Consider the following 72,089-nt stretch of genomic DNA (forward strand, 5'->3'; position numbering starts at 1 on the left):
TCTGAAGTATTTCCTTTCTTACTTGAATATGGGTAAGTGTAGGAAAGAATCAGACACAATCTTTGTCATCCAGAATCATTATAGAAACATTAAATCCTTCTGACAAAGGCATCAATAACCACTTAGAGTAACTACTTTTATTGCCTTCTTATTTTTATAAATACTGAGTAAATTAACTACATGGAATCTAAATTACTTTTACAGTTTATTCTTTTTCTGTCTGTTCTGCTGTTATCTGAGTCAAGCTGCCCATGTGATTCAGACTTTTCCCTGCTGAAGTTACTGGAATGTTGCTTTCCTTGTCTGTGCACAATGAGTTATTATACATAGTTCAATAACACAGAGATAAACTACAGAACTTCCTCTAAAAAGGAGTTCCTCTAAACTACAGAAGTTCCTCTGCAGAATCTTTTCCTGCTCTCATTTCTCTCACTCTTCTGCTGAATAATGTATTGTAGCTTTCCCTTCCCTCTCCAATACAGACACCTAAGGCCACTAATTCACTTTTCTAATTTTTCCAAGGTTTTACAAACTCTTGGCACTTATTTTCTTCTCACAAATAAATGTATTTACTTTTCATTTGCTTTGTGTCTTCCCATCTTTTCATAGACTATAAAGATGAACAGATTTCCAAGTGGAAGAACATAGGTCCTTTCCACCCAAACTGACAGCCATGTTTTATAAAAGTATAAAAGAGGAGCAATATTTGAAAGACTCAGTGGTAAAGAAACAGTGAGAAATATTGCAATATCATGGTAATGACTATGAAAGCCAACTGATGCATTAATGTTACTAAACTATGGATTGCCTTTGGCACTGGACAGCATAACTGAAAATGGAACTGGACGAAGCTTTCTCTGCATCCTGCTGCTGCAGCTTGGCCATGCCTACCTGCTGCCCTGCACACTCATCTGGCTTGCCAGTCATCACAGCTTGTGCTTTTTTTCATTAGCCAGTGTTGTTTTTAGCCATGAGTCCAATTTCCCTGCAGCCTTCCAGGGAGCTGGAAGATGTGGAAAGCTGGCAGATGTAGGGGCAAAGAGGTGGTCAGGCCACTGAGCTGCCTGCTGCCCAAAAGAGAAAGGTGTCCAAGACAAAAATTCAAATGTGTGCTAGCAGAAGGGCTGCTTGATCATGGTGGTTGGAGGGCGGGAATGAGAGCTGCTAGCAGCCAGTTATCCTACCCAAGGAAAGGAGCCACCACTGGTGGCCAAGTACCCATCACAGTGGGGTCTGATGGTCCCTCAGGTCTTCTCACCCTCCCCAGCATGTTCACAATCAGGTTAGTGTCACTGAGGGCTCCCACAAGCAGGAGTGAAAATATAGACAACTGCATATTTGGAGTTGGCAGTGAGAGTCACTGAAGCACAAATCACAGGGGAGGAAAGCAGCCAGTAGAAACACAGCAGAGAAAAGTGGCCTGTAGAGGAACAGAAAGGGACAATGATTTCATAACTGTGGGGAGAAAGTAGACTCGCTAGCAAATAGAAAGGGAGATGAGAAGAACGCCTGTGCAAAACATCAGAAATCCCAAAGTGATTTCGTGGTTATTTGTTTGTGTCCTTGCCTTCCCTGAACAGAAAGGGGAAATGGACTTTGTGGAAATAATCCTGGGTAAGGTAGATATAAAAGAAAGTGTGAAAAACTAAACATTAGCCACACCAGCCTGTAAAGCAGCTCAATTAATAAGTATTCATAATCATTTGGAATTATTTTGAAATCATGTGAAAAAAATAGTGGAGAAAACTGTATGTGTTGACAGTCTCCAAGGGCAACCAGAGTCATTACTTAACTGTTGTTACTTAGTGCCCACACGGCTATCTTCTATCCCACAGGCACATTAACATAAGCAATAAAGTAAATCACTGTAAGCCAGAACCTTTCCTGCTGACTGTGAGCAATTACCAGTATTTATAAGCTCAGTGAAATGAAGGAGGTAGCTTATTGGAGTAGCATGGAGGTCCATCACCATTTAAAATCACACCACCATTTAAAAATGGATTCTTAGAGTGGATAACTCACAGATAAGCCACAAAGAGATGACTAATTTTTTTCAGATTTTACTAATTTCTAACTTTTAGACAAAGACACATAAACCTTTTCCTCTCCTGGTTTTCAAGGTGCCAATGAGGAAACCAGTCCTGGAAAACAAAGAAACACTGGTTCCTGGCACAGCCAGGTCTCCCAGGGCAGCCAGGATGTGCTGGGCAGCAAGGGCTGGTACTGCCCCACAGCAGCCTTATGGCAGAGCGTTCCTCCTTCTCCTAAGCAGCTACAGAGAAATTGCACAGGCGTGTGTGTGCCTCTCTCCAGAAAAGGGCTCTCTTGCTTTGTAAAAAGCTTTTATACTGATGGGTTTTGGTGCTACAAGCATAAAATGTATTTTCCCTAGGGAAATAGTGAGCCTGATCCATGTATTTGAGGAACCCTAGGATTGTCACCCTGTACCAAAACATACCAGTGATGCTGCAGGCTTTTCTACTCACAGTCAATTACAATATCTTGAATCACAAGGATCTCATAAAAATTGCAAAGTCACAAACAAGGTTCTGGCCTTGAGTTAGAAACTTCACTTCCTGAAATTTATTTGTTTTTAAATGGTAGGAATGATGCAATTTTCCAGGAACCAAATAGGAAGGAAATGAGAGTACGTAATTTTTTCTGGTCACAAGATTGACGGTGATACTCACATTTGAAGGGAGGAATTTGCCTTGACTCATAGGAAATTATCTTTGCTCTTGGGGATTTACAAACAGCCTTTGTGGAACAAAATAGAGGGCCTGAACTATGCCTGTGTTTTGAGGAAGGATAACTTTGCCTATTGAAAAGAATAACAAGGTGAAGAAGTATGTTAATGGAATGTGAGGCCGTTTTCGTTTTTCTTTATAGTTGGCTGCACCAAAGGCAGATGACAGGGGTGAATTATTTTAAAGATCATAGCAACACAGAAATTGTAAGAAGTTTAAATTTTGAATAATTAATTTGAATCACTCTGCTGTTTCCAAATTGTTCGTTTATCTGGAAGACACAAAAATGGATGAATTCTTTGCTTTGAAGAGATTTATAGTCTTAACAATGGTGGTCTCATGTGGTATTGGTACTAGCTGTCACACATTTACCTTCACTTTTCTTAAACCAACCACAAAGTTAACAAGGATTAATTGAGGCACAAACAGAGAGAGAGCTGCAATTCCCCTCCAAAATCCAGTGAAGGTCTTTACTTCTCATCTAACCAAATTTTCTACACAAAAGAGTGTCTGGAAATTATTGAAACCATCTTCAAACCTGACAGCATCATTATTACATAATTATCACTATTACATAATAATTATTACATAATTACCATTATTACATACTATCATTATTGCGGGAACATAAACAGCTGTACTCCAAGTCCAGTGATGCTGCTGGAGGACAGGGGCAGCACTTGCTCCAGCCTTGCCTGAACTTAAAGGCTAAGTTTGGTCTTCCCTGCACAGTGCCTAGGGCTCTGGGAACCCAAATTAAGTATATGCTTGAAGTAGCTGGAACCGTCTCACTAACAAATGATTATTTTAAAGTAGTTTTAGACTCAAGCCAAAAACAAGTTGTTTTTTTTTCTCAAGACCTCCTATACAGAATTAATTTGGAAACTGAAGAAATTGTAGCTCAAACTTGCACTGAAACAAGCAAGTATCTGGGACATATGCAGAGAAGGGTGACAGGGAGAAACCCTGCAGCATGAGAAGAGTTACCCCAGCTTCCAGGCCTGCTGTGGATACCGAATCCTATTACAAACTCTGCTGAATCCCTACTAAAACTGTTCTAGTGATATTTTCCAGGTTGAAATATGTGCATGTGTTTCACAGCATCAGACGTGGCACCCATAAGAGAGGGCAGGGTGTCAGCATGGCCAGGAAGGCCAAGCATGGCAAAAACAAACTGTGCCACTGGGGTGCATTTTCCAGGCATTTGGCCTTTGAACACACCACATTTTTCAGCTTAATGGGCTCTTACAAATATTCCCAGACATTTCTTCAGCTGCACCAGTCAAGGGATTTCTCACAGATGTCCTTTCACAGTAAATGCTTCGAGGAACTTCTCAGCTAATGGACCTGAAGGTGTTTCACGGAAGCCATGGCCACTTTTGGATGGAGACTTCTCAGTGGGAGAATTGGGCAGATGCAGACAGCCAACAGAAGGTGGCTGCTGAGATGGCTTTGCTGTGCTGTGTGACCACTCTGCTCACTGCTTACTGTCTGATACTGCGGAGAAAATTAGGAAAATTCCTGCCTGCTGCTGCTAAGTAGCAAAGTTAAGAAAAAGCAACTATTTCCTTCAAATTTGTTTCTCATTCTCCTCTTTTTACAATTTTTTTTTTTTTTCCATTCTGATGTAATACAAGACCTTTTAACATTATTTTCTGTCTCTTAACTTTCCTGCATAGGAAGCTCCATCCTGATGTATTGTATTAATCCTTAAAGAGGATCAAATGAACAAAATATAAACATACTCAAATTTGGAGTTGATCCTCCTCCTCTTGAGGATGATTTTCTTGTTTTCCATTTCCTGTCAGAATTTGATTTTGCAAATGAAGCTGACATATGCAAACTCTGATCACATCTTGATATTAGTTTTATATTTAGATTTATGAGTTTGATTCAGATTTAGCTTGGGATTATCAAAATTTCAGCTGTTCATTTCTTGAACACAGAAAACAGTTCTGCAAGGAAAGCACATCCGAGAATAACAGCATGATAGATCAATAAGAGCATTATATGTCATAACGTATTTCTATCAAAGATAAATCACTTCCCACTTGTCTGAAAGGTGCATACCTATCTCCTGGAACAGCAAAACAGAAAAGAGAAATCTATATATCCAAAACCAAATACAGGGGAAACAGAAATAAACTGAAGACTGTTCAGTTTAGATGTCAAAGAAGTAACATTGAAATCTTCTGTACATAGTAAACAGGACTGTGGAAAAATTGCAGTGTAGCAGAGGAACACATATTCTCAGAAAAGTCCATTTTAAAATCATAGGAATCAAATTTAGTTTTGTGATTTCCCTTCATAAACTTTTTCACAAGAACATATTGTGTCCTTTGTATCATGTAAAATGAAAGATGAGAACATGCTGACATATATATCAAAATATTCAACACATATTTATTGTATACAATATGTATTCAACACATATTTGTATCAAAAGCTGTAGCACCATTGTAGCCAAAAGGCCTAAGAAATAAACAAGACAGGTTTTGTAAGTAGGGATTGCATCTTTTATTAGATGAATTGGTGTAATTAAAAAGAATTAGAAATAAAAAAAAAGCTTGCATGAGCACAGGCCCTTGTATAGATCTGAAATAGAAGCAGAAAACCGAAGTTTGCTAAGAAGCTAACTTTCACTGCACATCACTGACTGCTCCTTTCCCATTCTCACTTCGGGCAGATGATACATTACCCTTCCCCACACTTCAAGGGATAAACTTATCAAATCTCCCTGTTTTGCTGAGCAAGTACCAGCTACCTTTTCTGCTGGGTGGCCAAATTTACACATGCCCAATCTGGCTTAGAGCAGCTTCCCTCTACTTCTGCCAAGCTTCCAAGTCTGTTTCTACATCTTACCCAGAGATGGCCATGTGTGCTCAAAAGTTTGCCTTTCTCAGTGTGCAAACCTCTTCTTGCCAGAGTGTGCTGGTGCACCCCATCTCCATGAATTGTGTCCTGGTTTGTTGCCTTCTCTCATGATGTGCTAACACAGAATAATCCAGATGAGTAGAAAAACAAGGGCAAGTTTTACTGCAGCGGCATGACAACGATATAAACACTTCAAGCACTAGCATCACTGGCATAGGAGAAAATAAACACTTCCAGAGCAAGAAATAAATTCTTAAAGAAAATTATAGACCCACAAATGAAATATGAGTGAATTCTGTATGACACAGTATTTTTAGACTGGATAAATGCAGGGGGATGGCAGTCACTTTTGTCAGTAGACAAATATTTTCCAAGAGTAGTTCAACACTAGATGCTATTTATAAATATATATAGAAATAATTATATATATATATAAAGTTATATTAAAAAAAATTGTAAAAATAGCTATTTTTTTATATTTCATTTCATTTCATTCTTCAAATGTGCAGTGAGGACTCCAAAACTCTGAGAGCACAAAAATAAGTATCCATACTCAAACAGCCCCAGATAGACCACCTAGATTTTGCATATTATCACAAAGCTGAGGGAAGGTACAGGGTGTGCATACTGTCCCTGTGTCCACAGGGCATACTGGGATGAGGTCTGGATCAGCATATAGAGCAATGCAGGTAGGCTGGCAGTGTGGTCTTTTAACTAGCAAAGAGATTGGAAAAGGAAAGTTTTGTCTGTAGCACGCCAGGTCTGGCTGGCTGCTGCCTCGGGATCCTTGGTGAGAGGTCCTCAAGAGGGTGATGAATAAATGAGGGATGAACCCGAAAATAAAAGCTTTAAAAGGCAAAACAACAAACGCATAACCTGTACACAGGATAGGGTTCACTAAAAAGGCCAGGGTCCAGGGTAGGGAAATAATGATATAAAGTGGGTTGAGGGTGGAGTTTGAGGGAAAGGGTCCAATAAAAACAGGGGATTAGGAATATGTAAAATAATTCAGCAACATTTAACCAATAGTAACAGAGAAACTATAGAACTTCCAATTATTGTTTACATATAACTTTTCAGGGGGCATTGTGGGTGAGCTTTTGCTCACCGCAACTAAAGGAGATTTTTCTCTTCTCAGCGTCTGGGACAAAGCCCCTTGCCAACCCCTTGCAATGACGGACTCCAACATTTGTCCGTCCCTAATTAATGACATTGGTGCTCCACTTTGCTCATTATGTAATGTGACATAATGTTATTTTTGACACGAGTTAGCTTAAATAAAGGGAGACAGAGTAAGGAAAAGGGCAGGGGGAAAACCATAAATTTCAATCCAAAAATTTCCCAAGCATGAGATTAAAATGATGAGAAAAAAAATCCCTCCAGTTTTAGAAGTCCCAACGCAGCACTGTTGTGTGCAAAAGGCCTGAAGAAGGCGGCCTTTGGTTGTGTTACCCTCGTTTTCACATTACACAGGTCATCAACTCTGTTGTCGAAACATTTTCAGGCAATTGATTACCTGGTTAGGAAGCACAACTTAATGAGTCATGAGCAGCAGTGTTTGTTGTGAGTGGCACGTGTTTGTTTAATCCACATGAGAAATTAAATGTTTGTTTAATCCACTTGAGAAATTAAATGAAAAGCATCAGTAGCCATTTCAAACTAGATGAACGTCAGAGAAAAGCAAATAATTTTATATTTGTAATACTACACGTTGGCACCAAACCCTGCTCCTGATGGAAAACCAAAAGGCAAACAAGTAGCCAATGAGTGCTTGTGCCCATAGAGGCCGTGTGTGTTGCCAGCAACAGCTAGTCGTGAAATTGAAAGCAAATATTTGCTGTGCTTAAAAAATGCTCAGACGGTAATAACTGCATAGTGCTGTAAGCTTTGAGAGCTTCTTGATCATTCACGGACACTGCCTCTCTGCTTGCAGAATATTTACTGAGCACAGGGTGAGGTTCTCAGCAATTAACCATCAGTCACTCCCCTGGTTAAACCCAAAACATTTTCAAACAGAATTATGCATGTGAATCAAGTCCTGATACACTGTATTTTTTGTTTCCTGGTTCCCTGTAGCTGCTGGTTTTGTAGCTGTTTTAGTAGCCTGGTTCCCTGGCTGCTGGTTTTGTTTGTGGCAGTGGGCATGCCCCACAGTCCAATCCCTCTTTCATTTAAGGTCCTGATTTGGGTTTCTTACAACCATAATCAAAATCTTGACATTGCCTATGCCAGGCATCCTTCAAGCATGAGGTGACTTGGCGGGGAGAGTTGTGGGACTGGATTTGTCCTGTCTCAACCAAGAAGAGAGGAGAAAAGTTTGTGGCTGAGCTTGGCGACTTTTTTCTGTCACAAATCTGCCACTTGGCATCCAGATTTTCCCACCTCTCAGCTTTGCACTAAGCCACAGACTTTAGTGCAAAAAACAAAAAGCACACAACCCAAGGAAAATTGCAGAAAAAGTGCTAATTACCTGGAATGCAGGAAAAAATAGAGTTTTGTAACCCAGAGAGCTGTGTAGCTCCTGTAGGGCTGCGGTCACCACTGCAGGAAGCTGGAATGAGCTCCAGGTCAGCACAGAGAGCATCCTTTCTAAGTCTTACCTAAGGTCAGCATCAGCAGCACACTCCCCTGTGTTACGAGGCAGCCCTCAGCAGGTCTGACAGCACAGTGCCCCTGCTCTGATCCCAAGCACCCCAGTGCTGCTCCTGCCACCGCGTGCCCCCACTGAGGCTGCCTGGGGCCCAGGGAGGGTCCCGCTCTGGGGAAGGGAAACAGCAGGACAGAGGGGACTCCTGAGCACCCAGTCTGGGAAGGGGACATGAAGAGGTGGGATTAAACATCTCTTATACAAACTGTTCCAGTGGGAAGTCAGGTCCCAGACAAGTTGCTGCAGACAATTCTCATGAGTTAAAAATGCTAGCTCAGGCTTCAGGGAAGCAAAGCTGCCTGTGCACCACCTGCCCATTTCTGCCTTTGCAAGAACAGATCTGAGCTCAAGGCTTTGGATGATGTCGTTCCTAACCAGGATGTGTGCCCCAGCCTGGCTGAAAGGAAATGAGTTGGCTCTGCAACACAACCTAGTAGGGAGGCATGCTCCTGCATGGGCTGCTCCTTGCCCCTGGGCCCTTGTAACTTCCAAGAAATTATTTACACCGTTACATCCTGGACTCCCCATTATGGACCAAATTTCAGAAAGTGCTTCAGTACAGCATTTGTTTTGTGCATCTCCCTGCCTTCACTGTCTTCAAGAAGCTTCTGGCCAGCCCTAACACTGGGGTTGCCTAAAGAGGCCACTTCTCACAGCCCCCCTGCACATCCATAGAGGGGAGATGGACCCTGCAAAACTGGCACCACAACTCTTTGTGAAAACAGCAGTTTTGGACTACAATCTTCTAGAAAAGCATCCACAACCTGAACCAGGTAGCATTTGTGATGAACATGAATATTTCAGAACACATTTGCAAAATGCAGTTATGCCTTCCTTTTACATCTGCATTAAGCCATGATGGCAATACTAAAAACGCACTGGGCTTTGTACACTAGTCCATAACAATATTTCCAATGTGACTTCTGTACCTGAATGTACAAAATTGCAGGGTCAGGCTATGGCTTTCTGCCAAGGCTTTATGAAGACAGCGTTTCCAAACAGCCATTTTGGACCAGGTATACTTAGCAAACTATGGTCAAACTCCTGCACGAAATACAAGTTCTAAACCTGTTCTCAGGAACATTTTTTTAAAATGCATTAAAGACCTATAAGATTAAACGCTATATATTAAATGCTATCAGAGCTATAATAGCATCAGCTAATATAGATTATACATAAGATATCTCTAAATTTTAGCTAAAAATAATAATTTAAATTTATATATCCTTCATAATAATAATATAATATATTATAATATATCTTTTGTCTTCTGGTTACTTAGAGCTTTATATACCAGATCCAGTGGCAAAGCATTTGTTGCATTCCAATCTTCTAAGAACTTTTTCTACTATCAGTTTCCTCAGGATACATTCTTTTAAACCAGCATTTAAACTTTTACATCAGTCTTTGAAATTTTATTGCACTTTACCTCTGACACCCTCTTGTTAAAAAGTTACTGTTACCTGTTTTCTTCACCTTCTGGCTAAGCAACATGAGACAGATGGTGAAACAGGAGGGACCTGGTTCACTGTGGATGAGTGAAAGCAGTGGTAATCAAAACTACTGAATCCCTTTTCCAGTATGAAGAGCCTCTGCCAATGCTTGATATATGTTACACTGATAATGATCCTCTTGTTTCTGTAAGAGGGTACACATGCAGTTGTATGCCTTGCTAAGTGAGCTGCACCTTCTGCTAGCACACATTTGTCGGAAGAGGCTGCAGGACAAGGCAGGTAGTCTTCACTCATATGTTCAATTTCTGATCACGCCAACTGTCCCAGATAGGACATTAAGGGTTGTAAGGCCAGACAGGAGAGGGATTTGAGCCCACAGTGTTGAAATGCATTTTAGGTGGGCAAATACACAGCTGCTGGAGGGCAATAAAACAGATGCTGGTAAGGAACAGGTTTAGTTTTCCATCTCCAAAGATGTCAGGAGCTGGTATGAAGGCAGTCCTACCTCTACAGAGCTAAATATCAGTAATTAAGGCAGACATGTGAAGTCTTCTCTCTTCATCATTAATATGACTATATAGAATTGTACAAAGAGTGAGGGACCACTCTGGGAAATAAAAGGTGCAGTGTGCTGTATCTAGCTGCAGACTGTGAGCAGTCTCATTTTGTACCCAAAACCTATAGCACCAGGACCTGCATGGAAGATCCTTTCATTCAAAAGAAATGCAACAAAAGGTCTCTTGCTTGTAGCATCCTCTCGAGGATATTAAAGAAAAGGGTATCTAGTCTTGAACTAACTAGTCTTGCTTTAACATTTGACAGGAATCCTAAATAAATAATGTTTTCTCCTTTTTTCCCCCAAGTTTTCAATTTGCAATGGGACTAATAATACTTGCCCCTTGTAGCAAAATATTAAGAGATGCTGAGATGAAAAACACTGTGTAAGTTCAAAGTACTTAATGTAATCAATAATTCTACAATATGATAGATTCCTTACTTCAATCAAGTGCACTTAAAAAAAAAATAAATTATGTGCTCTGAAGATAATTTCCCAAACACTATCATTGAAATCAGAGGATTCAGATATAGAGTACTTAACTAGATTGCAGGAGCGCATGCCATTTCTAGTCCTGTAATTAGGCAACAGAGCAGATCTAATCACTTCATTACCGTAATGACAGCTGCTACACTAAGCCCAAAACCAGAGAGACAAATAGGTTACCACACAGGTACCTCAGAATGTATTTAAGCACGACTGCTAACAGAGCTGCATACTTTGACGTTTTTGTGTGTTACTTGCCTTTTCTCCTCACCTGCAGCCTGAGCTCAATTGCCTGTTTGTGAGGCAGAGGCACAACCGGTGTTGACCATCTCCCTGCTGCATGGGAGGCTTGGGGGAAGCAGCCACACCAGCAGGGCTTGAAACTTCCCTGTCTTGAGCAGATCAGGAAGTCTTGCTATATTTATAACATGAAATTCCAGTGTGTTTAATTTTATTAGTTTAATGTTTTTTCTATGAAACTGTACTCCTCCGTGAACATGTAATTAAAACATGCACATTTAATAACCACTGAACGCTGTGCACAGAGCCTTGGCCTATAGCACTGTCACAACCTAGGACTTGCATGGAATATACAATACCCAAAGCCTTGTAAATGATGAGATAAATTCTGCTTTCACTGATTTATGTTTAATGAATATTGAATTTGTTTGTACTTACAGAATTGCAAAAGCTAATGTAAATACCAGAAGAAGTATGGGATGGGTCCTGGGTAGCACATGAGGCATCTGTGTGGTCTTACAGATGTGTTAACAACATCAGATTTTAAAAAAACAGATTATTTCTGTCAGATTTTAGCCACACTTCCTGAAATGTCCTCAGGCACATCAATAGCTTTATTTTCGTTTATTCTCCTTAAAAATATTGGCCATCAGGAAGTTCTTAATGGACTTAATTTTAACCTCCCTGAGTCTGAATTTCTTGTGTGTAAAGAAAGCTTTATTTGTTGTTTGTTTACTGTGGTGATTTAAAGAATTCATTATTTTTCCACCATCCTGAAAATCTTATGTCATCTTATTAAAAAATATAAAATTCATTCTTTTTTTCAAAATTCTCCCATTTCATGATGTTTCATGATACCATGAGGTTAGCAGATCATATTATTGCAGGGTTACACTAAGATCAGTGTGTACAACCAGGATACTTACAAGTCCACCTCTAATTTCACACATAGTCAGGTAAACAACCACTCTGCTTTCTAAAGATACTGATTTCCCTCAATGCCCATGGATTTAAGTAGCAGTGAGATACTGTCATCCACTTCACATGCTTTTAATTAATGTTAGGGATTTAGATATATATTCGGCACCTAAATTCTGAATTTTCTTTTTTTTTCTTTCATCTATCTATCTATCTATCCATCCATCCATCCATCTTCTTTAACAGAAGAGAATTCAATTACTGGGATCTGCACTAGCAGGCCACTCCTAGATTAAATTACTTATATTTGGTATAATTTAATACAATACACAACTAAGTATTTTTAGTATAATTTAATTCACAACAGTTATCAATTATCTCACTTTTCTAGACACTTCCCATTCTCAATAGCTATGCTATCAATATATAATATCAATAGTATATGCTGGGATTAGGAGTTGCAATTTGCCAGGGTGGCTTCTGACAACATGACATCACAGGTATTATCCCTCAAAATGCTAAGCAAGCCCTTGAAGTTACTCTGTACAGATGGAATGGCAAAACCCATTATTTTCTGGGGTAAAAAAGAGAGGATCTCATCTTTATGTTGTAACACAACTCAGTATCCTGGTCACCACTAAGTCTGAATTTACTCCTTTCAAAAAGATCAAAGTTTTATGTTCTACTCAGACCATATAAACTGGTCTATAGTGCTATAAACTGATGTCAGGAAGCAACACCTTAAAGGAAAGTAAATAAAAGAGCATTTTGTTACACCTACTTTTAAAATGTGTTTAAATGAAACTTTTACTATCACTTCAGGCATATATCATATTTGTAAATCTATTTTATTTTAGCCACTGCTATTTTCTTAGCCTCATGCAACAAGTTTGAAAACTTTGTATCCCAGTAAAACACTTGTTCTGATCAAAGAAAAGAGTTAGAGCAGATGATCAGGAGTTAAGGAGAAAAGGCACAGCTACCTGGTTCGTTGCGTGAATTCCTGAATCTAAAGAGGAAGAGCAGAGGACAACTCCTATTGAACCAGGATTACTTATCATCTGTTGTATACCATCCTTTGGCCAGGAAGCCAACGAGAGATAACATCTCACGGTCACAGCATTACAGACATGCATGCAAGATTTCACAGCCCTGCAAAACTGATTGTCTCGACATGCAGAGTTGGAGGCAGCTGAACACGTTTAAACACAATTGATGCTATCAGTGTTCATGAAATCTGTGACAGGTGTGGGCAGTTCTTTTCAGAGTATCACGCAAGACGAGTCATGTGCAGATCGTACATTATGCATCGTAGTTATGATGTTCTGCCTTGCTCAGCTGCTAGGCAAAATATCCTCCTCTGCTAATGTCACAGTGTGAGGACACTGCTAGCACCAGAAAGCTTTTAACATAATGATGCATATCCCCAAAACCTTTTTTTTTTTTTGTTTGCTAGCAAATCCTGGCATAGCAGACTAGAGAATCCATAGATATTTGTTGAAACATTTACTTTATTTCCAGGAATAAATTTGTACTGTGCAGTCAATAGCTTGCTGTTCCACCCTGAAAGACTTCACCCATCTCAGAAAGCCCCAAGGTGTGTTGGGGCTTGAACCACAACCAGCCCAAGTAGGTACCAGTATTTTGTTTGTCCTTGCAGCACATCTCCAAGACTTTTTGAGCCCACAGTCTCTGTGAAGCCTTGGTGGGAAAGGAATCTCCCTGTCTAGTTCCTTTAAGAGGACCAGTACTGCCCCCTCCTGTGAGCAGCCCCATGGCTAAGATGCCGTGTTTCCAAACCTGTTGGTTATCTGCAGCAAATGGATATAAATTCCTCCAAAAAAAAAAAAAAAAAAAAAAAAAAAAGAGACAGTGAACAAAAAAAAAAGGTCACTAAATTCTATGTGAAATTTAGTCCACTTTGATTTAGAGCTAGTACTGAGGTGCAAAAATAGCCATTGCTTACACCCTTTACTTCATCGCTATTCTTGAACGGCAGTCACAGAGACTTCAAAGACCTTCAAGGTCACTTTCTGGCAGCAAGCACCTTCTCTGAAAAACACAGGATTTTCTCCTTCAGCTGGCTTTACACTTCTGATCTGTTCTCTTTTATTCTCCTCTCTTTCACACAAGCACTAACACATAAGTTCAAGCATGACAATGATGGATTTACTAAAATAGAGGTGAAGAGAACTCTGTAAGAACCTCCAGCTCCACCTGTCAGGCTCATCACATCAGCCTTGAATTCCTCTGCCCCAGGCACAGCCACCTCTAACTCCAACAACTCCATTCCCCTGGGCTGTAGCCAAATATTTGCCTGAGGGTAAAATAGTTGTAAGGATAATCATACAAATTTAATGACGCTCTGTCATCAGCTTTGTTTCAGGTGCAAGAATTGTGTCTGGAATGTCTGGTAGGCTTTGCTGCAATTTAGAAGCAAAAGACAACAAAGAAGCCAAACAAGCCCCACTTTCAATGAAATGCATGCCAAATCAAACAGCATTCTGAAATTGCATTAAGAAAATTGCTAAATGTTCACACGTGCAATAATTCAGTCAGCCAAAGAAGTATTTGGTGTCTTTTGATTTAGGTGCACTTTTATTATGTAGATATATTTTTTGTTGCATACCAGCAGTTTCCATTAGTAAATGTAAGTTAGTCAATAAGCATAAATTTTTGAAGAACAGTACAGAAGGGAATTTTCCAGACTCTGAAAGAACATTGCACTTCAGAGGGTAGTTCTGAAAATGAACATGGCTGTTGATTCATTTTAGGCAGGCAAAATATAATCTAAAGGATATTTGTAAGTTGCAAGTCTGAGCAAAAACAGGATGAGAATGATGATACCACAAACAGAGAAAGGCTTAGGGTTATTTCAGAGGAAAGAAAATAGGATCCATTTTGACTAGATAAAAGTGCACTGAAAGGCAATCTCCAAGAAGAGATTTGAGATGGATACCACCTCATACCAGCTTAAGATGGGCAACAGAAAGGAAAAAAATTATGGTAAATTCCTGAATCTTTGTGGATTCTCTGAGTATATGTATAAACCAGAAACAGGAATGAGATAATGAGTGAAAAGAATAAAGAGAAAGACACAGGAGGAGTGATTAGAGTCAGTAAGGAGTGACTGTCATGAAAACCTGTTGAATAAAAGCTCACAAGAAACCATAAAACTTGAACTAGAAGATGCTTGCCACAAGCATCAAAGTTGCACAGCGTATCAAGGCAAACAGAACCAACAGTGATAAAAAGACAGATATTGAGAGGGAGAGTGGATGCAAAGTAAAGATGCAAAGTAAAATAGTTTCCATTTCCGAGAAATGCTATCATTTTTTGTGGAGCTGTGTTAAGATACATTAAAAAGATTTTTTCAGAATTCCATGAAAAATAATTACCTCCATTCTAAGAATGCACATGACAAGGTAAGAACAGCCTGCCTTTACAACTATAAAAGGAGAGGAGGTAGCAGAACACATCAAATCAATGATCATTCACCTGATGGCCTGATACATGTTTCATTTTAAAGAAACAAAGTAGTTTGCTCTTATTCCCTGCGGCAACACCACCTGAACCCATGCACTCTATACAATACACATTTTTATTCAATAATCTTGGGGAGAGATTGATTTTCAGTTTACCATATAGAAGTCTAATTGAGTCAGAGTGGATTGCAAACACCTACTTCTCTGCTTTCATGCATGGTACCTTGCACTGAGGGCTGGGTGGGGAGTGAAGCCTCTGGCTTGGAATCCAGTCCCACATCTCTTTTCAATCTTAAATTTCTCTGGAATTGCATATGCTTCTGATGTGAGAGGTTAAATCACATGAGTAAGGCTGAAAGATTTGCCATAATGCCCTTGTTCAGCCAGCTCTGCCTCAGGCTTCACTCTCAATACTGGGATGATATGGCTCTTGTCCTAGCAGGGTGCAATAGGTGTTAATTAAATTACTGTTTGCACAGTGCTTCACATTCGGAGAACTCTGAGGCCCTCAGCACAGGAGACACACGGGGCTCTTGGTGCAGTAGGGCCATGATGATCATCATGGGTATGGAGCACCTCTCCTACGAGAAAAGGCTGAAAGAGTTGGTGTAGTTCAGCCTGGGGAAAAGAAGGCTCCAATGAGACCTTATTGCAGCCTTGCAGTACCTAAAGGGGGCCTATAAGAAAGAGAGTGACAAACTTTATTAATAGGGCCTGCTGCAATAGGACAAGGGGTGATGGCTCTAAACTGAAGTAGGAGCAATTTAGATTAGATATTAGGAAAAAAGGGTGTTGAAACACTGGAAGAGGTTGCCCAGGGAGGTGGTGGATGCACCATCCCTGAAAACATTCAAAGTCAGGCTGGATGGGGCTCTGAGCAACTTGATGTAGTTGAGGATGTCTCTATTCATTGCTGGGAGTTGGACTAGATGACCTTTAGAGGTCCTTCCAACCCAAACTGTTCTGTGATTCTGTGAACTGCTCTACTGAAAAAAAAAAAGAAAAAAAAAAAAAAAAAAGTGGTGAAAGCACCTAAACAGGAATCCAATTTGTATATGCAAAATCAGTAATTTGAAAACCACAGTTCTTCATGTGTGTCATCTGCCTTTTTGCCCTGACATTTAGAAGACCCAGTAGTGGAAATTCCAGAGCAAGCACTTCAAGAAGCTTCTGAAAGAGCTGCCATGAAAGCTTCCCAGAAGCCATTACCCTCCATGGGTGGCCAGGCAAAGTGTGTCCAAACCCACAGGCTCCATCACTCTTTCATTCTTTGCCTTGTGATATCCCATGCAAGTCATGTGTTCTGTAGCGGGGGGAGACAAGGACAGCTGCAACACCATCTTGCTTCAAGTTAGTTCTTGAAAAGTTTTTTCCAAGCCAAAAACTCATACAATGCTTTCTAGATATTAGCGTGGAAATAAAAAGCTGCAGCAAATCGTCTGTGCATCAAATTCCTCGTTCATTTTGAGGAAGGTGTCTTGCCCCAGCAGGAAACGCTCTGACCCCTTGCACAAATGGCAGCATTTTCAGCATATACATTTAGGATGACAACACAGGAAATCAGCTAACACAATAATGCCAGATCTTCCGTAGCCATTTCAAGCTACAAAAATCCAGCCTGCTTGCCAGGAGGGGTTCTCCTGTGGCGTGAAAAAAGAGAGAAAAAATATTGTCTGTTGTAAAAAGAGTAAAAAATTAGGTCTTTTGGGGTTTTTTTAATTATAATAATAAAAAAAAGGTGCTGAACGTCCATGCGGCCGGGGATCTGGGCGTGTCGGGGGGCCCGCGGAGTCTCCGGGTCCCGCAGCACCTGGCGGCGCGGCGCGGCCCCGGCGCCGGCGCGCCCCGCGCGCTCCCGCCAGCCCGCTCACCTCCACATGCACACACGCGCGGCGGGAGGAGGAAGGACATCTTTCTCGCCGTTTTCGTTTCGCCACTTCAATTTCATCCCTCGTTCTTCTTATTTTCTTTTTCTTATTTTTTTTTTAATTACATTTTATTTTATTTTAATCCGTGTAATTATTTGTCGGGGTTCTCCAGCCGGATCCCGGTGGAAAAGGTGGATCGCTTCTCAGAGGGTCCCCGCGGCTCCTGGGGAAGGTAGGCAGCAGCAGCAGCGAATGCAGTCGGAGGGATGGGGCCGCGGCTCCCCGCGCACCCTTTGTCTCCGCGCAGCGCGGGCCGGAGCCCGGAGCCGCCCGCGCTTTGTCCCCGCCGTCTGCGCAACCCTGCCCCCATCCCCGGCCAAACGTGTGTGCTCGGCCCTGGTGCTGCCCTGTGCAAACCCTAAAATGCAGGCAGCGAGCCGTGCGGGGCGGGGGGAGCCCGGCGCGGCGGAGGGGCGGCGGGCACGGGGCGGCCATGCGGCATCTCCCCGCGGCTGGGGCGCGCTGCCGCGCCGGAGACGGGCGGCGATGCTGCTGAGGCGGCCACGGAAAAAACCCACAAACAAACAAACTGAACCCGCAGAAATAATACAAAAACCTGGCAGTCTGAGGCTACGGGCTTCCGCTGGCAGTGAAATATAATAAATAGCAATAATAAATGAGTTTGCCCCTTATGACGGGCGGGTGGCGGGTGCCGCAGCCTCCGTGGGGTGCGCGGCCGCGGTGCAGCCGTGCCCGGGGAACGTTCCAGGCTTTGCCTTAAACCCAGCACTGCCATGGGGTCAGGGCAAGTTTCACGGTATTCGGAAAATGCAGGCTGGGCCCACGGCGCGCAGGCGTGTGCGTGGTGCCCGTAAATACATAGTAACAGCTGAGGTGGTCGCTTTCAGTGAGCGACGGCGAGAACAAAAAGAGGCCCGAGTGGATGCCCGGGGGTGCATTGGCTCACGTGTGTGTGCGTCCAGCTCGCTCTTGTGGCAGGGGGCTCGTTCCATTGTTTTGCGGAGTTGGTAATGCAACCTGTAGCTAGGATGTGCCGGTTTTCTTGGGAGAGAGGAGACGGTGAGGTGCGCGAAGACGTGCTTTGTTCATGTGACATTGGAAGGACTGAAATAGACCCTGCATTTGGCACCCCTGGTTTTATAGAAAGAGGAGCTCTGGTTTCCTTATGCCACCTCATGTCCTTAGGTTATTCAGAGTCCCAGACTGCTGTGGGGCATTTCTACCACCCTCTAATCCAAATTATGAATAGGAACCTGTGCTGTGTTTTGTTCACCTTCAGGTTTGTTTGGCTTTTACTTGTGCTTGAAAGGCAAAATAACATAGAACAGACATTGTTCTAAAAGTAAAGTGTAAGAGAAAGATATGTGTTAGTTGATAAAATATATTGTAGGAATATAAAACAGTACAAAACAAAGATTCCCTACATTATGAGTCTAACCTTCATAGATCAGAAGTAAAAACAGACACAGGGGGAGAAAGAAACAGCATCCTCCATCTAAATTTTACTTCATTTGCTACCAAAAGACCAACTTTGTTTAAAAAGCCTCTAAAAGGAAATTCCATCTGTTGCTGAAGGATATAGGTATCAATAACTGCCCTTTCCAGGCTAGGAGCCCCTTCTGAAATGGCGCTGAAATCTGCTTTGCAAAACCTGCATGAAATCTCCAAACTGCCATATTGCTGGTAAGCAGAGGCCTTCTACTGAGGCTCGGTGGAAATTCACTGACTAAAATGGGATCTGCTTCGCTGTCGTACTGAATGACTCCTATTTGACTTTGCCTTTTCGGAAGGTTGGGGTTTTTTTTATTTTAAGAGGCACCATAGAGAGAGCACTTCACTGAAGCACACTGCAGCATCCTCTGTCTTGTCGCTTGAGACTGTGCTGTAGTTGGACCAACTGGGCTGCCCAGGCTGGGTGAGGATGGGAGACAGCTGTTGGCAGTGAGCACCAAGCTGCACATACCCCTGTGAAGAGGATTGTCCCCTGAGTTTGAAGCTTTCTGCAGAATGCTGTAAAACGTGGAGGATCAATTGTCCTTCATGCCCAAATCCTGCTTTTTACAAGGGTTTTAAAGGATGGAAGGGAAGGCAGTGCTCTCTCGGCCTTCCTGCTTGCAGGCTGCTCCTCCTGGGTCTCTGTCGTACATTTTGTCTGTGTTTGCTGTTCTGGGAGCTTGTTCTTAGCAGCGTAAGAGTGGTGACCGAGCAGAAATGGGACTCTCCTTTCTCCTGTGCTCTTCCCTCTCTTTTAGCATCTTGCTCATTTCTGTTGGAATCTGCGTAGCAAGTAACATGATAATAACCGTCACTTAAAAGTTTGTATTGTGAAGGCAAGTGGATGTTGTGGAAATATTTAAATATTTTAAGCCTGAATTCAATTTTCTTTCTGATGGATACTTACTGCTGTGACCTTAATCCAATACAAGAACTTTCAGCAGCTGCTCTTGGGAAAAATGGCAGATTTTTCATGTTTTGCAATTAACACTTGCAATATTTGCCCAAGCTTATCAGGTAAATAGTGTTTTGAGTCTCTTACAGTCAAGAAAACTGAGGCAGAGAAATTACTTGTAAACCAAAGCAGAGGAGACATGAGTTACACATGTACTAATACAAAGGATTCTTCCTTCTGTAGTACAAAAGTTTATTTAAATGGGAATTTCAGAGCTGCTGTTTAACCCTTAGAAATACATCTGGATAGTGTGTTTTGTTGCAGTGACCCATAAAGCCCCACTCATACAGCATTTCCACTTTCTGTGGAAGACAAGAGTGCGTTTATTTGTGGCGGTGTGTTTTGGGATCTCTTGGGAAAACCAAGACTGTCGAGAGGATTTCACAAAAAAATATAATGAGGAAAAAATGTGACTATATTCCTCTGCCAAATTCCTTTCCTAAATTGACTGGGAAGGGCTCAAAACAAAAATGTACTTAAAACCATTTTCCTTTATGGCTCATCTTTAAGTGTTTTGCCTAAAGTAATGAATCACTTGGTGAATCAGACTGGGATTTTATGGTTTCTTAGTTGCCTGCCTTTGATCAGCTGAGTAGCCTGTCGAGACTTAATTTGGGACTGTCTTCCCTTTCTTTATGGCGGCATGGAAGGGCAGTGTGGAGCGCCATGGGGCAGAGCCGGAGCATTTTCCTGTTGTAGCACGAGGTCATGCACTACCAAGAGAAAAGTTGACAATCCACATTTGTTCTCATCACTTCTGTTTTATAGCACCCTTTTCTGAGCTTCCTTCCCAAGACTTCTGTCATTTGTTTTCCCACCCCCCACCCCCCACCCCCCCCCCCCTTCTTATCTTTTAACTGTTTCCATCCTGCCTGCCCTGGGGGCTGTGAGGGAGAGGAGCCTGGGGATGAGAGGTGGTGGCTTGCAGACACCAAGCAAATGGCTGTGGCAGCTCAAAGGCCTTCCAGCCACCGCGCTGCCCTCATCCTGGCGCCGCTGCCAATGGCAGGACAGGAGTGTGCCATCACCCTGATGGTTCTCTGTGGCTCCTGGGCCCAACTGGGACACTGCTGGGGCCTGGGTGAAGCCGCTTCCTTCCACTGCTCCTGTGGCTGCAGCCTGCTGCAGAGGGGCAGAGCTGAGGAGCTGGAGGCAATGACATTTTGAGCACTGCAGATGTTTGCTCAGTGGATGTGAGTCAGTCTAATTTCCAAGCTCTTTGTTATCTCAGTGGCTCTTCTCTAATCTCTCCATTTTGTTCTTCCTGTAGATGAGGAGTAAGTCTGGAGCTTTATGTCCCTCATGTCAGGTGTCACCAATGCAGAACAAAAAGGAGATAGTTGCTTCCCTGCCTCCCAGTGTGATACTATTACGTATAAAGCTTATTCTTGCTTTTTGTCATTTAAGTGAATAGTCCATACACAGAGTTTCAGTTTCTGTGTTTCATTATTTGTTTTATTATATTATATATTATATATTTATTATATGTGTTTCATCATCTGTCATCTTACTGGTCATATTGCTCTTCTTTGAAAGAACTTTCAAAAGTGTATGAGCAAAGAAAGGCGTATCACATCTCAGGCTTTGCAGAATGAAAACAGCTTGTGTGAAACTCAAGTGCAGGGTTCTGATGACTTGTAACCAACCAAGAGGAGTTCTTGGCAAAACTCCCTTTGAGAAGAAAGTTGACTCACATTTTGTCTTTTGAGCAAATTATCTTGAGTTCCACAGTTAAGTGTGCTTAGTGTGTCTTGGATATTTACCAACTCAGAGACCGTTTGACTGCGGGGAGAGCGCAGTGAATGAAGTGCCCAGTGAAAGGGCACATTGCAAAAACCATACCCAGAGACAGACTAGATGTTGTCCAGCTTGACCACTTACATACTGGGTCAGCTTTTGAGCAGCCATGTGCCTTAAGATGACGCTTTTGGAGCTGCGTAATTTACAGGATATGAAAAAAAAAAATGGCATGTGAATTAAACCGTCGTGAGGAGTGATGAGGTTCTTTGTAGAAACACAACTTCTGACAAACTGTTTTCTGAGATCATACATACCTCTTCCATGTATGGCTTAGAGAGGATTCATGCATGAACCAGAAGAAATAGATTGTCTGTATTATCTTTTTTTCTTTTTTTTTCAAATATAAAGTTTTTGATCCCATTACTGCTCTTGTGGAATTTTAGCAGTCCGGGAACCTGGAGTTGCAGGGGAATTTTTTTTTATGTTTCACAGGTTGACAGAGAAAATGACCACTTGGAATATGCTTTAATGGCTTGTGAAGGTCTCAATGTCCTTGAAAATAATAAACTCATTTTATCTTCTTGTGTCATCTCATAGTCCTCCTGAAGTTGTGACTAGTTGTAACTTTTCCCATATTCTGTAAAGAGCATACAACAAATGAATTATCTCTAGTGGCTTTTACAAGACATATCATGGGATGTTTAAAGAGAAGGCTAAGCTGCTAGGCCAGAGCAGTGCTTTTTCTACTAAACAGAAGAGCTAGGTCAGCTGCAAAACACAGATCTTTGAGTTTCATTTTGAAGAGTCATAGCTCTTTGCTGGTTTTCTCTTGTGGTGATGCCTTCTTCAAGAAGGACTGCTTGCCCATCTGAGTTGAAGAATTTGAAGAGCAAAATTCTGATTTGTCCTTTATTATTTACTAGGTGTATGTTTGGAAAGAGAGGTTTGAGGGCAGGTCTCTGGAAGTTTTTCTTTTGAGAGGTTTAAGGCTGGACAGAGTAGTAGGCACAGTGACCGAGGTGATTGGGATTTCTGCAGTCACTATTCACGTGATTATTGACTGTCTTTCAATGTGAATTAGGAATAAAGCTCAGCCTAAGAACTCTTGCCAACATAGCATTTTTATTTGCATTTCTTTTAAGACATTTCTTGAATGAAAAGGCCGTAAAAATACAAATATTACCCTGCTGCTTCCAATATAGCTCAGTATCAACATATGGTGTATTTTTATTAGTTTAGTATAACTAATTATTATAGTTAGTATATTAGTATAGAAGCAATTTTGGGTCACAGCACTAGTGGCACGTACACCTGAGGTGGCAGCTTGTTTAGCTCAGCTATCCCAGCGCTGAATCTCCTTTTGGGAGCAAAGCTAATGCAATTGCAGGGAACAGCTCAGTGTGACTGCAGACCCCTCCCATGGGTCAGGGGGGTTGTCCTCCAGCAGCACCAGGCTCCGCTGTAGAGGCCAAGGGACAGGCCTGGAGTGGACATCTGACTTGTAGGGAATTAGGCTAGTTGACATGAACCATAACCTTTGGGATTTTAGATTTTATTTAGGCTCTGTGATTTGTCACATGGGTGAACTTGAAGTTTAGAGTGGGTGATTTGGGGATGAAATTAATTTGACCACCTGTACTCCACTGACTGTAGAGAATGCCCAGAGTAATTAGCAGTGACAAAGGGTTTTCTCTGTATATCTCTAAGATAAAGCTATCATTGCAAAATTTTGTGATTTGCATAGTGTTTTATTCCAGGTATCACACTTGTATCACCCTTTGTCTCTGAATCTTCGAGCACTTCACAAACTGAGTGTTAGTGTCGCTATTATCATCTTAAGTTTATAAGTGGAGGTGCAGAGGACATGTTGGTTTTACTTTGGCAAAGATCTGTTATGAGTTCATGCCGTGACAATGAAAACTTCAGTTCCCAGCCCCACCACTCTCTCCTCACCCACCCCATGTTTTGACACTGAAATCAGTTTTTCTCATACTTGGAAGTGCTATGCATTATTTAATTCAAGATTTTTTTTTTTGTTTGCTTGTTTCAGGCTTTTGTTTTGGTGTTTTTTTAGTAAACCACTTACCCTAGCAAGAACCTGACGCATATTCAGAGATGTGCCTACTTTCATGATACTGCAGGAGCAACTAGTCACTGAAACATGGAATCTGCTGAAATGATTGCTGATGCTTCAGCTTGCTCTAAGATTTTGCTCTGCCTTATAGAGTCATAGAAGGGTTTGGGTTGGAAAAGACCTTCAAGATCATTTCGTTCCAACCCCTCTGCTGTGGGCAAGAGCACCTGCCACTACACCAGGTTGTACAAAGCACCCTATCCAACCTGACCTTGAACAGTTCCAGAGACGGGGCATCCACAACTTCTCTGGACAACCTGTTCCAGTACCCCACCACCCTCACAATAAATAATTTCTTCCTAACATCTAACCTAAACATGTCCCCTTTCAGTTTAAAGCCATTCCCCCTTGTTCTATCACTACATGCCCGTGTGAAAAGTCTTCATTCAATTAGTTTTCTGTAGAAGCAGGGTTTTGGTTGAAACAGACACAAAGCTTGTCACTTGTGTGCTGCAAAGATTCCTTGGGGATGAAGCAGGGAGCTGTGTTCCTGCCAGTCTGGTCCTGTAGTGTTCCAGTGACAGGGGCAGAGGGCGAAGCTGGAGCCACATATCAGTGAGCTGTGCAGCCGGCTCTCCAGTGTGCTGCTTACCTCACACTGCTGCTAATTTCAGCACCTTCAGCTTTTGAAACACTTAATGGGGAATTTATTAAGCACAGGCAATGTCAAAGCAGTTCTGAAAATCCTCCTGGGCTTTCATGATACAAAACAGTGCCCAGAGGAAAAGCTTCTCTGCTTGAATCTCAGATGAACCTTTACACAGGCTTTAAAATGCTGGGGGACACAGATCCTGGTACAGAGGTTGCCAGGTCTCTTAAGAAATTGTTTATTTTAGGAACTCGTGGTCCCAAGAAACTTCAGAATTCAGTCCTTGGGGACTTTAGGGCTTGGTCCTTGACACCTCAGCAGTCGCTGTCTCCTGTGGCTTTATCCTTTTATAAAAAGATTGTGCCTCTCTTCCAAAATAGGTAGACTATTTTCTCTGTGCAGCCTCCAGGAAGACGGTTCCAGAATGCTAAAACCACCCTCTGCTTGCCAGTCTGCATTTATTTATCAGCAGCCTAAATATTTTTTTATTTATTTATTTTAATATTTTATTGTGCCAACATTTTAATACGTGAGAAGTTTTTTTCCTGGTATCTGTAGTGGAAATCTCTTTTGCAGGGGAGTTGAAAAGTACCCGGCTGGCATGCCCCAAACTCTACCCTTGCACCAGGCAGTGTTTGCCACCATAATCACATGCTTAGCTGCTCCTTCAGTTGAAGAGAAGGGATCCTGCCCTGCTGTTAGCCTCGAGGCTAGCCTTTAAAATTGACACCTGAAGTTTGGACAGGGTGGGCTCTTGAGGAATTGTTAAGAGCACGTGTAAACTTTAAAATGGCATTTCTGAGAAAGTATTTACAGGGAAAAAACTGCTCATTTGCAAAGCTGTCTTCTGCATGGTGGGGATGTGGTATAAAACAGAAGTACTGACTTCTGTAAACTTCATTTGAAACAGGCAGATGTTATAACTGAACAAGAATTACATCCTCCTGTCTCTCCCTGCAAGAGCCTGAGGATGCTCATGCCTCTTTGCATGCAAGCAGTTTGATGGCTTTGAGGTAACCCTGAGAATTTAAAAATATCCCCAAATTAATCTGGTGTCTGAGGGTTCACCATGTACCCCAGGCTGAGTAAGTTGTTTGGCAGTACTGCAGGAAATTCATTCACAAAATGGGAATTCAGAGAGTTGTGGTGCAAGAGCTTGTTTGTGAGTAACATACTGTTGCCTGACTACCACGCTGGAGTTGTAGCTCAGCCAAGAGTGGTTGGACTCCAGAAAATACTGGTCTTTCAGTTGATTTGCATTGCTGATGAGGAAGTATGTCTCTGTAGCAGACTTCTCTGATCTGCCTTTGCTTTTATGGAATACATCTATCGGAGGGGAGATCACCTGATCTCTAGATTATAACTGCTTGACACAAGGTATGCTTTGCTCTTTCTTTCTGTGATACATGAGCTGAGGGATTTAGGTTTTTTCTGTTTCTCTCCTTGTTCATAACAAGTTTAACCATCCAAAAACCTAAACAAAGCATCCACTGCACCTCTGCTTTCCCAGAAATCTTCAACAGGTTGGAATACATGCATTAGTAGAACAGAGTATTGGGATAACTCTATCCCTCTTTCTATCCCACTTAGCATTAGCATGGATGTATTTTATTTTTTTAAGTAAGAATGGAGAACACACAGAGGACAAACACCACACATTGAATTGAGACTTGGACAAGCAAATAATTTTTATTCCTTAATTTGTAGAAGGTTAATTCTTTTTCCTGAAACCATCAGGCTTGGTTTGCTCACAAGTTTAAAAAAAAAAATAAAAATAACATCTTCAGCAATAGATTGCAGGACAGGGTAAATTTATAAGGTTAGTGAGGTTGAGCTCATTACAACATATGAGGTTACTACTGTTCCGCACTGTATTTGGGCCATAACCTGAGGTCCAGCTAACAGTACAAAATCATTTGGTATGGATGGCCCTCCTGCACAGGTTTCACTGGTTTCTCCTGGTGATATTGCCTGACGGTGGTGGTATACATCTTGGATTTTTTTTTTTTTGTTGTTGTTGTTTTATTTAGGTTGCTGACACTGTGGCTGCAGTTTACCCACGAGATATCAACCAAACATTAGGATTTGAAGAACCACTTGGATAGGCACAGTTCCTCACCCAGCATGCCTTTCAAAGCTGGATTAGAACTGACTGAATTGCAGAATATGACTGTCCCTGAAGATGATAACATCAGCAATGACTCAAATGATTTCACAGAGGTGGAAAATGGCCAGATAAATAGGTGAGTATTTTTCCACTGACGTTGCCTCTGCTAAGAAACGCACTGTTTAAAAACAGTATTCTAATTTTCAATATATGTCTTGAATTATTCATTACCAAGTCATGCTCCATTTGAAGATGTAATTTGAATTTCATACGTAACATCTGTTGGGCATAGGCTGCAATAGCAGATAAAGCAAACAGAGTAGCAATTTATTCATCATTTTGAATCTTTCAAATTAGTATAATAAAATTCACAAATATATAATGCAGCAAAAAACCAAAATTTTTATATGTCTGCTTACACACAGTGAAGAAGTAATAACAATATGATGGCATAATTTTGGAGAGGTCTGTTAGTTGACCTTTGGTCTCTGATATGACAGTTTTAACTTGTCTGGCCACCTCCATGTATCCAGGCTTCTAGGGAGTTACAGCTGGTGTGGTTGGCAGCAAATGTAGTTCCAATCTGTATTTGCAATTTGGCAAGATAAACTGGGCAGCGGTTTGCTCCCTTGAGGCAGAAGTGGCAAGAAGATGGTAAAACTGAGTCTTACACCTAACTCAGCTCAAGTGTAAAAAATGCATCAATAATGGTGAAAAGTATTAGTTGCAATTATTATCTATACAATTACTAGGCTGTTGATTTTTTCTGTAAGCTTACAGTCATTTCTGAAGAGCTGCTTTTTCCGCCAGAGAGCCATTCTCCAGCCCTTCCTGCCAGCCTCCCAACAGGTGCTGAGCCATCCAGTTTATAGCAAAGACCTGCTGACAGACCCTGTTTGTATTTTGTGAGCTGTAAAATAGGAAGCTCTGTTTTGATCAAACTTCCTGTTCAAATATTGCAAACCAAGGTGGAGCACAGGGCCAGTCAGTGCCTGCATGGGGATCCAGCCCTGCCGGGAAGCGTGTCCCAGCACATCATTCTGCTCCCTTCTGCGGGGCTGCCGCCGCCTATTTTACGATCTTTAAAATCTTCTCTTGCCTTTTCTTCCTGTTGGCAGCTACATGAGAAACTCACTTTCTAATGTTAAAACAAAGTTCAGAGCTGTTGTTCCCAGGTGAGGTTAGAGTCGGTTGTGGGACTCGCAACTGCGTGGGTGGACGAGGATCTTGGTGTCAGGCGTGGGAATAAGCAGCCAGCATTGTCCCCACGATTCACGTAGCAGAAGCAGCCGGCCGTGCCGTGGGACGGAGCAGGGGCCCGGGCTGCTGGCAGGGGCGGGGGCAGCGAAGTGCCAGCCTGTCCCCAGCGCCAGCCCCAGGGAAGTCCTGGGGCCCTCAGCAGCAGGGCGGGTGGTGCTGTGACCGCAGCGCAGCTGCGCTGATGAAGATTAGAGCTGGTCAGGAATTTTCTGATGCAACTGCTTTGATGGAAAGTGCCAAAACGAAACACAAACCACTTCTGTTAAAAAAAAAAAAAAAAAAAAAGGCAAGAGAAATACAAAAAAAGCCTCCAACTTTGCCAAAATAAAACAGTTCCAGTATGAACATGCTTGCTTTCCTGCTGGTTCATGTTGTAAGGAGAGGAGCTTAGGGGCTGACAGTGGTAAATTCACTCCTTGGAGCCTGTTGAGGATTTATATCCTTGAGACAAGGAGTGGCTATACTGGGCTGGCTGTGCTTCCCCAGCACTTTGGCTGATGCCATCAGTAACTGTTATGGGGAAAAGCCCTGCTGGTGCTTCATTGTCAGTGAATGTTTATGGAGGGTGGGGAAGGAGTGTGCTGGATGTGCCTGGTCCTCTGTGGTCACAATGTGCTTTCTGGAGTTAGGGCACAATAAGTGTGGCAAGATCTGGGTTGGATCCAGACTGCCTGTGAAAGGAAGACGAAAAGTGGAGTGAAGAAAGAGGGTCAGAAACTCAGAGGTAGAATTTCTGATTAGTGGTCTATCTCTTAGGGCAGATTAACATATTCCACAATTTTCTGTTCCTTTCTGGAGAATTTGCTTCCCCTGCAGAAGGAGGATCTGTCATTTGGCTGTAGGATATAGCCTATTATGGTTCTCTTAGCCCTCTGCCCAGGCACTCATTGCATCCCATGCATGACTGTTCTGCCCCATAGATCCCAGTTTGTTCATGTTCCCCTCCATGTCCAAACCAAGGCAGCTCTCCCTGAGCACAGCTTCCAGTGCAGCAGCTTTGGCACCAGTGCACCCTGCCAGCATGGCCTGGGGCTGAGGCTCTCACTGAGCACCCACAGCCACTGCCCTGTGCAAGCACCTCCGTGCTGTCACGTGTGACCAGCAGGCGGGCACATCCTGCTCTGCACCCGTGCCAAACGCATCCTGAAAGGATGTGGTTAGTCCCTTTCTGTAACTAGTTTGGCAAACACCTTTTTTCCATGGAGTAAGAGGTTGACAGGCATAGGAAACGTGTTTTGTGCTGCCTGGCACGTGATGTGAGGCCTTGTAAAATGCCCAAGTCCATCAAAATCAGTGGGACTTTTTCTGTTGATTTCACTTGAGCTTTAGATTAGATCTGTAATTTTCAACTCACTTTTTTGTTGTTTCAACCTGTTTGATTTTGCACTATATTTATTTTTTTTTTTTCTCTCAGCATGTAGTTTTTCAAGCTCAATATAGAGCAATTTTTTAAGGGTCTTTTGGAGATGGTATACCAAGGCACAAGCTGATTCCAAAACTGGCTGTAAACTCCAAATATTTCTTGATCTTGGAAAAGAATCCTATATGTTCCTTTGACTTTCCAGCCTTTTCTGGGCCTAAATATATAGTTATATGTAGGGAGGGTATGTTGACTTAAAGAGGCTGTACTAAGAGGGGTTTTTCTTTGTATGCAGATGTTGAATGGGAATGTCTTCTGAAAATGTCAATTCAGAGATTTGCATGAAACCCAGACATGAATTTTGTGACTTTTAACTGTGTCTCCTGGCTATAAAACTTTGCCATCTCTGTGCATAGTTGTAAATCAGTATTTAGATAACTTACTCCTTAACAATATGACAATGCTTTCAGGAAGCTGATATCTGAATGCCTGTCTTGGTTTACAGTATGTTATCAGTGCCCCTTGTTCACTTAACAAGGTTGTTAGTAGCTATGCTAAGATCTGGTTCAAGTTTCATAGTGTAAGTCAGATCAAGCTTTCCTCTGCATTTCTTGTTCATGCCTGCCCTGGAAATCTTTGCCACTGCTCAAGTTAGCATGCAGTTTAAGAAGCTGCCTAAGGATAAATTTCTGTCATCTTGGCAAAACTAGCTTTCCCTAACAAATGTTTAAGGCATTGTAAAATACCATTTTAATTTAATTATGTTTAAATGTATCTGAGATGGCTAAATGGTTTTTGGCTAACTCTGCTTAGCCAAAGTGGTTAGCTCGGGGGTATCACCTTAATCAAACATTTCTCACTGAAGTCCTTAAATAAATTACATTTGGAAACCATAGTTAAACATCATCCTTTTTAAACCACTTTATCAATAAGGCTAAGTTTCTACTTTGCACTAAATCAAACCAGATTAAGTTAGATTAAGATATTCTTTCCAGACCAGCTATGAGGCTTCATGCATCACAAGGATGAGCTCATTATATCTTGGCCAGGATATTTCATTAATGTATCTGAAAAGCTTTGTATAGTCTGTTCATACTCAGCTGTGACACAGGAAACACAACAGGAAAGCAAAAATATATAAGCATAGGTTATGTCTTTCAGTGGTGGGTAAAGCATTTGAAATGAAGACAACAAACAGTGCAAATGGATTTCATGCTTGTCAGGGAGTCTCAAGGCTTTGATGGCACAGACAGTCCTACAGTGCATTGCCACAGCACCTCTCACAGAGGCCTCTGATCCTTGGGAGGGCTGGGAGAGACCAGCATAAACAGGCATTTCACTTAATTTGTGTCATATTCATAAAGGTCAAAAACACAACATTCTGTGACAATGAATGGCTTGTTTTCTAAGCACGTCTATTAAGCAGAGCAGATGCACGGCACAGTTTAACTAGAAATTCCAGTATTCCAACATATGTTTTCTTTCATATGCTCTAGGGGAGAAAAACCACCCTGAAATGAAAAAAAAAAAGTTTATAAAAAGCAATATCTTGATAACATTTGTTTCTGCTGAATTCACCCTTTCACCCTACTTTTTTTTTTTTTTTTTTTTTTTATTTCCTTTAAGATCAGTAATATTTTTCATTTATGGAAAACTTTTTCTGTCATGTGGTATGGCCAAACCAAGTGTTGTCCCAAGGCAGGCCTCTCCTCTGGACTTGCAGGTTAAGTTGCCTGCAACAGCAAACGCAGCACAGCAGAGCCCACATCCCCCTGTCCTGCATGGCTGCTGAGCTGACTGCACAAGCTGTCCTGGGGCTGGGGGGTCCCCCATGAGAAAGCTGGGCTCAGTGCTAGGTACCCCGTGGCTTGGGATCCCAGTGCCTGCATTCCCATGCCCGACTTTGCCCTCCTGTAGACATCACACAGCATAAATTGAGAAAAGTACAGTGTGATGTGGGAAACGCAGGGTGGATGAGGAGTCCGGCTGGGCAACAAGCCCACTCTGTTTTTACTCTGGAACTGACACAGAAAAAAGTACTTTGGATCAATTTATCAAATCAGACTAGTTCTCTCGAAGTCCTGTCCAGAAGGATATAACATGTTTGTTGGCCATGGAAGGTACCAGCTTTGCAGAAACTGTTTATGCTGTCAGAGGTATTCTAATGGAAAGTCCTGTGGTCACTTCTACTTTCAGGCAACATTGCTCGAGTATTGTCTTTATTGTGTATTAGTTTTTAACAATAATTTTCATGGAACTTTAATAGCAGAAGGCAATAATAATAATAGTATCTACAGATTTGTTATTTTTGTAATTATTAAGGGGGAACTGGCTGCAGGGGATGAGCAGAACTAGGGGGAGAAGACTAGTGAGTTCTATCATAGCTCTTGACAAAATCTAAAATGACACATGATCTCCATAAATGACAGAAGAAGGCAAAGTCCACAGATGTTCCCAGCAGCAGTTACAAATCCAAAAGAGACAAAACTTTTCTCTGTGCTCCTGCCTGTACAAATTGCCTGCAGGGTGTTTCGAGAGAGAGCTGGAATGTCCTTTTCAAACTGTTCACACTCTGCTGCCTGCGTTCAAGAGATGGGCTTTAAACAGACATGAAAGAGAAAAAGCACATGCTCTGAATCAGGTTGAGATTTTATTCCATGAGGACGAAATACCTACAAGGTGAGCTTTGGAAAGCTAATTTCAGATCGGTCTATCTTAGAAGTGCTTGCTTTTCACTTCATAAAACGGTGGGGGAGGTTCAGCCATCTATTCCAACTGTGTTAGGGCTGGTAAATCTGACATCATCTCTATATTTTGCAGCAAATTAGTTGCTGAAGTTAGTATTTAAAAAATACAGAAGAAGCCTATAGTTCTTTTTTATTGAAGGAATAGAAAATCAAAGCAGACCAATGGGCAGGAGTCAAAATTGCAAAAAAAACAGCTAAAATACTACTTACCTTTTGCAGTCTATGCCTGGATTTAAGGCATAAACACAAAATGTTAGACACTAGGCCCAGTGTTTCAGCTATGGAAGCCAAGTCAGCAGCATTATAGCTGCATGATTCTGGCACAGCCTTAGAAGCTGTGCTAGCATACATATCACTAGTAATTAGGCCACAGCTGGGGCAGTAGGGAAGTTTGCTCAAGCTCTGTCTTTACAAGTTCGTGGATTTATTACCAGCCTGAATACTGCTGGATGTACTGAGATGATGCAAAGTCTTGAGTCACAGTTTGAACTATATCTCCCTGGCCAGTAGATGTTTCCCACTGTGGGAAAGGACCAGCAGTGCTGCTGTTTGTGTTCAGTGTTAATTGTCTGTTTCAATTTAAGAAGAGCCAGCTTGATGTAGCTACAGCTAAAATGGGCTCTGACACTTGGTGACAGCCCCTGGTTAGGTATGTGACGTGTACGATGGCTGAGGCATTAGCCAGTGCAGGCTAAGAACCATCTGTGGATTAGCAAAGATGCCAGGGACTTAATTGTGCATAAACCTTCAAAAGATGAAAAGCTGAAAGAATGCTTTATACAAACCAAAGTGTTTGCTGAAGAGAAGATCTGTGAGAAAATAACAGCTTATCTAAATCAAAAGTGTCGTAAATCTCAAGGATGCCAGCTCTGCCACAGGGGGACAGTAAGTTCCTAAATGTGAATACATCGAGGACACAGAACAAGTAAAGGGTAAAGAGAAAGAAAAGCTGTTTATTCTATGTTTCCCTGCACAGAAGTGTTTAATTTTGCAGTATGATGAATTCAGCATTGATTTTTGAAATACACTTAAATGAAAATCCTGTAGCCCAGAACAGTGTACCAGCAGAGCAGGTTGCCTGGTTCAGGACTGTCCAGCCAGCACTGGCATGTGTGTCACATCTTCCTCCCCTTAACTCCAGCCCTACCAACCCTATGTGGCAACTTAAGGTTTCAGTGGCAATGCAGGGTTTTGCAGTGCCCCCAACAGTGAGGGGACGGGTGAAATATTTTAGGGATCCTTGGCAGAATGATGATGGCAGTAATTCAGTTTCAATTAAAGTTTTTATTTTTTAGCAGGGTGTTATGATTAGTGTAGTACAGAATTTATGATTAGAATGGCACAGGATTTCAACAAGCAGAATCAATGCAGTGCAATCTATAAGTAGCATAATACAGAATTTATAGTGCAATTTGACTTACAATTTCTAGTCACCTGGATCCTCAGCAAATGGAGTCAGATCTTAATCTATGGTTTGTTGTATCAGAATACAGTCATTATCTTGACTCAAAAATCCTGTAAAAGAATAAAAGCCACTCCCATAATCCTTGGAGGATGTAGAGGACAGGCAGCTGTCTCTGGCCAGTGGCAGCTGCAGTCCCAAGTTCCCCACTTAGGATTTGTAACTGCTTGATTTTGTAGTCAGTGCCCAGGATGCTGTTACACTTCCCTCTTCTGTGGAGGGGTCATCACCATTGCCTGGTGGGCCGTGTGCATGGGACCTTCCAGCCTGGCAAGGCAGGAGGTAATTGAGCTGATGCCCAGCAGTCTGAAGGTCGATAGGGATGGGAAGAAGTCTGTTTGGTTTCTTGTATTTGCTTCACAGGACCTCCAGGGCCTGATAATGAGGGAAGGGAATAAGTACAACTCACTTGACCACAGAGAATGGCTGCTTGCCTTTTAGAGTGGTGTTAGGTACACTCACCCACATGCAGGGGCAGGGAGCAGTGGAGCACTGGTCATGTGTGCCTCTGCAGCACCCTGGAGAAGTATCTCCTCTTAGCTTCTGTGCAAACAAATTACTTCCCCATCCACAAAATTCGTTCTGCTCCTTCCCTAAATAGCCTAAAAGTCTATTTTATATACACATATATTTTGCATTTATATGCATTTATTCTGATCTTGTGGTGATGTTACCTTTTCTGATGCCCCATGTATGTTTCATCAGTGAAGCATGACCTGGCTCATTGAACAGTTATGAGTGTGACCTCTTTTCACATACAGTTTTTATACATTGAGTATTTTGTAATCATATGCTGCTTATGGAATGAACGTGTTCATATTTTCTAAGCACTTGCTGGAAATAAATCCTCTGACTTCTTCCAGCAAGTTTATTTCGGATCGAGAAAGCAGGAGAAGTCTCACGAACAGCCACCTTGAGAAGAAGAAATGCGATGAATATGTAAGTCTCTCTCATTGCTCTGTTCCCTGTCAAAATGCATGTTGTGCATATGAAAGGCCTTTAGACGTTGTCTTTAAAAGTGCTGGGCACACACAACTATAACTGAATTCAATTTCCAGTAGGAACTGCCTGGGATCAGCACTTAAATAAAACCCCAAAACAAAACCCCCCAAGCATATTGGTTGGGTTGAGGCAAGGGAATCCCTCTGGCCTCTGTTAAGCAGGAAGTTGTGGTGGTTCCTCATGGCTTCACCACATATAAACTACACATAGAGGATGTTTCTTAGATGTAGTGGAAGATGGGGTTTAAAACTGAAAGTGCAGTTTGAGCTGAGTGTTGCCTGTACCATTTAGGTCAGTTTACAGAATCTGTGGGGCAGCGAGCAGCATGGCTGTGACAGTTCAGTGATGCTTTTTCCTCTTTCAAACAATTTTTATTAAGTCGTTTCCATAGCAGTAGTTACGTCTGATACATCACAAAACATGGGGTTTGAAGCAGAGGTGCATTTCCCTGCTCTGTTCCAAGCTGTTGCTGACACATCTGTCTTTATTTCTCCAGATCCCAGGAACAACTTCACTGGGAATGTCCGTCTTCAACCTTAGTAATGCAATTATGGGCAGTGGGATTTTGGGTCTTGCTTTTGCTTTGGCCAACACAGGAATTCTCCTTTTTCTGTAAGTATTCATGTGGTGAGTAGCTGATCTCTGTGGAATTTCACTGTGCTTAAAGAATGCGTGCACTGCCAGCATGTGGAGGGATTTACAGTCCATGTGTAATCAAGTACAGCATTCAAGCCTGAAAATACTAGCTAAGAGTTTCAGACATCTTTTTTCAGTCAAATGTTTTTGCAGAAAAAAACATTTTTTTGTAGTGTTAGAGAAAATTAGGTCCATGTTATTTACTACAGACCTAGTAGGGACATTTCCTGTGCTTTGCAAGCTACATAGACATCAAAAATATTCTGTAGTAATAGTTGCAGTGGGTTAGTACCTAGTTCTTACTTGTGGCACAGGATCTCAGATCTCTCTTCAAGGCATGGTACAAAAACCACTTTTTTTTAAACCAAGAATATTTATATTCCTTTATATGTTGTATATAATATTTTCATCTCACTCCCACAGTTTCTTCAGTGAGAGTCCTTGAAAGCAAACATAAATATAGCCAAGATTTTAGTATAGAAAAGAACTAAGGTAGACTACCTAACTTCAGATAAAAAAAAAAAAAAAGAAAAAAAAAAGAGGCTTTTTATAAAGGAGAATTTAATAGTTTAAAAATGAAACAGTGCCATTGAATGACTAAGACAGTTTTATTCTGGATCTCAGTATGAGACATTTCATTTTGAAAAGTGATTGTTAGGAAATCAGTTGGGAATTGTGTGCAGATTTCAATAATAAATGTTCATTGAGGGAAGAAATACAATAATTTACAACAGTTGAGAACTATTCAACATAGTTATTGAGTTTACAGATTGCTCTAAAGAGATGTCATTTCTTGAATGTCAAATCTAAAAATACAGAACTTTTGTCATTTCTTAGGATTTTGGGAAATACTTAATTTGAGCCCTGTATAAAGCAGAGTAGATGGCCAAAGTGGTACATATAGCCATCTGCTCTGGAGTTTTGTGCCAGGATAGCTAGGTCCATGCTGCTAGCTTAGAATTTGCCGTGGTTGGGTAAAATCTAGGAGTAATCAAAGGAGCTAATCCATTCACTTTAAGACCGTAGAACGTCTCATTATTGTGTTGTCACTAAGCTAGGCTGGACTGTAATTTACATCTTCCGTTAGCAGAGTTTATTTTACTTTTGCTGCTTTTTTTACCCAGTACTCTAACCTGTATATAATATTCCATGCTCCATCTCAGAGAGTACAGCTGGTGGTTGCAATAACTGCTGTTGATGCCTTAGGCCTCTGTTTTTAGGTAGTCCTGAAAAGGCATCACTGTAAGGAGAGAAAAAGCATTTATGTCTTTTCAGCCTTGTCACCTCTTCTGTGATAATAGGCTCTCAGCAAAGGAGCAGCCTCAATTTCCCCTTATTGATTTAGTTTTTATAATCTCGTCCCCTTCTCATTCTTTTAGCACTTTTTTTGAGAGTTAAGTGACATGTGTTTGTTCTAAAGGATGTACAAGTGCAGTTTAAGTGATGTAGATCAGACAGGTGATGTGAATACCTGAGAAACTTCTAGCAAGGTGTGTTGGTGACTGAGCTCAACCAGAGTAGTGAATGTACTAGATCTGTAGATTTGTACACATTGTACAAAAAACTGCCAAACATGAATGTGGAGATCTCACACAGAAAATGACAGCATTGTTTGCAGTAGAATCAACTGTGTGTATTTAAAAGTGGATAATGGTTTTTGTTAGCTTTATAATGCCTTTAGATCTGTTGGCCTTGAGATTGACCAGCCAGCTGAGATCAGAGGAAGTAATTTAGCAGGACCTAACTGAGCAGGCTAGTAGAGCTTTCCTCTTTGTAGCCTGGAGATGCAGGATCCTAAGGTGGTGTCTGCAGTTAATGCTTGAAAGTTGAACTGCTTTAAGTGTTCTGCTCTCATGCCATAATTCCAGCATTAAACCTAGTCCATTAGTGATAGACTCTTTCTTACACTCAAATTAATTCAGTTAATTTTAAATTAATACAAATTAATTCAGTTAATTTTTCCCATAAATGTATAGTTCTGCTGTCACTGTCACAGGTAGATAATTTTGCTTTGTAGGTGATCAGAGTCCTAACAATACTTTCACTACTTTTTGCACATGAGAAAGATCTTAAATTTACTGCTTTTGAGTAGCACAATTTTGGAAAGGTTCTAGTTGCTTTATCCAGTGTTGGCATGCACCATCCCTGAAAATTCTGCAGATGCAGAAAAATTAAGGGAGCATTTTCAGCACTTACAAAGCAGACCCAGCCTGATTTCCACTCCCACAATTTCTGGGCTCCTGCAGTGTGAAGTGTGCAATGCCATGAGCGTCTGGATCAATTCAGATCCGATATCCTAAGCATAAGATGTACAAAATAAACATGGCAATGACACAGTTTATTTGCTTAACAGTGCCATAACAAAGCAATATACTTTCTAGGCAAAATTACTGAGAGTAGGAACTCAGAGGAACTTAATCCCAGTGTTACTGATAACTACAGCCTAGATCAAATGAGAGCATCATTTCCAGTGTGCAAAAGGAGAGAAAACTTTGCTGTAGAAGGGTAACACAAAAAGTTTGGGAGGTTAGAGATGAGCTGGATTACCTGGGGACAGCAGGAGCAGTTGTTGCTGCTTGTGGTTTCATCTTGGAGACCAGGGACCAAAGTGATGGATCCTGTTGCAGAGAAATATGAGCTGGCCAAGCACAAGGTGTTTTCAACCTGCATTTAATCCAGCTCTGCATGTGATCTGAAAAACCTTGCTGAGGCAGAGGGCCTTATTAGATTGGGAATAGTATGAGATTAGAGATGAAGTTTCACACTGCAGCCACTTTTGCTGGGTGTGTCTGGAAGGGGTCAGGAAGCCTCAGTATAATTCCTGCAGTGTTTTAGGGCAGGCTGGCAGATCAGCCCACGAGGGAGGCTGTATGAAAGCAAATGCTGCGCTCTTCCATCCTCTGCACCTTTTGAGGGTTCAGAACTGCTCAGTGAGATAATCTTGTCACTGCTTAAGCCTCAAAGGTCTTCTGGCCCCAAAGCCTGGGACTTCTCAGAGGGGAAGGGACAGCACAGGTTTCAGTTTTTCTGGTAAATGTGGTATCTGGGAGAAGACAGCGCTGACATCACAGAAGCACTTTGTTCTTCCCAACACTGTATCAGTCCCCTGGCCTGAACTGTTTATTCTTTTGGTAGAAGGTAACTTTTGCATCTGCTGTTGGCTACCGTAGCTACCAGCCCTTCTTTGAAAGCAGACATAATAAAAAGTAGGGGAGTGCTTTTGGGACTGCAGTGCAAGCTCCCCTGCCTCTGTTTTGAATTTGTGCAGAGCGAGTGGCATGGACATTTTCATTCCTTTCCAAGGGGTGGTTCTGGCACGAATACTCTTGTCCATACCACAGTCCTAGCACAAACAAGTTTTTCATACAGTGCTAATGAAAATGCCAAATGTCTGTAGGAACTCTATGGGGAGCTAAGGACAACAGATCAGATAAATACCTGGCTGCTTGGGAGTGTTATTTTTACCACTGCAAAGGCTCCATGAGCTCAGTGCCTGTAAAACAGAAGCTTTTAATATTAAGACAGACTGGATGCTGGCATGCAGAGTTGTAGCCATTTGGGGCTGGAAATGAGTCAGCCCCAGCAGCTGAGCACTGGGGCTGAGTGCCGTGTCTGTAGGCAGACAGGGGCGGAATGGCTCGGCAGGGAACATGGGTAGGAGCAGGGCTTAGCAAATCCATAAAAAATGGACCAGAATGACCTAAGCCAGTGCAGGCTTCCTTCCCTTCTCCACCTTCTCAAGGAGAAACACCCTTAGGGCTGTACAAAGAGTGTGTTGTTGTCAGCTGTCATTCTTTGCTGGCGAAAGGACAGTTCCTCCTGTCACCTCTTTATGTTTCTTCCTGCTCCTCTGGCCCCAAGAAACTAGTCAGTCATTATTTGACATTAAAGTATTTCCAGTCTAAACTAATAAAAAGGTGGGGGGAGGAGGCTTCTCATTCTGTTCTTTCTGTGTATTCCTATGAAAATCCATCTATGGCAGCAGTTTGTTTTCTCTTGAATTTTAGCCTTGTTTTTCTTGGTGTCCGGAGGGTAGCTGTCATAATAAAGGGAGGAATTGCCAGCAGATTGTCTGAATGCTCTTCGCACACATCATGAAAACATCATCAGGTCTTTGTATGTCAGAGTGTTGGAGAGGAAGGCACACATGGTGCTTGGATTAAAGACATTGAGCAATGAGAAAATGTGTTTTTATGCACTTGGCCCCCGGCACTGACTAATTATCCTTTGTGCCAGCAAGTTCCCTACACATTACAATACACTACACATTGCAAGTTCCCTACAAGGTCATTACTTTCTGCAATTCTTCTGTGTGAAGTTAAATTATGGATCATGTCAGATCAGGACTGACATCAGTGAGGGAACACAAATCCTACCTGGACAAAATGCAAGCCTTTGGCTGCAGCCTTTATTCCCAAGGGAAGACAGTCAAGCCTTAACTCCCCCACATCCTCCTCACTGGGAACTGTGAGGCATATAAAAAGCCATTTGGGCTTTGGTAGCATATGAAACATGTCCTGGGAATAGAGGCTTCCATTCTGTATGGAAGTCCTTAAATACAGGACTCTCCTTTAAATTTTCACTCTGCTTCCAGAAGAAAAAAACCCTTAGAATGGATTTTGAGTGACATATCTGGCTTGTCTGTGCTCTGATAAATCTTCACTCCTATCTGATAAAACATCTTTATTCTTGCTTTTTTCAATATGAGGAGGTGTAACTCATTAAGAGGCTGTGCTCTGCAGCTCTGCTAAGTTTTATCTGGTTGTATCCCTCTACACACAGAGTTTTCTACCTCCATGATGGAACTGCAAGCAGGACGTGAATTACATGTATTTTAGGCCTTTTTGCATTGTCAGAAGAATAAAAAATTCTCTCAGAGTCAATAGAAACATGACCTGAATTAAATATTACAATGTCAGACCTCATCTCGTATGGTAAACTTTATTTTCCATTCTTTTTTAGGCTGCTTTTGGTTTCAGTCACACTGCTTTCTATTTATTCAATACATCTCCTGTTGGTGTGTTCAAAGGAAACAGGTAATTTATTATGTTCCCCTATTCAGTAGAATGTAAAAATCAAGAGGTGACAACTGTTCAGATGAGGCCAGGTGCTTTGTGTAAGTTTCTGTCACTTTGCTGACACAATAGGAAGGCCTGATACACTTTGGGTCAGAAGACTAGAATTAACAAGAATTTACAGAACTTATGGCACGGCAATGGAGAACAACATCACTGTAAAGAGAAAAACTTATGACAAAGAATGAATGCTGCTGCCCAGAAATTATATCTTCAGTGAGCCAAGAGGAACAGCTCATACAGTTTATTTGCATTACAAATCAAATTGCAAATGAAATGTAATGAATCTTTGCCTATGGTGAAGCTTACCTGGAAATACAGTTTGTATACACTGGAAATACAGTGGTTAGTGTGAAACTCCTGATAATCTTTGTGGTGGAGTTTTCTTAGAATAAAATAAAAGGGAACAGTTCCTTCACAGAGAGAAGTGTAACTGTAACACAGATGCACTATCTAAACTCAGAAATTAGAAGTTGCCTGCAGTTCAAGAAGCCTCTCTCCTTGTTAACAATGTCTAAATCCATATTTTAAAAATAATCTGTGCACAAAAATACTGTAATATTTAAATATGCAATTTGGACACACATGATCACTGTTACAGCATGTATAATGTCAGTAACTGCCTATTTAAACTAGCTACAGGTGGCTTAATATGGATACATTTGTGCCCCATTACTTCCCAAAATCTAAGTCCTGATTTCTATGTTGCTGGTACGTTTAAGCTCAAACTTACTTTTTACACAAATTCCAAAGCAGAAATGTCAGCTGTAAGGTAATATAGAGAAAACCAGTTAATGGGATACATTTTAAAAATCATCTGTCTAGTGTAGCGTCTGCAATATTTCTCTTTCTGTTCCTATGGATCTCACCATTTTCACAATGCCCAATCGTTTTTATCAGCCTACATCACCGCCAAGGAAAAAAACCCAAAACATTTAACATAAACACAAACCAATTAATAGAGGAATTTCACAAGCTTGAAAGATATTTGAAAAGAAATTTTAGTTACAGTTTACACCTTTGCCTGCTTTGCCAAAAACATACGACACTGAGAATTCACAGGTTAAGGCTTCGTCATTAGAAGCCATAAATGATACTCTAAACCAGTGGTTGTCCTCATTTGATCATTCAGTCAAGGCAAGCAGAACTGCAGAATGGCAGTAGTGTGTGTCTGCGCTGCCAGGGATGACTTGTGGATCCTGCTGTGCCCTTTTTTTTCTGGAGAGGAGCCTTTCTACATTTCTCTCATTGCAGGTGCAAAACTTAATATACTGGGATGAGGATACCAGAACTTAACATGTCACTTGGGGTATAGACGGACTCATTAAAGGAGTGTAATAATCTCATTAAGAGCTTCCATTTCAGAAGTGACTGACTGGTAGTCAACAGTAACATTTATAGAAGTCAAGAAAACATTCCTACATCATTTTCAGCCCTAGAAATTACAAGAGAGCTTCCTACTTGCAAAGGGCAGGTTTGGCTGCATAAATAGGTGCTTGGCTGAAAAGGAAATATAAGTGCTTCGACTCAACAGCTTTCAGTAGTGTGTTTGTTACCTTTCTCCTCTTCTTCTCATGCAGGCTGCATGGTGTATGAAAAGCTTGGTGAGCAGGTCTTTGGTACCCCAGGGAAAATGATTGTCTTTGGATCTACATCTCTTCAGAATGTTGGAGGTAAAGGAAATAAGAAATATTGAAAAACAAAGCCCAGGAATATCTCAATAATTTTACAGCTACAGATGAGTCAGGTTCCTTCTCTCCATGATATCCAGGGATCTTCATGCTCCTCAGTATAGTTGAGGTTATCATTTTGCATGCAGCCCTTTAAAAATACTGCATTACTGATCAGTAATTTACAATCAGTCATAGTTTGGGGTCTTCTATCATCAGACACGGATGTAGGAAAGGTTAAGGATGCTTCTCAGCACTTGTTCCACAGAATATTTTACCTGTTTTCTAAAATTATTTTCTTCTTCCTCCAGCAATGTTGAGCTATCTCTTCATAGTCAAAAATGAGCTGCCTTCTGCCATAAAGTTTCTAATGGGAAAAGAAGAAACTTTTTCGTAAGTTGAATTAGTTCTGGTACTTAGACTGTAGAATTTAACATTGTATAGTAAAGTTTAAACATATCTTTACAAAAGGTCTGAAATATTGGATACCCTTTAGGTTTGTCAAAGTAGATTTTCACAGGGATATCTCAGGAGGTTAATAAAACACAAGACAAATTTGGGAAGGAGAAGATGGATAGAAAATGAAGGCTTTTGTTGCCCTTTTTGCACACCAGCTTTTCATGAAGAATTCTGTTATATACAAAACTCGTCATAGAATCCAATATTTTACAGTGTTAGGCAACACTTGAAATAATGGGGACAATGCAAGTTAAAGATACTGTGTGTTTCCCTGGGTTCTCAGCCTCTTACATGATTTTGCCCCTGAAACAATGTCCACAGAGTGAAATTCTTTGATACTAGCATATGACAACTGCAGAATATAATACTAAGATTTCTAGCCCTTATCACTACTTGGCATTTACCAGCTACTTTAGTAGAGGGGTTGCATTTCTGTATACTAGTAAAAACCCCTTGCACTGGAATATATGGTGTGCTGCAGTGTAGGAGAAGGTGGTAGAGATTCCATTCTTCAGGCTTTCCTACTATACTGGACCAAGCAATGGAAATCGGTCATACAGAGCATCACTAACACTGCCCCTTCTCCTCTTTCTTTATTTGCAGTAGAGTGCAAAGCACTTTGGTAGAGGAGATGCAGACTTGGGCTAGTTAGTGCATGCCAGCCTGCTGGAGCCTGGTTTGCTGCTCTGGTCGCGTGCCTGGGTGGTTTGGCAAATGACTCATGGTGGCCCCCCAGCCCCACTGTGCTCTATGGCCCTTTGTGTGATCTTTCCTCATCCTGGCAGGGTGGCTTATAGCAGGTTACAGAGGTGGTTCTGCCTCTCAGACCCACGCACTGATCTCCATGGCAGGGTAATACTTCGGTTACTCTTAGAAGTCTGCCCTGAGTCAGAGCAGTGCCATGAGTACTTAATGAGTCTACAAAGCCAAGATGTGGTCCCTTCTCTCCTTTTGTAGGAGCTTGTAGGGTAAGGAGACCAAAGATTGTTCTGTAAGTATAGCAATCAAAGAGGATGACTGAGTGAGGATAACCAGAAAATGTTTAAGATGTGCTAATGGTATGTTTTTTTGGAATGTTTTATACAGGGAGTGGTATGTGGATGGGCGAATTCTTGTTGTCACAGTGACGTTTTGTATAATCCTCCCTTTATGTCTCTTGAAGAACTTAGGTAAGATGAAAATGCCATCATGAGTATCAAAAAAAAGGAACCTAGACATTGTGCCACGGATGACCAAACTGGCAATTCAATTATAATAATAAAAATATGCTGTCATTGTTATCTAAGCCGTCTCCCTGATCCAGAAATTGTCTGTGTTCTGAGCATTTTGAAACAAGTAGGCCTAAATTATCACAATGATTGAGCTCATATAAACCAGTTTTATCCATACAATTGTACAAATTGATTTTAAAAATTATAGTTAAGAGAGTCTTCATTTCATAAGATAATTCAATTTTATGTGTGGCCCATAAAAGCAACTTCACAAATGGTGAGATTACAAAAAATGTTACTTTTCTATCAGCATCAACGTTTCTACTGGTGAGGTTAATTGGAAGTATTGGACTTTGAAGTAAGATATGAACAGAGATTTGCATTTTCAGATGTGTTTGAATCCACTGAGATGCCAGTAGGTACACAGTGTATTTTTTTAAAACCTTGCTGGTTACAACATTTGGCACCAAAGTCCATTTGGGATCTTCCTTTTGAGACAAAAACCCAAACTCAGCTGACGTGACTCAGGGAACCTGGGTTACATTCACACTGCAATTGCACACTTTCATGTTTTTCTCAGTTATCACAGCCTCTTTTAAAAGTAAAGTTAGTTAAACCGATGTAAATGTGACCCTGAGTATGTCACAACAGATCAGAGCAAGACTTAGGCTTGCCCGAAAGACTTGAAAGACTTTGGGAGACTCCCAAACCAGCAGGACATGCTTTTGTCCTGCCCAGAAATTCACAATTACACATATTAAATGTGTAATACACTTGAACTTCTTATGAAGAAGCAAAAAGCAGTAAAAACCAAGATAAGACTAATAAAATTACTCTGTATGAGACTTCATTTCTTTCAGGATACCTTGGCTATACCAGTGGATTTTCATTAAGCTGCATGGTATTTTTCCTGGTAGTGGTAAGTTCAACTTGCCTTTTTTATTGGATGAGTCACTTAGCATCATAGAATTGTTAAAGGTGGAAAAAGATCTTTAAGACCATCAAGTCCAGCTATCAACCCAGCACCTTGTTCGCCATTGAACTATGTCCTCAAGTGAAACATCCACTTGTGTGTTTTTTGAACACTTATAGGGATAGTGACTCCACCAAGTCCCTCGTCTTTCCAATGCTTTACAACTGTTTCCATGAAAAAAAAATTCCTAATGTCCAGTTTGAATGCCCCCTGGTGCAACTTAAGGTCATTTCCTCTTGTCCTGTCCCTTGTTACGTGGAAGAAGAGGCTGACCTCCACCTGGCTACAGCCAAGAGTGATAAGGTCCCTGCTCAGCCCTCCAGGCTAAACATCCCCAGCTTCCTCAGCAGCTTCTCTTATGACTCACTCTGGACCCTTCACCATCTCTGTTGCCCTTCTCTGGGCTCGCTCCAGCACCTCAGTATCCTTCTTGTAGTGAGGAGCCCAGAACTGGACACAGCACTCAAGGGAAAGCCTCACCAGTGCTGCATACTGGGAAATGATCACTTCCCTAGTCCTGCTGGCCACACTAGCTGATACAGGCCAGGATGCCCACAATTCCACTGATGTTTTAATTTGAATTGTCTTTTTATTATTATTTTAGCAATTAGCTATCTTCTGCTCTTATTCTAGGTTATTTACAAGAAGTTTCAAATTCCCTGTGATGGACAAGGGCTAAATGCAACATCATCTATCCTATCAAATAGCTCAGAACATACGTGTAAGCCAAAGTATGTTATCTTTAATTCCAAGGTATGTTTCTTTTTATAATACTTACTTTTAATTCACATAATATATGCACCTAAACCCCATGTTCTTATTCTGATCAGCACCACAAAGAGCCTGATTCTTCATGGTTCCCCTTGTGATCCAGTGGTAAATGCACAACAGATCTCCTTGCCCAGTCTTAGAGAGATGCCATGGTGAATGTGCGTCCTTGCAGTCTTGTCCTGCCCTGGTAGTAGAGGTGTTAAGGATATGAGCCCAAGCTACCACTGGACAATAACTGCTTTCCTTAGGAGATTTTTTTCCTTAGGAGATTTTTCCTTTCCACTGCTGCTTACTGTCCATGCTGTAACTGTGCCTTTAGGCTGTTGCTCAGTAGAGGCTGAGTAGGCCACACCTGCATCCAAAGCCCATAATCTCTGTTCTTCTATGCACAAATCACTTCTTTGTAACAGGGTATATGTTTCTGTAGCCATGCGGTGAACTGGATTGTGGAAAGGATATGGCTGAAAGATAATCCAGCAAAAATTTGGCTGCCTTCCAGCTGGATGGTTCCCTCCTTCACCACACAGCTGCAGAAAAGTTGGTCTAAGAGAATGTGAGAGGGCAGCTGTCTAACTGTGGGAGCAGGAGAATGGCTCCTGTCAGCTGTGCTGGGAGGCAGTGCTCCCAGTGAAACAGCACCTTATCCATCAGTGCGTGGTCCTCAGGGCCTTAGTCACATTCATAGGGAATGTACATTTATAGCAGAGGTGTGCAAAAAGTTGGTTTTTTTTTTAAATTTAACCCACCAGCTTCAGTTGAAGAAGCCAAGCAAAGCACTTTTCTTTGGTTGGGGGTAACCATCACCCCAGATCCAGCATGATGGACCAAGAATTAGTTAACTTGTTGTGCCATGGCAGCTTAGGTGTAGGTATATTTCAGAAAGCATTGAAGGGTAGTAGTCTTATGCAGAATCAGCATTTGCCTCAGAGCCAATGGAGGCACCTCAGAAGGATTGGTCCGTCTGAATTAGGCACACCGGAGCTGAACTTCAGAGGTTTGCCCTCTGGGCCAACAATTTGCCAGTCACTTTAGCAACTTCGGTGTGTGAGAGACAGTACAGTTTCACAGAACAGAGGGATATCCGAGGCTGGCAGAGACCTGGAGGTCACCTAGTTAAACTCCTGTGCTGAGGCAGTGTCACCCAGCCCCATGTCCAGGCAGCTTCTGAATATCCCTGCTGATGGAGACACCACAATAGTACTGTGCTGTGAGTGAGGGAGAGGTGGCAAAGACCTGGCAAGGAGGGACCTCTGGAGAGCAACCAGCACATTTAGTGAATCTGTCAGGCCTGGGGTGCACCATAGGATGTCTTGTATGGGAAAGGGATGCCTGTGACCAGCACAAGCAGATCTCAGAGGGCAGGAGAGAGCTGTATGTAGAATGGACTCATGTCCTTTGAGGAGGACCTATATATAATTTCCTGTGACCTCTGCTCATACCTGTTCTCTCAGGAGAATAGAAGTGCATGGGCACTGATACCATTTTTGAAGTTTGGCTGAGGATTGAAACCCACTCAAGTTCTTAGTGGAGAAGGGGCTGAGGTCCCACTTGGAGGCCTCTTCCACTTTCTGGTGACATAATGGTCTTTTTCCCAAGAAGAAGTATGCTCCATCCACAGCCCTCCTAGTCCTTCTGTTGGCCTGGGAAATTAAGGGATTCAGTCTGGTACCTTGTAATATCCATTTATTTGTAAGTTCTGCATTCCTGTTCTCTTTTCTTACAGTCTGGATACGGGCTTCCTCTTCAGGACTTCAGCCTTAGCACCATGGGTGCGCACCCCTCTCCATGGCAAGGCAGGGTAGCGTAGCGGTGACCCACCATGCGTCCCTTTCACGCGTGACACTGTGCTAGTAACGGGGCAGTAGCTGGGAAGGCAAGCCCATCCCAGGGGGCAAAGCCAGCAGCAGCGTGTGCTCTGTGAGCACAGTCAGTGCTGCACTCATGCCACCAACACAAAGACTTTGTCCTCCTGTTGAAAGCACGCTGTTTTCAACATTTCATTAAATACATGCTAATTGACAGGTCTTCTGCCTTCTCAGAAAGGCTCTCAATGTTCGGTTGAAGAGTCCAGCGAGCTGGGAGCTGAGGTAGTTGAACATGGAACATTTCTTCACACCACTGGGGGAAATAATTCTTCTTAACTCATTTTCTGAAATTCTCTCTGAACAGACCGTGTACGCTTTGCCCACCATTGCTTTTGCGTTTGTGTGCCACCCATCAGTCCTCCCGATTTACAGCGAACTTAAAGAGTAAGCCTTTCTTTTTTTTTTCTTTTCTTTTTCTTTTTTTTTTTCCAGTTTATTGTTTGGAACCATTTTACATGGAAAATGTTAGCACAGAGGTGCTCTGAATCATTTGTGCCACTCGGAGGTGCGCTTTAGTAACACTCAACAAGCATGGCTGTCAGCTAGGAAATCTGGCCTCCCAGATTTTGCTGTGCCCCTGGGGCAGGGGTGAGGGAGGTGGAGGATAATGCAATACCTGGGAGTTTTCCCTGGAAGTACACAGCAGCCTGGGGAGAGCCAAGTTCTGCTGGTTGATATTTGGCATAGGAGAGGTGTGTGTTCCACAGCATTAGTGCAGTATTTTCTACCCATGGGCACACAAAAATTTCTCTGCAGTCATTCAGAACATTTTTGGGTTTTTTTTTCTCTCTGTATAATTTTATCCTTCCTTCATTTTCACCTTTTAATTTAATTACCAAAGTGTTTTCAGGGTCATCCTCTCTCCACACGGCTTCACTGTTTAAGCAGGTACAGACATGGAGCAGACCCACAGGTCACACCCACTATTTTTTCACTTAAGCCCCAACTAGGGTCCTTTTCCCCAGTCCTTTTCTTCCTTGTGCAGCTGTCAGTGAATTTCTGTTTTAAATGAAAATGCATTCATGAGTCTCCCCAGAATTACTATGCTTATGCAAACACCTAATACATTTTGAAACAGCTATGGAAAAATCCAGCCCAACCATTCTTATGTGTTCTTTTCTTGTTCTTTCTCCAGCCGTTCACAGAAAAAAATGCAGTTGGTTTCAAATATCTCATTTTTTGCCATGTTTCTGATGTACTTTATGACTGCCATATTTGGCTATTTGACTTTCTACGGTAAGTATGCAGTTCTTTACTGATCAGAGTAGAAAGGGGATACGTGTAAAATCAATAGTGTATCCCAGCTGGAAAGGAAAGTCCCATCCACTTATATTAAAATACTTTTCCAAATAATTTTCCTTAAATTTCTCATGTTGAAGGTATAAAGCCTTTCCTCTTTTTCCCCTGTGGATGAAAAGAACAAGTGAAAGTATTATTTGCAAAAGGCATTTTCAAAATATGAGGGAAAGATTTGTTTTACAGAACTGGGGATTAGCTGGGCCCCACTAAGATTTTGTTCCAAGGTCCTCACCTGAATGATGTGTGCATTGGTAATGGCTGAAGCATGCATATTTGCAAAAATTGAGATAGATTTGAGAGCAGGTCCTAGGAAATCGGCCATCACAGCTTTTTCACTTTCTTAGTGACATTTCCATCACAGAGGCAACAGACCAAATGTTTTCCCTTAGAGCTGACCTCTTTAGGTCTTGGTTAAACAGTCAGTGAAGGCAAGGAAGCTTTGAGTGTTGTCCCAGCTCAGCCACCAAGGATGATTATCTCAGTGTTTGAGACTCCCACCCTCTCTTTTTCCTTGCATATCAATTCACTTAACAAACAAATTATTTTGTACCGCTAAAGGATACAATATGTATGCCCTGTAGGCACAATTGTTAAGTAAAGTAGGATAAAATATGAAATGTTGCCCGGGAACTTGCAGGAACGTTGCCCATGGAATTCTCATGTTCCGATGTCATGAGGATGTTGAAAAGTAGTGTCTTTTTCCATGGACTGTTAAGAGGTTACAAGACAGGTGACAAAGCTGATGTTTGCCTTTTGCCTGAGAGTCACCCATCAGTCTTCACCACCCTATTCCAAGTGGCATTTTTGTTACAACCTCCTCATTCATGATACTGTCCCTTGTGAGCCACCAATTGCAAGAGAAAAAAATATGAAATGTGGCTTTTGTTTTTCAAAGGTGTACCTATCTCATATTTGATTTCTGAGACTCTCATTCTGAGGCCTTGAGTATATGAGTATGTGTTGAAGTAACTTGAGGTCATCTTTTCTAATTTTCCCAATAAACCCACAAATAGGCTGCAAGTGACAACAGCATCAGCCGCTTTCATCCAGCTGCTCCCATCTAACACATTTTCGTAGAGACGCATCAAATTAGCAGCCCCAGGGAGCAAGTGGGTGTAAATCAGCATGGACCCCTTCACTTTGGCAGGGAGGAGATTCTGATGTGATTGGCCCAGGGATCTGAGGAGGCAGATCTGTGGCGCTCCTCTCTGGGAATCTCCCACATCCCTCAAGGACGAGGGTCTGGAGTCCATGGAGGAGGTAGGGGCTGCGTCCTTCTGGCCCTCCTGAGGGGGAATGGTGGAGGAATCCCTGGGGTGTCTTGTGTGCCTCTCCCCACATTAGGCATCCCTGCTCTCCAGCACTGAGAGCTCACAGGTGGAAGCTGTGGTGAGCTCTGCTGGGGCTTCTGCAGTGTCAGTGCAGTGACAGGCTGCAAAAAAGACATGGAGGGAATATAGAATTCCTCCATAAAATTCCTTCCTTCTGCCCCCTGAGACTGAAAAGACCTTACATTTCATATGTTCACTTACAGTGTTATAACCTCTTCTCTACCCTTACCTGGGTAAGAACAGTATTTTTATTGTGACCATTTCTTCTTTACACCAATAGTACTTGTCTGTTTGCTGTGTTCTCAAAAGTGTTGCAGTGATGACTATATTTACATTGCAGAATTACAGAAAAGAGGTGTTTTTCTTCCCCTAAAAGGTCACAGTGTGGTTGGGCTCTGTGGTGTATCTAGCTGAAAGGAAAACAGACCTTCAACTGTAAGCCTTGCCCTTCACTTCCTACCTGGCTGCAGCCCGTGAGCGGTACAGAAGTTGCAGTCTGTGCTTGCAGGAGCAGAGTAAGCTCTGTGTTGCAGAAAGCTGTGCATGTGCCCGGCTTGAAAACCCCACTCCTGATCTGCAGGGAGGTGGGAGAGTGTTTTCTTTCTCCTGGTGGGGATTCAGGCACTGCATAGGTGGTGTTGACCTGTGGTCTCTACCCAGACGGGTGCCCTGGGGGGAATGTAGGCATTTTGCCACAGGACAGATCCCTCTGCCTCCAGGAATAGGTGAGGTTTTACCAAGTGCCAGAGATGGTAAATTAGATGTGGCCACTGAGTTCCCTTTAACAGCTGTTACGTTTTACCACCAGCTTTCTAAGATTAGCAGGCAGAAACAAAATATGGACCTAAAAAGGGGCAGCAAGCGTGTTTGGTGGCATGCTTAACAGCCACCCCTTTAGGTTATTGCTCCTGGATATTTAAAAATTACAAAGCAAACACATAGGTCCCTCAGCAACTTGGTTTTCCTGCTGGTTAGTACACGCAGACCTGCTCTGCACTATTTATCACAGCTTCAAGGAAACGTTTTGCAGGAGGTTGTATTAAAATGTTGCCAGCGCCTCCCCGTTAAGCACCCCCTGTGTTTTGTCTTGGCTGCTGGGGCTGCTGGCCAGCGTGGAGCTGAGCTGCAGGCTCTGCTGGCAGCCCTCAGAGGAGCTGCTGAAGGATTTGAGTGCAAATGTCAGAGCGTCCTGCTGAGAGCTAACCCAAGATAGGCTTTGTTCTCAGTTGAGAACAGGGGCACTGCTTTTTGCTGGAAGTTTATTTGCTGTTTAGACCAATTTAGCCCAAGACCTTGCAGTTTATATTAAGTTCAGCCATTGCAGTGCATGTGTTTATTTTAATACAATTTGAAACTTAAAAAAAAGTCCACAGAACCAATTAAAAATAGATTATTTCACTTTACCTATTTTTGTATATATGTATATATGTAAGCAAGCTTTTGTGTATGTCTCACTGTTGTCTTTTCTACAGTGAAAATTACCTTAGACTTAGGCATGTGCTGTCATGAATTAAGATGCATTCCTAAATCAGGCCTCCAAAGGATTAATCTGGAGTAATGGGATCATTGGGATTTTGTTCAAAGTGCTGTTTTAACTCAAGGATGTTTCATTCCACACTCTTTTGTTTACAGATAAATCACTTGTTGTTCAAGAAGGCTGTTGTTAAGCAATGATTTTTGTGGACCTATTACCTTTTTGCCAGAACACTTACCTTACTGTCTTTTCCATAGAAAATGTGCAGTCAGATCTGCTTCACAAATACCAGAGCAAAGATGACATACTCATCTTGACTGTGCGCTTGGCTGTGATTGTGGCAGTGATACTCACCGTGCCAGTGCTGTTTTTCACTGTAAGTAAAAAAGTCTGCTTGGTTTGGAAGTTGGCAACAGCTGTACACAGCACATTTCTTCAAACCACGGTCCAGTGGTGGCTGAGACTACAATGTTGCAGCTACAAAAAGAGCTTGAGCTTGGATTAGTCTTTTCTCATGCCAAACTTCCAGTAACTTCTGGAAAAGTTCTCTATGCAGTAAATAAATAAATCACTTTTGGTCTTAAACCTGTTTTAAATTGAATCTACAAGGGTCATCTCTTACATTATTTTACTGGAGCAGGCTCGGAGGTGAAGCTTCTTTTTAAGTGTAGAAGGATTCAAAAAGGCACGTTAAAAACAGAGGAATATCCTACTGCACATGCATGTGTACTTACAGTTCTGAAATAACAAATTAATTTTAAGGAGTATTTCAAAGGACATTACTTCAGGCAACTCGAAATTTCTGACAGATCTATGCAGCACTTGTCACAAGAAGAACCAGTTAAAATAAACATGGGAAGCCTTGAATTGGCTCATAGACTATTCTTGACAAGAAACTTTTTCTCTCTCTCTCCCCCTACAGGTGCGTTCATCATTATTCGAGATGGCCAGAAAAACAAAATTTGACTTATGCCGTCATGTTTTGGTTACTTTTGTTCTTTTGGTTATCATCAACCTGTTAGTCATTTTTATCCCATCCATGAAAGATATCTTTGGAGTTGTAGGTAGAGTATCCTGGTTTTGTACTACTAATAAAAAAACAGTTGCTAATCAGCAATGTAATAATTAGCTGTTGCTGACAGTTAACAAAACTCATTCGTTTGAATTTTGCAGGGGTCACTTCTGCCAATATGCTGATTTTCATTCTTCCTTCATCGTTGTATTTAAAAATTACACAGCAGGATGGATCAAAGTTGACTCAAAGGATTTGGGTATGCATTCCATTCCCATCAATGCAACACTTCCATCTTGTCATTCTCTTTAATGTGCTAGGTGCAAAGCAGACCTAGTCTGAATGTATGTGTGCACTCCTTCACATTACATTCCCTCTGTGATTCAGTCAGCTGGCAGCTGTGCTCGCCCTTCTCCTTTGCTTGCCCTGGGAGTCCCCTGGTGGAGGTGGAGGGGCCATGCCATGCACGGCATCTTGTGTTTTGGGGAGGCCCTGCTCTGTGGGATGAGGTACTTCCTTGGCTGGCAAGCAGCAGCATCGGTCAGCAGGGTGCAGGAAGCCCTCCAGCCCACTTCAACAAGCCTTTCAGAACAGCAAGCTCTCTCTGCTTCTGTGTGTTGATCCAGAAAGCATGCAAAGTGCTCCATTTGCAGTATTCCTCAAGGTTTTAATGGACCTGTGTCAGACTTAGGGTGGTTCCACATGAAGCAGCCAGCTAAAGTGATGTGTTAGCCATTTGGCATGCATGAGCAGATAGGAATGGACCTTGGAAAGATTTCCTGTGAGCCCCAGAGAGTGCTGCAGCTGAAAAGATGCAACACTCCTCTGTATTCCCAGTCTAACTAGGCATGCACTGGAAGCATTGTACAGTCAGACCTTTCTTCTCTGAGCAAAGAGGTAGAAAACATGTTTCACTTTGGCTGCATCCACAGATCCCATGACAAAAGGACTGAACTTTGATGGACGCATATCCAATGGGAAGAATACACTGATTTCTGTGAGGCTTTGGAAAGCTCAGAGCTTATCAGTCCTAAAAACAGACTCACTTAATCCTCTTTAGGGATGATCACTGTTTGGAAGTGAATTGAAAGGAGAAAAAAAAATTAGTTTGGTGTTCAGCAAGTAATTATTACAATTATAATTATAAACAGACGCTAATCTGTTGAATTATCTGTGGATCTCGTCTTTACCAGAACTGCTAGCTCATTTTAGCTGATAACTTCGATACATCCCCTTGTACCTCTCCTTAAGAGAAGTTAACATACTTGAATTAATTGCCTTTTCTTTTTATTTGTTAATCTTCTCTCCTTTTTTATTTGTTTCAGGCTTCTCTTTTCTTGGCACTGGGGGTATTGTTTTCCCTAGTGAGCATTCCCTTGGTCATCTATGACTGGGTACAATCAGGGGGCAGTGCTGAAGGCCACTGAAGTTCACCTCCCTCTTGAAAGAAGACACCCCTGTCTGCTACACACCAAAATCGCAACCATCCGTTCTGTTGTCTATTCCACCTTTTGTGAGTTTACTCAAATCAAATCCAAATAATGATTATCCAGTACTGAAAATACTGTCATGGGAGTATTTTCTTGCAGAAAACCGACCCATTCTTCCAACAGGCATATCACTCTCTGATCAGCAAAAAGTCTGTGTTAATTGTCCATGAGATTATATAGGTTATTGCTCATAGAAATTCATCACAACTATTTTCCCCTCTTCCACCCATGAATTGCGTTGTTCCATTATTATCCTTATCCCTCCAGCCACAAGCTCTGCTCCTTTAGGGCAGCAGCGCCTGTTGCTATCAATTCCAACTGGAGTGTTGTCCATTCACATCTTTCCCCCATCTTTTAGCCAAAACTCTGCTCTCTAATTGTATGCATCTGGTTGTTGGTTTGTTTGTTTGTTCTGTTGCTGTTTCAGGCACCATTTGCCTCACTGGGTTAAGTGTAGTATTCTGGATACAGGCATGAAAAGCACCACGAGAGCGTAGCTGAGCCCTGTGTAAGCGTAGGTCCTAAATCCGGTGCTTCTCTCTGATGTTTTGGGGGATGAACCGGCCCCAGGGCTTGGCCCATTCATGGCTCTGGGGAACAGACTGTGTGTGTCTGTGTGTGTGTTTTTGTGATGTGGAGCAGGGAGCAGGAGATCCACCATTCCTCTGGCACACTTGAGTTGGAGGTTGACCAGAAGTTGACCCCAAACCATGAGTACATAAGTCTGAAGAGAAGCAGACATTTGGAGATTTCCATAAGAAGTCTGCATTCTCTTCATCATTAAACTGTTTAGTAATGCCCATTGCTCTCAGAAAAAAAATACCAAGCTCCAGTTTTATCAAAACCTACGCATTTACTCATACCTCATGCCTTTTCCATACCTTGTAGGGACTGGTTCCTCTCTTGTGTCTTACCCTCCTCCCACTGAAGTCAGTGGGGTCTTTGACAGCAGTGGGAGCAGGATTTGACTCACTCTGCCAAACTACTAGATTTCTAATGAAATTGAAATCTGCAACATTTCTTTAAATTAACAGAAATACTTTTTATATTTACAAAATTTTATTTACATTTTTCATTGGTTCTCCATTACAATTAGAAGATATTCAATTACTACTAGCAGAAATACTGTAACTTGCAACAGTTGCCCACAGAATAAGCATTTGCCTAATGCCTTATAGCTGGTGTAGAGAACCACTTGTAGAGACTCAAAAGCTAAGCAGGTGATCATTCACCGTCCTGAGCAGACATCTTCTATTAGTGCACTGCCAACAGTGTAAATGTGTTCACTTTGTGTCATTCACCATGTGAGCTAAAAAGTGTCTCAGAATATGAACGTGGCTCCCACTGAAAGACATGATGGCTAAAGGAAGCCCTGCTCATGCCCAAGGTCTGTGATGCCCTTGATATGCTTGAGCCATACCTGTCAGTATGCAATGACCCTCTTGTTCTCAGTAGCTGGTTCACTGACAATCCCTCTGTAACTGTGGAAGCAGACCATCATCAGCTGTGAGGAACCTGTCATTGCAACTTGATCTTTTTAAGGCTAGGGATAGAGTATTTGGGATCTTGGGATTTCTGTGCACTACTGAATTGCCTCAGTTGCCATTGCCTTGTCCTAAATGGCTTGAAGTCACTGAGAGTTGAGATCACAGAACACATCTCAGGACCCTGAAAGTTGGTTTCTAAAGATAACATCCAGAGAGGTTAGTTACAGGCCTTCCTAGGAATTTGGGCATTGAGATGCATATTGTTCATGCTGCAGAAACTGAGCCTACTAAGCCCAGACTTCCAGATCTGTACCTTAGCATAGGCAGTGAGGTGCTTGCCTCGGACTATACTTCACTGTGATCCAGAAATAAGGCAGAGTAGATTCCACAGGCTGCCCAAGTACTTGGAGTAGCCCAACACCAAGAACAAAACTGGAAACCTTCTCCCAGAAAGGTCTCTGGTGCATAATTCTTTCTTCCAAGCACCCCTAGCCCAGCCTTTAACATGCAAACCGCTGAGCTACCTGGGACCCCTGTACTAAGTTTCCTGTGGCTGGTCTCAGACCCTTGCCTGTGATGATACGGGTCACTGGTTCTCTCTGCGCTGTCCCCTTATGGGACTGACCCCTGCCCTTATTCATAGAGAAGTCCATACCATAACCTACAAGATGTTAGGCAAGCCCTGGGAAGAAGAGCCTGTGCTTTGTTTGTATCTCTTTCCACCTCATTCCAGGCATCTTCTCAACTTTGGATGTAAATTTGTGGTTTTCCTTTTGCAGGCACCCAACCCTCTGGTTACTGCAGCAGAAGCCCAGCATCTCACTCTGTTTTCTGACTCAGCTTGCTGAGGGTGCATTTCAGTTTTTGAGGTGCCTTATAATCTCTCTGGATCTTATCCTAAAAACTTAAGTCAGACCTGAGAATGCTGTGCAGTGTTATCCTTAAGATGCTACCAGGCTCTCCTGCTTTCCAACCCCTTTATCTTTCTTCTACTACTGATTAATGAGCAGCACAGCTCTCTGCATTGGGGGGTTGTGAGAGACAAGATCCTGGGAATGATTTTCAAGTATCCAGGTATGAGCTAGAGGTCTGATCTGCTGTACAGGGTTCCAGCAAGTTCACATGTGTGACATCTTCCTACTCCTTCCTCCCTCCCACAAATAGTCTGTAGTCTGCTGTTTGAAATATGAACCATTGAGTTTTGGCACCCAACTTCCTTCGACTTGAAGGGCTGTTGGGTCACTGATTGTTCATCTTCCTAAATCTCCATCACTACTCTTCTCTCTCCTCTTTGCTATTCTGCCTTCTCCTTTTCCCCAGTTTATTTGTATACTGGAGTTTTACTGAATAATTTGGGAGGATGAGCTGAGTGTGCATAGAACTGAAATTACCCAAGGTACTGAATCACCAAAGCATGTCTTATATACTGAAAAATAGATACCCAAAATATGAAGTCTTTAAACAGACTGTATTTCTGGGTCTCTTGGAAAAAAAAATTAAAAAAAAATAAAAAAAAAAAAGAGGGAATTTTGCTTAGACTGGTTTACTGGCATCATATTTATAGATATTTATGGAAAGGAATCATGTGTTTATTGATGTCTGTGGTAATGAACGTGAAATAACGTGCTTTTTGTTTTCTCATCAGGTTTATACATTCTTAACAGAATGCAATAGACCCTGCTGTAACTGTCAACATCAGTGATGGATGACAATATTTGTATGAGGTTATCTGTAACATGTACTGCTGTTATTCAGTTCATTTGGAATAGTGAGCCTGTAGCCACGATTGTATGAGTCCCACATTTTAGTTAGGATTTTAAGAGCACAGTGAAATGCTGTAGGAGTTTCTCTGTTGTAAAATTAATAGGATCCAGAGTACCATATCTACTTAGTAGGTGATAGCATGCTTTCTTTTCATAGAGAGTTTATCACTATTGTGAGCACTGCAAGTGTCATAGACTGGATGCAAAATTGCTCCTAATAACTGCAACAAAAAACTTTAAAATTCTCATTTGTGTAGTAGCAACAATCAAGTGGTGAGGGACAAGGAAGGACTAATTAGAAGCAGGGATTACTAATAAGATTGTAAGAGTTAATCCTACACTTAAGACAGCCTTGCTGCCTCTCCTAGTCCACAGCACATTGCAAAGAAAATAGTTATGGGCTTAAAGCAACCGTAATACAGCTGCCCTTCTCTGTACAATGGCAAACATGCCTAGGTAGTAAAACACAGTAAATTGTTATTTGGGAACAGTATCTCGGGGCAGTGACCTCTCTAGGTGATGCTTGCTCTTGGTCAGAGGGCCAATGCCAGAACTGTGCACCAGCACAGAGCTTTTGTAGAGCTGACATGGACCAAGTGGTGCCTGGCACATGTGCAAGCCTAGGGCACAGCGGCTGGTATCATCCTGCGAGGTTAGGGATGGGGTCACTCATCCACTCCGAGGGCTGCTCTTCTCAGCCACATATGAACCCAAAGCCTGTGCTCCACCTGTAATAGGTCACACATGGAAGTGTGGGTTGGATGATGTGTGGGTTTTGTCTGTACATCTGCCTTACAATGCATAAGCGCAACACAGCTCTCTGGTATTGAGTATTAAACAGTAACAATTAATGGTATGTCTAGCTTATCTTTAAATTTATACATTTCTTTGCTTGAACCTTACATTAAGGCTAAAGAGCACCTTGGTCAAAACAAAACTTTTCATGTGGTGGTGTCCCACCTCCAGTCCTACTGCCCCACCCCAGTGCCTGTAGGAGAAAGGCACCACAGAATGTACTCAGCTCCATCAGCAGCTCCATGAGATGGCTTTATCAGCTGGCGCCACGGTGCTTTGATAAACAAATCCCCAGAGCCCTTGGCGTCAGAAAATCCTTATTTCCTATAACGTACAGCAAAGAATGTTTTATTTGTATCTAATGTAAGGATTTCTGTAACAAACTGTGAAAAAAAAAAAAAAGATAATGAATTAATAAAAGGTACAGGGCTGGAAAGTCTAGAATTTCACAAATTGTACACATACCTATGTTTCTGAAGACAAATCTATGCAGTTGTGTTGTATTGTAGGAAATTTCATTTTTATGTACATATATATTGTAAATAAATAGGATGCTGTATATTTTTGCAGTTGTTTATCCCCTATGAATAGAAGTGTTGAGATAGGCTCTGCATATTAAGAATAATTTTAACAGAAATACAAATACTTTAGCTTCTTAGCAAAATGTATATCTTTTTCTTTCTCCCTAAAGTTCACAAGTTAAATCCTAAACTTGAAATTATAATTACATCCTTAAAGTAAAAAGATAAATAAAAGGTCCAGTTGAGTTGCTAGGATTAATTCCAGTGCATGACTCCCTGTTTTCTCAACAGCAAGTCTGCCAGTCTTCCTGTTGGGTAAAATATCTCCCTTATTAAAGGGCCCCTTTGGTACCCAGATACCTCTTACCTCCTCAGCTGGAGTCAGTTGGTAGTAAAGTGCTGAAAAGGCTTTATGGAAGAAATCACGGCAAGCTGCAGCCAGCAATTTGACTTAGCACTATGCTGTGTTGTGCCCAGGCATATATTTACCAATCTAGTACAAACAGAAGTCAGGGTGGAGCTTCTGCATTTCCATTTTCAGCCATCAGGAATGCCTGTAGTTCAGAAAAAAAAAGTATGACAAGCCAGGGGTCGGCAGCAACCAGAGCAATTGGTGCCATTTCCAGCCCTCTCCCTTCCTGCAGAGTCTTGTGGCTGCTCTGCCTCAGACCCTGCTGCTCTCATGCGACCAAAACACTGGCACCAGATGCTGCCAAGAGCCTCCCTGGCCAGGGACTGCTTGCACACCCCACCCTGTGAACAGGCAGCTGGATAGCTGCATGTCCAGGGGTGAGGGTGATGGGAAAGGAGGGCTGAGTATGTCTTGAGACTGAATCCATCAGAGGCCTTGCACAGACTTTCTCCCTTGTGAAACATGGAAATGTTTTTTCAGGACTGCTGAAAAATGGAGGTTAAGAAATGCATCTAAAAATAATTGTGGGGTTTTTTCCATGTTTACTTTATGGGCTTGGATGAAAATGAAACTTGAAATAACATTTGCTTCTATCATGAGCACAAATTTGAGGGGAAAGAGCCCTATATACAATCAGTTCTACAGAGCTTTTCAAATTAGTATCAGTGTATGTTTTGTTTTCAGTGTTATAGCCAACAAAATATAAACTGTAAAGGTATTTTTCCACTAGACTTGAACTTTACATTGTTTATAGAAACTTGTTTTTAGTGTCCCAGCATATGCTAAGGCTCACAGATCCAGTATAAGCAATGTTGTTTGAATGATGTATGCTTGATACAAGCTCATCGCTAATAGATTGTTGAAGTGAGTCATCGGTAATATTTTGCTCCTGTTAACATCACCTGTTAACTTTGTGCTGCTCATATCCAAATAAACAACAGTTTTTCAGTTTCTATGTGTAAATAAAATGTATCAAGTTCTATGATCTCTCTGTTACCTCTTAGTTTTTAAACATTAAAATTGTGATCTAAATTAATGCTGGGGCCATACTCATTCTTCCAAAGGGATGATGATGTATCATTTTAAGGGCTTGAACAGCAAATGCTCTCTTGCTCTTTATTCAAGTATTTTCACTGAACTTGTAGGGCATGCAGCTCTTGCAAAGCCAACTGCATTAGATTTGGTGCAGTATATAGAGCAAAGCATCAACAAAAGGCCATGGTACATTAAGAAACATGAAGTTTCTGATGCAGTTTTAGAGGGATGTGAAGCTGGAGCAGGTGGTTACCACAGCCTGTGGCTGCTGAAGATGATAGCATTCCTCAAGGTCAGTACTTGTTTCTGCCTGCTCCTTGAAGGCTGAGTGCTTGCCAGTCTGTTTCAAGGTCAAATCAGGCAATTTAACTTGCTGTTAAGGGCTGCTTTAAGTTGGGTTTGATTAAAGATGTCACACTGATGCCTGAAGTGAGTAAACCCCTGCCAGACTTTTCTCAGCTATGGAAGCAGAAGCCATTAGCAGATGTATGAGGAGGATACCCAAAGACAGTAATGTTTTAGGCAGCTGTTTCTGCCAAAGTACCTCTGTCAAAGCTTTAAATGGTCCGGAAAATGCTAACCTTTTTACCTTTGATCACTGATTTTACTAGTGCTCAGATTACAGTGACCACCGACAAAAAGGCCTCTTGGCTAGAGTCCAAACAACTGAGGAGCTTACTTGACTGCACGGGATGAGTACAGCTCCCCAGGCTCCTCTGCAGGAGAAGTGGTGGGACAATTTATGTATCAGAGGATCCTTGGAAGCCATTGTCTGGTTCCCAAGCCCAGTGATGTATGTTAAAGCCATAAACCTGGGAGCACAGAGGTACAAGCTTCTGCACTGGACTGGTCTAATAGTCTCTTCTGTTCGGCATACATTTGCACACACTCCTCTACCCAGCCAAACTTAATCATCTCAGCCATATCTTGAGACACAGGAACATAATTTATGGAGCAAAGGGAAAAAGAGAAATTATAGTTCTTTTTTTCCTTGCTTGGAGAGACTGCCACATATATCTGTTGCCTTCTGCAGTGCCATCTGACAGCTTCACCTGAAGTTCACCTAAAACCACACAGCCAAAGTTAAAAACACCAATCTTCTTTCCAGCCACACACTTCTACTTTTGGCTTGTATCCCCAAAGTCAGCCAGATCTCTTGAGTACATCTGACCAGTCCCTGTTTGCGAGGGAAAAAATTAAAACAAAACAACAAAAACTATTTCCTAGGGCAAGCAATGCTTTTATCTGAAGGAAGACTTTCCTTCCTATGGTTCAGCTGGGGTCTTAGTTTGACTTAAATTCATGTGAAATTGTGTTTAGTCTTCAAGCTGAAGACCAAATTCAAGTCACTGTTAAGATGTCTCATTATACTAAGAGGTGGCAGTAAGAACTCATGCTAACTTTAGGAAGTGTGGAGAAAGTGGAGATAGTAGGAGCAGGCACAAATGATAAGTCCATTTCTAAGACTTTCTAACCACAAACTGAACATGGGCTTTGTTTTCTGCGAGGAAGCTTCCTTCCCTGTTCTCAGCCCCATGCAGGAGAGCAGCACCTTTTTTTTGCAGTCAGTTGATTTAAAGATCTCTGGCTGAATTACTGACTTTCTAACACAGATCCCAGTGTGGTTAGACAGAAGTTTTCAAGCAACCCTGTTGTGTTTGCAATTTGCAAATACTAAGTGCCATGCATTCCTCTTTCAGCTTACAGTTATGGAAAATGGAGACTCTTAAAGCTGTCAAGTGTTACTAAATATCATGGCACTGGCAAGGGATGCTGCTGCTGGCTTAGTGTGCCTCAACTTGTCATGGCTCACTGCCTGACAAATGTGAGGTTATTGGTATTCTTAGAAAATGGTGTTGATCAGCCAAGGCTTAGACAATATGGCTGGAAAAGTAAACTGTGGTGGCTGGGGTGGTACAGGCCAGCCCTGTCTGAGAGTTGATCTGCAGATAAAGCCACATTGGGAATTCCCTGAACTATGAGCCCACAGAAACTGCTGTCCTGGAAAAACGGAGGGAAGTGTATTATCAACATGAGTTAGGTTGTACACTGGAGGCAAGAACATCCCCTCCTTAAAAATGCTACCTGGCTTAAAATGTCAGATCCTTTTCCCAGAGGTAACCAGATCCCCTTCCTTCTGCCTGCCACATTTTCTTGGTTTAAGACAATTTAAATAATTGGACATTCTAAAATTAGTTACTTCCCCTTAGTTCCAACCAATCCCTTTCCATCAATAAAGAACCAGTAGAAACAAATGGAAAAAATAAGTTTACTGACAAGTGAAACCGCAACAGGCAAAAAATAGCTGTGAATAATCACTAAACACAAAATTGCTAAATCTCACAAATTCTACAGGAACAAAAGACACCCAAACTGGTGGGGTACTGCCCTCTTCCAAGATAGCAGCCCCCATTGCCAACTGCATATAAGAAGACAAAGGGAAAATGGTGTCAGACCCAAACATTTGAAGGGATTAGTACCTCCTAACTGTACCACAATTGCTGTTCTGGCTGTGCTGCTGGACTGTAAACAGACAGTAATGATTTTTTGGACACAGATGGATATGGAATACAATAGTATTTTGGGTTACCTAGGACACATGTACCCTTGGGAGAATGTTTGCCCATTGGGCTTCCAACCTTAAGCACAGTCCTCTTGCCAGTTATGAAAAGCTGGTGAGATTTACCTAGTTTTTGGAGATCGTCACTTCAGACTAAACATACCAAGTACTGGCCATCCCCATGACATGCTCCCATGTGGTATTCCTTCCTGGATACTTTCTGGGACCCATGCTCAGGTAAGCTCCCAAAATTATTCTTTCCAAACCCCACTGTTTTCCCAGGAGTGTTTGCTTTAAGCTTTGCAACAGCTGGACCATCCTTGTTACTGCCTGCTATAGACGTGCCCCACAGCCCAGACAAACCTGGCAGCTCCTCTCACCTTGCTTAGCAGGGGTTTGCTTAACCATTCCCCTTGTACAGCACTGGATGGCAACAACCCTTGCACAGAGGAGTTTGGCAGTGATTATAGAGGTGAAAACCAAGTATCAGATGTGGGAGCATCTGCAGCTGCCGTTTCTCCTGTTCAGGCTCATGTCATGAGCTCATCCTGGTAAACAGCTGATGAGGATGAGAGAGGAGGGTCTGTTGCCCAGATGTCTTCCTGGCCACTGGTTCCAGCCCACCAGAGCTGAATGTGCAGTCTGTGACAGAAATGGGATGAACGTGGTGCTCAGAAGCACCACTGCAGGAGCCAAGTGCATTGAGGATAAAAAAACTGTTGTTGTACCCCAGGTAATTATAAGGGAACATGTCAGAGTTAGGCGTTAAGGTACTGGAAAGTATTATGATAACAAAGAAACTCATGAAGAGGGTGGAGAAATTTTTATGATGTGGGATCAGATTAATGACCTGTACAATGGCTGCAGCAAAAACAGCAGCATACAGATGCTACAACATTTGTAGAACACATTTCTTCAAACCATAACCAAAGCCTGTAATTTACTAGAATGTTAAAAAAAAAAAAAAAAAAAAAAGAAAAAATTTTAAAAAAAGAAAAGAAAATTATATGTTCACTGACAAAGCCAGTTCTTGCAGTCTCGGAAGTCTTCTCAGGCTTAGTGCAGGCAGCAGTTCCCTGCAGTACTTCTTACATAATAGCTGGATTTCCTATTAATTTTCAGATACCGTTTGTAGATAATCAGAGAAGTACCAGATGCTGGAGAAACAACTTCCCTGACATAACAAGGAATTATATATCTCTTGCAATTAGATCATCACAAAATGAAAGGAAAGCAGGCATCAGTCTGCCATTCCTGCATCCAGTGGCACTTAAACAATGAGCACAGTTTCTGTTACTATTGCTGGCAGCCCTCCAGCAGCACTTTGAAAAGGCAGTGTGGCCTCCCTGTAAACTGATAAACAATCTTGTAAAGCAACAGGCACAGGAACATTCAACTCTTTGTTGAATTTTTATTTGAGTAGAGAACTAATTGGCATCTTTCTGTGCAGAACAATCAGGGTCAACTTCTCCATTTCTAGAGGCAGATTATTTTAACTAGAATCCACAGTCCCTGTAGTTAACGGAATAAACCCTAGGAATGCAGGTACTAGGAGATGCAGAAATTGTTTTCTCAAAAGAGTCCTGGTTGTGAAACAATTAAACTCGGTTGACAAACAAAGACAAAATAAATGAGTCCTAGCTGTGTTGATGGCTCCAAAATGCATTTATTATCACTACAAAAGCAGACGTGTCATCCTCACAGGGGATGGTGATGTCCTAAAGCAACATGTGATTACTTGGCTGTGCCATTCAGAGCAGTCTCACCCAGAGAGGGGATGATATTTTTACCCTTCTGGGCCAAAGAATAAAGAATGGCCTGAGATCTTTTGTACAAAGCTGCCAGTGCCCACCGAGATGCAGAGTGCACTTTAAGGAGTGAGAATTGTGCTCAGATAAATGCCACCTAATTATCTTCCTTCATGTAGTGTTCTGGCATGTCCCTGCCTGCTACAGATTACACCAGGGCAAATTCAGGTCTTGGTAGGACTCATGCTCTGGACAACTAGGAAGCAAAAGCTTGTCCCTGTGGATGACCAGAGTATGATTTTAGATATACCATGATGAGTATGTGTACCTAAGCAGAGGATGCACCCCATGCAGTTGCAAACCCAACCAAGCAGCTAAAGCACTGAGCAAGTGAGGCTTCACCTCAGCACATCAAGCAAGCACATCACCAAGGCCTTAACCTCTCTGGGGATAATTTCACTATCCTAAAAGAGAGCACAGTAATAAATCAGTTCATTCAAGCAAAAACATTTCTATATTTACCTTATAACCCTCTATCAAGCACAAGAGACCATTAGTTCTGTTTACTGCAGAAATAAGCAATACTTTCTCTCAGGCAACTGGATATCACTCTGAGGACTCAAAACAGTTGTCTAAAATTGGAAAGCATCTTTTTCAGGGTATTTTTTGTTTTACTCACATTTGGACAAACAGTCCAGATACCAATAAACAAAATAGGTCCAAACTAATAGCTAGAAAAGGAGTCTTGCAACACACTCTTTACCTACCCACTTACCCTTGAGGAAACAATGTGGTTAGCACAATTGAGACAGGTAAACAACACCCACAAAGAGCAGGATTCATCAAAGTCAGCTCTGAGGGGTACTTTTCACAATGGGACAGACAGGAAGAGGGCATTTACCCACAAGAAGAACACACAGTGTTTTCAACCCTACGCCTTTATAGATGCTGCATCAGTGGACCTCCAGCAAAGGCAGCATTGTCCCAACACACAGCTGGTAACACCTCTGCTGCCTTGCTGGGGAAGTACCAACTTTGGCTCTATGGCTCAATGACACAAAAGAGATTTCATGTATCCTTGCTATGGATCACCTCAGCAAATTTTCAATCCCAGAGGCCTTCCAGGAAGATCTGGATGAGTCCAAGACAGAAAGCCCACAGTCTAGTTACAAGGGACCAGATTAGTTATATAGCACCCATATACAAATGCTGTGCATTTTTTTTAAGAATTAATTAATGTCTCACAAGAATTTCAAGTGGCAAGTTTTATGAGCAAAGAAATCTAGTCACAAACATCTTGAGCTGGTACAGAGCTTATTTTACAAAGGGTACTAGCAAGCACTACTAAATGGTAGGCACACCGGACTAATTTACTAATTAGATACACAGAGCTATTTCCAGGCACTATTTCCACAGACTTTCCAAGATTCACACCCTGTTGTGAAATGGTTGAGGTCCACTGTGATCAATGGAATTAGCCTTAGATTTATCATAAATATGTCTTTGACTTATGAAGAACTGCCTTCAAGGATTTCTAATAAGTTATGTAAGGATTGCTTTGTGAAGTTGGAGGGGATAAGAGAAATGCTAGATAGGCTTCAAGCCTTTGTATCTTTAAGTGCTGATAAAGGATTTATATTTTAGTTGTTTCAACCTTGGTAAGTAATGTAAAAGTATCTAAACTGACTCGGTAAACAATGCAGAAGATCAACAAAAACCCAGGAAAACAGACAGCACTAATAAAGAAAATATCTTTAGGAATGAAAATTCGCTGGAATTGTATGAGCTCCAGGTCTCTTAGGACAATAATTTAAAATCTCCACTGAGAATACAAAAAAATTAAAGGGAAGTGCAATAGTGGTAATAGAGTTCAGTGAAACGCCATCTAATGCACAAGGCCCAAGCTGTGAGGAGGTAGCCGACATGGCTAGTGATGGTTACTGAGAATTGCACAACTAGGTGCCAATGTCTTCTCTGTTCTTGTGGCAAACATTATTTTGCATACACGCTCATAGTTATACATCGGTCCTTAGCTATTGCTGCTATTTTTCCTCATCAGTAGAGCAAAACCATCACTGCTATAGGATTTGTCATTGCAGGCTACACATGAAGACTAATCCCTAACACAAATTTGTCATTCTTATCCAAGTCAGGAGGCAAATCAGCACAGACACCAGCAGTTTAGCATTTCACCACTTTGCAGCAATACTGCATGCTATAGAAAATATATCTATCTGTTCTCAGCTCCAGGGAAACTGGGTCATCAAAAGTATTTCCTCCTTCACCATTATTTTACATCTGAACACACAGAAACTGAAGTGCTGTCCAAGCTTCTGATGACCCTTGAAACAAATCCACCTCACCCAACGAAGTTAATGAAGGGCAAACACAAGTCTCGCTGGGAACCATTTTTCAAACCGTTAGGGCTCAGATAAGATAGTCATATGTTTTTCTTCAACAGCTGAAAAAAAATAGTCATGCCACTGCACTAATATGTGCATGTCATTTAGCAGCCCAGTTGATGTTGCCTGTGACAACTTAAACTTCTCTGTAAGACGCTGTATGCCTGCTGTTTTTTCTGTTTCAAGTCAGAAGATAGTGCTTTTAGAAGGACCATCTTTTCTGTCCACTGATTTACAGCCAAAGAAGTTTGGTAAACTCTGTGAAACAGGTGCTCCAGCAAGCTGCACCTCACCTGGGAAACCTAGAAGGGAAGTAAGAAGAAAAGGTTGCACATACATAACTTTACTGCTGGTTGAAGTAAGGAAAGATTGACAGAGGGTCAGAAAATTTTGTGTGGAAATACAGGTCTCTAGATGAGCCATGCTTTCATATTTAGTAATGTGCTCCTCTCTCATCTCAGCATTTTATGCTGCTGGTTCTCATGAGACAGTCTCCAACTGCCCCTGAATACACAGTCAGGATGGTGAAGTCTCTGTTCAATGTACTCTGAAGAGAGGCACAAAACACACTGCAAAGGAATAAAGTGCCCCGAAGAGACTCAACATCTCTTCAGAGTTGGCCAGGCAAGGAGATGTTGGCCTGAAGGCTTTTTTGACTGTGGTCCTGTGTTTGACAGCCTTGAGGAAGACTGGGGGAGTGAATAAGGCAAATCAGTTTATTTATAATTCTCTTCTTAATGCTTCTGTCCCTTTCTATCTGACTCAGTCTCTGCCCCATAGCTGGAATTCCCATGTCAAAACATGAGCCATTTGAATGAATTTTTGTAATAGTGATCCTTATATTATTCATAATATTGTTACATTATTAGGATAACTATAATAATTCAGAAAACACACATTTAAATGTTCATTCAATTTACCTATTTAAAGAAAATTATATTTTTCTTGTGTTTTTATAAAGAACCCAAGTATTTTTCAGGTGTCTCCCCTCTCTCCCTTGCCCAGGCAGTGTTGTCACAGTTGGATTTTTATGGGGGCAGTTCAGACCTGAGACTTCCTTTCCTCATGCAGAGAGGTGATCCTCACTCTCTGCCTGCCTGCTCTCAGAGGCTGGGCAGGAAGGGCAGAGACAGCTTCTTGGCCCCTTGATGAGTTAACAAACCATGGGAGAGCAAAAGTAACTCACTGCATGTGCCAGACAGGGTCACTGAACTGTTCCCAAACTCATAGGGTCAGTGCTAGGACTGTTGTCCTGACTGTCATTCTTTTCTTGCCATAACAACCCCATAGTTTTCAGTCACTGTCCTTGTGCTTTTGAGGGACTTTCAGCAGCCTAGCTCCTGTAATGCTGAATGGGGCAAAGCATGGGACAATGTGCTCACACCAACTATGCTGCTCTTTTGCTGGTATTGAGCCACCCTCTCCCTGCGGCACCAGCACCCCATTTAAGGGTTCCCATTGCTGCACTGTAACCCAGGTGACATCAACGATGCTCCCATTTGGCACCTGTCTTTATGGTAGCCCAACATTATGATAGCAATAACATAAACCAGATCTCTGCAGCTGTCACAGTTCCTTTGTAATAACTGAGAAATAACACAAGCATTACTCTGACATCATCCAACCAAAGTCATAGTACGTTTTGGACCTGTATGAAAAATAATTTAATAAATGATCATGGAGTGAATCATAAATGGATAAATACATCAGTTTTCTTACTGTTTTACAGAAATAACCTTGTTCAAAACGTTTTAATTTTAGCACAGTTGATCAGTGATACTCAGTGTGTTTCACAGACCTAGCAAAAATCAAAGCAACTTAAATCAAATTGAGATGTGTTCACTGGATAGGCATATGCAAGAGAAACAACAGAAGGTTGTTAGTCTCAGGCATGTAGAAGGTAGCTAATATGGCTTTCCTGGTATATTGCTGGAGCAAATGACAACACAAAATTGATACTAGGTAGAAGACCAGCAGATCTGCAAACACCAAGAAGGAGTTGGCTCTCTATAGTTGTCTTAACTGTGTCTCCTGCAGTTTGTTATAACATCCTCATACATGGAAGCAGATGGTTTGCTACATATCAATTTACTATGCCTCTCTTTCACTGATTTCTTTTCAGCTCCGTCTGTGCATTTTTATTCAAAAGGGGACCATATGGTCCCTCTGAGGTAGTTTATAAATAATTGTATATTTACAGTAGCAATTGAAACCAGAGTCACATGCTTGCCTTCAGGAAAGCAGCTGAAAGTAGTCGGGTACTGTAGGATTTAGAATTATTTTCTCAGTACAGCATAGAAATATGCAATGAATAATTAAATAAAAATTGATTTCACATGGCCTTCCTGATTGTGTTTGTTCTGCTATTGCTGCAAAACACAAGGCTCCTAATCAAAACTGGTCGAAAAGAGATGGGATCATGCGCGCTCTGACAGCATTGCTTCCATCCGTCATCTGCAGGCTGGAGCAATGATCCCATGTCCCTGCTTTGTCTGGATTCAGCTCTCAGTGAAGGAGGGCCTAGGAAAGATGGTGCTCTGTCCCTAGGAGACTCTATTTTACTTCATCTTTGAGGCCTGCAGGAGCTAGTTTGAACATCTAGTTCAGCCCTTCCCCAGCTGAGCAGTTTTCCAGGTGGGGAATTTTGGAGGACAGACAATATTTAGCTAGCACCACTTCCTCAGACACTGAGGATTAAAGTGAATGACTGACACCCTAGTGCTTCTTCTGCTCACCCTTCCCCTTCCTCCCCATGGGCCTGTTTGGCCATACTTCAACTTCAGCAAAGAGAAAATTACTCTAAGAAAAAAGCCCAACAGTCTGAAGAAATAAGACCAAAGTTACTCATATAACTTGGTGACTGAAGTGACTGAATTAGGGCCCAGCCTTTTCTGCCCCTCCCCTCCTGCCCCATATATTTTCAGCACTGTCCTTTTTTTTGCACAAAAGAATGAAAGACAAGCCTGCACCTCCCCAGTACCAAGGGAGGGTGTACAAGGTCAGATGTCCCAGATACTCTGTCTTCCCACTGGGAATAAATTGCCAGAAGAGTTCATCTCCTGCTTAGATCAATAAATAAGAGCATGTTTTTAAGTGCCTCACATTGATATTATTGGCCAAGATATGTGAGCGAGAGTGCTATTCTGGAAGGTTCAATATCTCTTTGTAAATCCTGCATACTTACTTGAGGGCTTAACTGGGGACACTGGAATAAGAATGGCCCCTGACCCACTAATCCCACACCTTCAGCCTGAGATCTGGGCTCCTCTAAAACATTAAATCCTGTACTCCAATTCCTACCTCCTTTATCATCCCCCAGCACAGGGCATTTTTGTGTCTAAGAATTAATACTGGATAAAAATGAAGATAAAACTGATTCCACTGAAGTGGCAACATTATCATTGTCTTTACTTTCCGTTTTCTATGTCTTGCACTGTTCGTGGGTAATGAGATTTGCTTTTCATCATGATCCTCTGGATTGATGCCTAAGAAGAGAATGCAAGCTGTGATTTACCAAGCTAGGAGGTAGGATTAGGTGGGTTATGTAAGCAAGACAGCAAAATCAATCATGAATGAAATCTAGACTCATTCCAATGTTGTGTTGAACCCTGCCCTCTCACCTTCAGCTTGAGGACAAAAATTGCAGAGATCCGCACAATGATTTGAGAAGCGTCTTTGAAGCACTGTCCCTTCTACTCCTTTGCATTTTGGCTGTTCATACTGCCAGATGCTGCCAGCATCTTCTGCCTTGATTATCCAGCACATTCAACAGTACCACATGCAGTAATATGTGCTGATGTGTTTCTCTCATGCAAGTATGAAAGAAAAGTAGCATAACATACACTTGCAGCCCCAGCTGATTAAGTTTGCTCCTCATTCAGTTATCAGTAAATATGGATAGGAGTAAGGTGATGGTTTGCCCACCAAGAACATGGTGACCATGGGGACAAGAACTGCCGGCCCTAAGCTTCCCCAAGCAAAATTACGGGGATGGCATGTGGTGGGCAGTGGAGCAGACTGTGTTTGCAGGGTTGCAGAACATCTTCTTTGGAGACGTCAGGTCTCTGTGGTGCTACAGCTCTTTGCCTTAAGAAAGCTAGAAGATGCATTGCCTGGAATTGCTGATTTTTGCTACTTTGTGGTTCTTTCACTGAGAGGGTGAGGGGGGCTGCCCACCTGTATCCACAATACAGCTGCTGACTGTCCTGTCCCCCCCTGCACCTTGGGTAGGTCACTCTGGAAAAGCATCTGCAGGAGCATGAGCTTCTAAGTGGAAAGCCACTCACCTGCTGTTATCTTCTGTATTGCTAGATGGAACCTTTTAAGTCCTCTTATTTTAAGAGCAGAAAAGAAGTCTTGGTTTTCACTGTTTTTTCTTTCTAAGCTTGACAACCAGACTGTTCACAGTAATGGAATAAGGTACACATTAACGTGTTTCCATTAGCAGGACCTCTGACTCAACAATTTATTTAGGCTCCTAATAATAAACGCAAGAATCAGGCTTGCCCTGGATTTCCAAATTGAAATGCCTCTGAAGATCTGAATCTAAGTGGCCATATCCCAAATGCACAAAACTAATTTTACACAGACAGCTATCAAATCCATAGACTAATCAGCTAAAAAATAAAGATTGCTTTTTGCTAATGGCTTTCATTAATACTTATTTTGCTGTTATTGGTAATAATAGTTTAAGCTCTTTTTCTCCTGATAGGATCCCCTTAAAAGTCCCAATGCATTGCTTGATTCAAATACAGTATATCAGTTCTGTGCTTCTGCAAAAGCTCCAGATGGTAAAACTGATGCAAAAATGAGAATTTTTTTTTTCTCTAAACCACTGTGATGAAAGGATTAAGCAAAATACCTAAGAAACCTAAAATTTTAAAGTGTTATTGTTTCATACAGTATACACTGTTATTGGTCTAGCAATCCTACCTTTAAAGGTATATTTTAAATATACCAGACCAGATAATACACTGATGCAAACAATAATTTCACTGATTTAATCAAAGCAGATTTAACTTTTATTAGGTGACAACCAGATCCAATAGTATCTTTACTCTATTTATAGCTTTACTCCAGAACTCCACATTATCCCTGACAATGTAAAATGTCATGTAAATTATAAAATAGTAAAATGACACATTCCACAAAGGCAAGAAATCCATTGACTTCATATTCTAAACAAACCATTGTTAAAATAAATGGAAGTCTCTTAACTCTTAACAATAGTGAGTCAGATGGATCTGACCTCTGTGGGTGGGACTTTAATTATGCCCACTATGTTTAAGAAAGTACAGTATTGTAATAATATTATTCATTGCATTCCAAGAGTTCCATCAAAGGCTTGACAATCCCCGGAAATGATGCACATCCTCACTTACAGTACTGCTAAATTGCTAAATATACTCGATCATATAAAACTTGATCCTGTGAAGTTTTGGCATTGCCACTTAATAGGAACTAATAATATCTTTGGCTGTCCCTTTCCCTAAGTGTGTGATTATGCCCAATCGCAGATTTTAGCCCTCTCTAAAAAAGAATAACCAGAATAAAACTCCAGCAAAACCCAGTGGTATCAGTGCCGTACAATGAAAAGTTTGTGATGGGTGGAAGGAAAAGAGTAAGTGGTTACCCGGCGGGGAAGCACTGGGATGGGAAATGTATAGAGGCCAGGAGGGCTGCTGGAGGGAGGGAGATTGCAACGTGACATAAAAGTGGCGTCTCCACCGAGTCTGTGGTTTCTGTTCACCAGCTCAGTTATGAGTCAGAAGTGCCCAGCACCAGACTGCCCTCCCGCGGAGCGCCATGCTGCCACCTACAGCTCCTTCTGCCTGCCTGCTGGGAAACGCCATCAGGAGAGAGAAACTCCCTATCTCCTTCAAGTGATGTGGCTAACTGATACTTAACATGATAATTAATTCTGAACTGATTTCATTGCAGTGAACAGAAAGTTT

General features: G+C 41.8%; 1 protein-coding gene across 3 annotated transcripts; it reads left to right on the forward strand.

Moving 5' to 3' along the window:
• The first annotated feature begins 17,277 nt into the window (after positions 1 to 17,277).
• Positions 17,278 to 59,340, forward strand: SLC38A1 (solute carrier family 38 member 1). 3 transcript variants are annotated; one of them, XR_001331232.2, is made up of 17 exons: positions 17,278 to 17,507; positions 26,239 to 26,451; positions 34,008 to 34,083; positions 34,643 to 34,758; positions 39,745 to 39,818; positions 41,438 to 41,530; positions 41,839 to 41,920; positions 43,073 to 43,155; positions 44,058 to 44,116; positions 44,804 to 44,923; positions 47,111 to 47,190; positions 47,942 to 48,042; positions 51,168 to 51,286; positions 51,833 to 51,974; positions 52,084 to 52,181; positions 53,248 to 53,435; positions 56,545 to 59,340. XR_001331232.2 is itself a non-coding variant. In XM_014248998.2 (16 exons), the coding sequence occupies exons 2-16, from the start codon at positions 26,333 to 26,335 to the stop codon at positions 53,347 to 53,349; spliced, it is 1,464 nt and encodes a 487-aa protein (XP_014104473.1). In that variant the 5' UTR covers positions 17,278 to 17,507; positions 26,239 to 26,332; the 3' UTR covers positions 53,350 to 59,340. The 3 variants fall into 3 exon arrangements, 2 of the variants coding, with proteins under 2 accessions (XP_014104473.1, XP_014104474.1); XM_014248998.2 differs by having other exon boundaries at positions 53,248 to 59,340; XM_014248999.2 differs by lacking the exon at positions 17,278 to 17,507 and adding an exon at positions 25,481 to 25,585 and having other exon boundaries at positions 53,248 to 59,340.
• Positions 59,341 to 72,089: the final 12,749 nt, after the last annotated feature.

The sequence above is a fragment of the Pseudopodoces humilis genome, chromosome 5 (genome assembly GCF_049639895.1).
Source record: "Pseudopodoces humilis isolate 2021_Gansu_Grassland_sample_001 chromosome 5, ASM4963989v1, whole genome shotgun sequence".
NCBI classification, from domain to species: domain Eukaryota; kingdom Metazoa; phylum Chordata; class Aves; order Passeriformes; family Paridae; genus Pseudopodoces; species Pseudopodoces humilis.

Bases quoted from the DNA above. Each gene is read 5' to 3' on its own strand.
- SLC38A1 (XM_014248998.2), top strand. From the start codon at position 26,333: ATGCCTTTCAAAGCTGGATTAGAACTGACTGAATTGCAGAATATGACT. The intron at 44,117-44,803 runs GTAAGTTCAACT...CTCTTATTCTAG, and splicing joins TGGTATTTTTCCTGGTAGTG to GTTATTTACAAGAAGTTTCA. The intron at 44,924-47,110 runs GTATGTTTCTTT...CTCTCTGAACAG, and splicing joins ATGTTATCTTTAATTCCAAG to ACCGTGTACGCTTTGCCCAC.